Here is a 72,089-nt window from a genome sequence, read left to right as displayed (position 1 = left end):
CTGTAATAAGTAGGGGTAAGGACGTTAACCACCTCGGAACATCCTCCCTTATACGTCACCTGCAGCGCATTCATAATAAGTCAGTGACAAGTTCAAAAACTTTGGGCGACAGCGGAAGCAGTCCACTGACCAGTAAATCCCTTCCTCTTGTAACCAAGCTCACGCAAACCACCCCACCAACTCCCTCAGTGTCAATTTCCTCCTTCCCCAGGAATGCCAATAGTCCTGCAGGCCATGTCACTGGCAATTCTGACGAGTCCTCTCCTGCCTGGGATTCCTCCGATGCATCCTTGCGTGTAACGCCTACTGCTGCTGGCGCTGCTGTTGTTGCTGCTGGGAGTCGATGGTCATCCCAGAGGGGAAGTCGTAAGCCCACTTGTACTACTTCCAGTAAGCAATTGACTGTTCAACAGTCCTTTGCGAGGAAGATGAAATATCACAGCAGTCATCCTACTGCAAAGCGGATAACTGAGGCCTTGGCATCCTGGGTGGTGAGAAACGTGGTTCCGGTATCCATCATTACTGCAGAGCCAACTAGAGACTTGTTGGAGGTACTGTGTCCCCGGTACCAAATACCATCTAGGTTCCATTTCTCTAGGCAGGCGATACCGAAAATGTACACAGACCTCAGAAAAAGAGTCACCAGTGTCCTAAAAAATGCAGCTGTACCCAATGTCCACTTAACCACGGACATGTGGACAAGTGGAGCAGGGCAGGGTCAGGACTATATGACTGTGACAGCCCACTGGGTAGATGTATGGACTCCCGCCGCAAGAACAGCAGCGGCGGCACCAGTAGCAGCATCTCGCAAACGCCAACTCTTTCCTAGGCAGGCTACGCTTTGTATCACCGCTTTCCAGAATACGCACACAGCTAAAAACCTCTTACGGCAACTGAGGAAGATCATCGCGGAATGGCTTACCCCAATTGGACTCTCCTGTGGATTTGTGGCATCGGACAACGCCAGCAATATTGTGTGTGCATTAAATATGGGCAAATTCCAGCACGTCCCATGTTTTGCACATACCTTGAATTTGGTGGTGCAGAATTATTTAAAAAACGAGAGGGGCGTGCAAGAGATGTTGTCGGTGGCCAGAAGAATTGCGGGACACTTTCGGCGTACAGGCACCACGTACAGAAGACTGGAGCACCACCAAAAACTACTGAACCTGCCCTGCCATCATCTGAAGCAAGAAGTGGTAACGAGGTGGAATTCAACCCTCTATATGCTTCAGAGGTTGGAGGAGCAGCAAAAGGCCATTCAAGCCTATACAATTGAGCACGATATAGGAGGTGGAATGCACCTGTCTCAAGCGCAGTGGAGAATGATTTCAACGTTGTGCAAGGTTCTGATGCCCTTTGAACTTGCCACACGTGAAGTCAGTTCAGACACTGCCAGCCTGAGTCAGGTCATTCCCCTCATCAGGCTTTTGCAGAAGAAGCTGGAGACATTGAAGGAGGAGCTAACACGGAGCGAATCCGCTAGGCATGTGGGACTTGTGGATGGAGCCCTTAATTCGCTTAACAAGGATTCACGGGTGGTCAATCTGTTGAAATCAGAGCACTACATTTTGGCCACCGTGCTCGATCCTAGATTTAAAACCTACCTTGGATCTCTCTTTCCGGCAGACACAAGTCTGCTGGGGTTGAAAGACCTGCTGGTGAGAAAATTGTCAAGTCAAGCGGAACGCGACCTGTCAACATCTCCTCCTTCACATTCTCCCGCAATTGGGGGTGCGAGGAAAAGGCTCAGAATTCCGAGCCCACCCGCTGGCGGTGATGCAGGGCAGTCTGGAGCGACTGCTGATGCTGACATCTGGTCCGGACTGAAGGACCTGACAACGATTACGGACATGTCGTCTACTGTCACTGCATATGATTCTCTCAACATTGAAAGAATGGTGGAGGATTATATGAGTGACCGCATCCAAGTAGGCACGTCACACAGTCCGTACTTATACTGGCAGGAAAAAGAGGCAATTTGGAGGCCCTTGCACAAACTGGCTTTATTCTACCTAAGTTGCCCTCCCACAAGTGTGTACTCCGAAAGAGTGTTTAGTGCCGCCGCTCACTTTGTCAGCAATCGGCGTACGAGGTTACATCCAGAAAATGTGGAGAAGATGATGTTCATTAAAATGAATTATAATCAATTCCTCCGCGGAGACATTGACCAGCAGCAATTGCCTCCACAAAGTACACAGGGAGCTGAGATGGTGGATTCCAGTGGGGACGAATTGATAATCTGTGAGGAGCGGGATGTACACGGTGATATATCGGAGGATGATGATGAGGTGGACATCTTGCCTCTGTAGAGCCAGTTTGTGCAAGGAGAGATTAATTGCTTCTTTTTTGGTGGGGGTCCAAACCAACCCGTCATATCAGTCACAGTCGTGTGGCAGACCCTGTCACTGAAATGATGGGTTGGTTAAAGTGTGCATGTCCTGTTTATAAAACATAAGGGTGGGTGGGAGGGCCCAAGGACAATTCCATCTTGCACCTCTTTTTTCTTTAATTTTTCTTTGCGTCATGTGCTGTTTGGGGACTATTTTTTTGAAGGGCCATCCTGCGTGACACTGCAGTGCCACTCCTAGATGGGCCCGGTGTTTGTGTCGGCCACTAGGGTCGCTTATCTTACTCACACAGCTACCTCATTGCGCCTCTTTTTTTCTTTGCGTCATGTGCTGTTTGGGGAGGGTTTTTTGGAAGGGACATCCTGCGTGACACTGCAGTGACACTCCTAGATGGGCCCGGTGTTTGTGTCGGCCACTAGGGTCGCTTATCTTACTCACACAGCTACCTCATTGCGCCTCTTTTTTTCTTTGCGTCATGTGCTGTTTGGGGAGGGTTTTTTGGAAGGGACATCCTGCGTGACACTGCAGTGACACTCCTAGATGGGCCCGGTGTTTGTGTCGGCCACTAGGGTCGCTTATCTTACTCACACAGCTACCTCATTGCGCCTCTTTTTTTCTTTGCGTCATGTGCTGTTTGGGGAGGGTTTTTTGGAAGGGACATCCTGCGTGACACTGCAGTGACACTCCTAGATGGGCCCGGTGTTTGTGTCGGCCACTAGGGTCGCTTATCTTACTCACACAGCTACCTCATTGCGCCTCTTTTTTTCTTTGCGTCATGTGCTGTTTGGGGAGGGTTTTTTGGAAGGGACATCCTGCGTGACACTGCAGTGACACTCCTAGATGGGCCCGGTGTTTGTGTCGGCCACTAGGGTCGCTTATCTTACTCACACAGCTACCTCATTGCGCCTCTTTTTTTCTTTGCGTCATGTGCTGTTTGGGGAGGGTTTTTTGGAAGGGCCATCCTGCGTGACACTGCAGTGACACTCCTAGATGGGCCCGGTGTTTGTGTCGGCCACTAGGGTCGCTTATCTTACTCACACAGCTACCTCATTGCGCCTCTTTTTTTCTTTGCGTCATGTGCTGTTTGGGGAGGGTTTTTTGGAAGGGACATCCTGCGTGACACTGCAGTGCCACTCCTAGATGGGCCCGGTGTTTGTGTCGGCCACTAGGGTCGCTTATCTTACTCACACAGCTACCTCATTGCGCCTCTTTTTTTCTTTGCGTCATGTGCTGTTTGGGGAGGGTTTTTTGGAAGGGACATCCTGCGTGACACTGCAGTGCCACTCCTAGATGGGCCAGGTGTTTGTGTCGGCCACTAGGGTCGCTGAGCTTAGTCATCCAGCGACCTCGGTGCAAATTTTAGGACTAAAAATAATATTGTGAGTGGGAGGTATTCAGAATAGACTGAAAATGAGTGGAAATGATGGTTTTTGAGGTTAATAATACTTTGGGATCAAAATGACCCCCAAATTCTATGATTTAAGCTGTTTTTTAGGTTTTTTGGAAAAAAACACCCGAATCCAAAACACACCCGAATCCGACAAAAAAAATTCGGTTAGGTTTTGCCAAAACGCGGTCGAACCCAAAACACGGCCGCGGAACCGAACCCAAAACCAAAACACAAAACCCGAAAAATTTCCGGCGCTCATCTCTAGAAATATAGTGGTGCTGATGTCTTAATAACATTACACTGGCCCTGTCTGCTATAAAAAAAAATTGGGTACAGTTCTTACAAATTAAAAGCACACTGCTCTTGTATGCTGTGAAATATAGGGGTGCTGCTGATGTCTTAATAACATTACACTGGCCCTGTCTGCTATAAAAGTTTGGGTGCAGTTCAAAATTAAAAGCACACTGTTCCTGTATGCTGTGAAATATAGGGGTGCTGATGTCTTAATAACATTACACTGACCCTGTATGTTGTATACATTCAGGGGTGCTGCTGCTGTTAAAATAACATTACACTGGTCCTGTATGCTGCAAGAATACAGGGGCGCTGTAAAAATAAAGGGGCACTGTACTGTGTGCTGTAATAATAAAGGAGTGCTATCTTGTGAAATGGAGAACAACAATTTGGAGGAAAAAATAGTGGAAGATCAGGAACCACTTCCAGTTCCTACTACTAGTGCTTAAGCTGCTGCTGCTACCAGTTATGATATTGACGATCCAATTCCATCAACGTCATCTGCTAAGGCCAATGCCCAATGTCATAGAGGGCGTGTAAAATCCAAGAAGCAAAAATTAATAATCAGGGGAAAAAATAATAATTATCTGATAAGAAACATAAAATTTGCAATATGCCATTCACTATATGAAGTGGCAGGGAAAGGTTAAGGCCTTGGCCTATGTTCATGACTGGTGGCTCAGCTTCTTATACTTAGCTTAGCTATCCAGCAACCTCGTTGCACCTCTTTTTTTCTTTGCATGATGTGCTGTTTGGAGCCTATTTTTTTTAATCTGCCATCCTGTCTGCCACTGAAGTGCTACTCCTAGATGGGCCAGGTGTTTGTGCCGCACACTTGTGTCGCTTAGCAAAGACTCCAGCTACCTCATTGCACCTCTTTTTCTTCTTTGCATGATGTGCTGTTTGGGGCTTCGTTTTTAAATCTGCCATCCTGTCTGACACTGCATTGCCACTCCAAGATGGGACAGGTGTTTGTGCCGCACACTTGTGTGGCTTAGCAAAGTCATCCAGCAACCTCATTGCACCTCTTTTACTTCTTTGCATGATGTGCTTTTTGGGGCCTAGTTTTTAAAAGTGCCATCCTGTCTGACAATGCAGTGCCACTCCTAGATGGGCCAGGTGTTTGTGCCGCACACTTGTGTCGCTTAGCTTGGCCATCCAGCTAACTCATTGCACCTTTTTTTCTTCTTTGCATGATGAACTGTTTTGGGCCCAGATTTTTTAAGTACCATCCTGTCTGCCACTGCAGTGCCACTCCTAGATGGGCCAGGTGTTTGTGCCGCCCACTTGTGTCGCTTAGCAAAGTCATCCAGCTACCTCTTTGCACCTCTTTTTCTTCTTTGCATGATGTGCTGTTTGGGGCCTATTTTTTAAATCTGCCATCCTTTCTGACACTGCATTGCCCCTCCTAGATGGGCCAGGTGTTTGTGAAGCACACTTGTGTCGCTAAGCTTAGTCATCCAGCTACCTCATTGCACCACTTTTACTTCTTTGCTTGATGTGCTGTTTGGGGCCTAGTTTTTAAAAGTGCCATCCTGTCTGACACTACAATGCCACTCCTAGATTGGCCAGGTGTTTGTGCCGCACTATTGTGTCGCTTAGCTTAGTCATCCAGCTACCTCATTGCACCTCTTTTTCTTCTTTGCATGATGAGCTGTTTGGGGCCTAGTTTTTAAAAGTGCCACCCTGTCTGACACTGCAGTGCCACTCCTAGATGGGCCAGGTGTTTGTGCCGCACACTTGTGTTGCTTAGCAAAGTCATCCAGCTACCTCAGTGCACCTCTTTTTCTTATTTGCATGATGTGCTGTTTGGGGGCCTAGTTTTTAAAAATGCCATCCTGTCTGCCACTGCAGTGCCACTTCTAGATGGGCCAGGTGTTTGTGCCGCACACTTGGGTCGCTTAGCTTAGTCATCCAGCGACCTTGGTGCAACCTTTTGGCCTAAAAACAATACTGTGAGGTATGATGTGTTCAGAATAGACTGGAAATGAGTGGAAATGAATGTTATTGAGGTTAATAATACCGTCGGATTAAAATTACCCCCAAATTCAGTGATTTTAGCTGTTTTTATTTATTTTTTTAAAATCATCCAGATCCAAAACCAAAACCTGAAAGGGTAGTTTTGGCAAAACCATTCCAGATTCAAAACACAAGTGGGGATCCAGATCCTAAACCAAAACACAAATAGTGCCCACCGCACATCTCTATTTTTGTATGGTAAAGCCATGTTCTGATTAAAATTCTATGTTATTCTTGTTGCTTTCTCTGTTTTACTTTAAAGAAGCATTCTACGGCCTCTCCAATGACTGTAACGTTCATGGGTACTGGTTTATTCTCGCTTTCTTACGCAAATTCCCAATTAAAAACACTGGCTGAGTGGCTGGGAGTTTTATTCAGTCTCTTCTACTTCCTTCTAACCACTTGTCACAAAAATCAAAAGCTACTAATGTACAAAGTGAGCTGCTGTGAAAGGTCAGTATTTTACTAAAATCCTTTGCTATTTTTAGACAAATGGAGAAAAACAACATGAGTTATTGAGAATCTGAAAAGTCATCTCTTTTTTTTGCAGTGAGCAATCAGTAAACACAACTTGTGGAAATTGAAATCACCATGGATGCACAATCCAAATCATACTACAATTACACAGAATCTGCTATTATGGTCTGCCCAGTAGTTTGAGATGAAACAATACACGGGATACATTATACAAAAGCTAATGCATCTTCAATTATTTCATATTCTGTGGCAACAATTTGACAAGACACCAATAATATTTTTTTATCACAACTTCTAGTGAGGTTTTAACCGTGAAAAACTGTAACAATGAAAATATCAATAAAAAGAACATATCAGGCCAACTAGATAAGATAAACTTAATTAGATTTACTGTATAGTAAGTAGAGATGAGCGGGTTCGGTTCCTCGGAATCCGAACCCCCCCCCCCGAACTTCACCCATTTTACATGGTTCTGAGGCAGACTCGGATCCTCCCGCCTTGCTCGGTTAACCCGAGCGCGCCCGAACATCGTCATCCCACTGTTGTATTCACGTGAGATTCGTATTCTATATAAGGAGCCGCGCGTCGCCGCCATTTTCACTCGTGCATTGGAGATGATAGCGAGAGGACGTGGCTGCGTTCTCTCAGTTTCTGTGTTTAGTGTGCTGCAAATATCTGTGCTCAGTGTGCTGCAAATATCTGTGCTCAGTGTGCTGCAAGTGCAAATATCTACATTTCTGCCTGAAAAACGCTCCATATCTGTGCTGCATTGTAGTATATAGTAGGAGGACAGTGCAGAATTTTGCTGACCAGTGACCACCAGTATTATATCAGTACGGTACAGTAGTTCACTGCTCTACCTACCTCTGTGTCGTCAAGTATACTATCCATCTATACCTGTGGTGCATTTTAGTTGTGCGCAGTATATATAGTAGGAGGACAGTGCATAATTTTGCTGACCACCAGTATATAATATATAGCAGTACGGTACAGTAGTCCACTGCTTTACCTACCTCTGTGTCGTCAAGTATACTATCCATCCATACCTGTGGTGCATTTAAGTTGTGCGCAGTATATATAGTAGTAGGACAGTGCATAATTGTGCTGACCACCAGTATATAATATATAGCAGTACGGTACAGTAGTCCACTGCTCTACCTACCTCTGTGTCGTCAAGTATACTATCCATCCATACCTGTGGTGCATTTAAGTTGTGCGCAGTAAACATAGTAGGAGGACAGTGCATAATTGTGCTGACCACCAGTATATAATATATAGCAGTACGGTACAGTAGTCCACTGCTCTACCTACCTCTGTGTCGTCAAGTATACTATCCATCCACACCTGTGGGGCATTTAAGTTGTGCGCAGTATATATAGTAGGGGGACAGTGCATAATTGTGCTGACCACCAGTATATAATATATAGCAGTACGGTACAGTAGTCCACTGCTCTACCTACCTCTGTGTCGTAAAGTATACTATCCATCCATACCTGTGGTGCATTTAAGTTGTGCGCAGTATATATAGTAGGAGGACAGTGGATAATTTTGCTGACCACCAGTATATAATATATAGCAGTACGGTACAGTAGGCCATTGCTATTGATATATTACTGGCATTTAATTCCACACATTAAAAAATGGAGAACAAAAATGTGGAGGGTAAAATAGGGAAAGATCAAGATCCACTTCCACCTCGTGCTGAAGCTGCTGCCACTAGTCATGGCCGAGACGATGAAATGCCATCAACGTCGTCTGCCAAGGCCGATGCCCAATGTCATAGTAGAGAGCATGTAAAATCAAAAAAACAAAAGTTCAGTAAAATGACCCAAAAATCAAAATTAAAAGCATCTGATGAGAAGCGTAAACTTGCCAATATGCCATTTACGACACGGAGTGGCAAGGAACGGCTGAGGCCCTGGCCTATGTTCATGGCTAGTGGTTCAGATTCACATGAGGATGGAAGCACTCATCCTCTCGCTAGAAAACTGCAGTGCCACTCCTAGATGGGCTAGGTGTTTGTGTCGGCCACTTGGGTCGCTTAGCTTAGCCATCCAGCGACCTTGGTGCACCTCTTTTTTTCTTTGCATCATGTGCTGTTTTGGGACTATATTTTAAATCTGCCATCCTGTCTGACACTGCAGTGCCACTCCTAGATGGGCCAGGTGTTTGTGTCGGCCACTTGGGTCGCTTAGCTTAGTCACACAGCTACCTCATTGCACCTCTTTTTTTCTTTGCATCATCTGCTGTTTGGGGACTATTTTTTAAATCTGCCATCCTGTCTGACACTGCAGTGCCACTCCTAAATGGGCCAGGTGTTTGTGTCGGCCACTTGGGTCGCTTAGCTTAGTCACACAGTTACCTCATTGCACCTATATTTTTCTTTGCATCATGTGCTGTTTGGGGACTATTTTTTAAATCTGCCATCCTGTCTGACACTGCAGTGACACTCCTAGATGGGCCAGGTGTTTGTGTCGGCCACTTGGGTCGCTTAGCTTAGTCACACAGCTACCTCATTGCACCTCTTTTTTTCTTTGCATCATGTGCTGTTTGGGGACTATTTTTTAAATCTGCCATCCTGTCTGACACTGCAGTGCCACTCCTAGATGGGCCAGGTGTTTGTGTCGCCCACTTGGGTCGCTTAGTCACACAGCTACCTCATTGCACCTATTTTTTTCTTTGCATCATGTGCTGTTTGGGGACTATTTTTTAAATCTGCCATCCTGTCTGACACTGCAGTGCCACTCCTAGATGGGCCAGGTGTTTGTGTCGGCCACTTGGGTCGCTTAGCTTAGTCACACAGCTACCTCATAGCACCTCTTTTTTTCTTTGCATCATGTGCTGTTTGGGGACTATTTTTAAATCTGCCATCCTGTCTGACACTGCAGTGCCACTCCTAGATGGGCCAGGTGTTTGTGTCGGCTACTTGGGTCGCTTATCTTAGTCACACAGCTACCTCATTGCACTTCTTTTTTTCTTTGCATCATGTGCTGTTTGGGGACTGTTTTTTAAATCTGCCATCCTGTCTGACACTGCAGTGCCACTCCTAGATGGGCCAGGTGTTTGTGTCGGCCACTTGGGTCGCTTAGCTTAGTCACACAGCTACCTCATTGCACCTCTTTATTTCTTTGCATCATGTGCTGTTTGGGGACTATTTTTTAAATCTGCCATCCTGCCTGACACTGCAGTGCCACTCCTAGATGGACCAGGTGTTTATGTCGGCCACTCGGGTCGCTTAGCTTAGTCACACAGCTACCTCATTGCACCTCTTTTTTTCTTTGCATCATGTGCTGTTTGGGGACTATTTTTTAAATCTGCCATCCTTTCTGACACTGCAGTGCCACTCCTAGATGGGCCAGGTGTTTGTGCCGGCCACTTGGGTCGCTTATCTTAGTCACACAACTACCTCATTGCACCTATTTTTTTCTTTGCATCATGTGCTGTTTGGGGACTATTTTTTAAATCTGACATCCTGTCTGACACTGCAGTGCCACTCCTAGATGGGCCAGGTGTTTGTGTCGGCCACTTGGGTCGCTTAGCTTAGTCACACAGCTACCTCATTGCACCTATATTTTTCTTTGCATCATGTGCTGTTTGGGGACTATTTTTTAAATCTGCCATCCTGTCTGACACTGCAGTGCCACTCCTAGATGGGCCAGATGTTTGTGTCGGCCACTTGGGTTGCTTAGCTTAGTCACACAGCTACCTCATAGCACCTCTTTCTTTCTTTGCATCATGTGCTGTTTGGGGACTATTTTTTAAATCTGCCATCCTGTCTGACACTGCAGTGCCACTCCTAGATGGGCCAGGTGTTTGTGTCGGCCACTTGGGTCGCTTAGCTTAGTCACACAACTACCTCATTGCACCTATTTTTTCCTTTGCATCATGTGCTGTTTGGGGACTATTTTTTAAATCTGCCATCCTGTCTGACACTGCAGTGCCACTCCTAGATGGGCCAGGTGTTTGTGTCGGCCACTTGGGTCGCTAAGCTTAGTCATCCAGCGACCTCGTTGCAAATTTTAGGACTAAAAATAATATTGTGAGGTGTGAGGTGTTCAGAATAGACTGGAAATGAGTGGAAATTATGATTATTGAGGTTAATGATACTATGGGATCAAAATGACCCCCAAATTCTATGATTTAAGCTGTTTTTGAGGGTGTTTTGTAAAAAAATACCCGAATCCAAAACACACCCGAATCCGACAAAAAAATGTCAGGGAGGTTTTGCCAAAACGCGTTCGAATCCAAAACACGGCCGCGGAACCGAATCCAAAACCAAAACACAAAACCCGAAAAATGTCCAGTGCACATCACTAATAGTAAGACAATCTTTATTAAGCATGATCAATAACGGAAAGGTGAGGGAAATTTGTGGATAACTATACTAACAGTACCCAACCAACGTCCTTGTTGGTTGGGTACTGTTAGTATAGTTATCCACAAATTTCCCTCACCTTTCCGTTATTGATCATGCTTGGGAACTTGAAAAGGCCCTGGAAAACTGTATGAATGTGCTACCTTTAGGTGGAACCAAATCAGTAAAGAGCGCATTCTCGGGGCTACCATTCCATACAGAGAGGTGCCTAGGGACCATCCTTCTTTTGATTGCTATACAATACAGAGCACATTCTTGAAACTGCCATAAAAAGCATCCAAGGGATTGTTATTCCATACAGAGATATTCTTTATGATCACCATACAATACAGAGAGCATCCTTATGCTTGCTATACAATACAGAGAGCATAAAAGTGACCACTATACAATACACAGAGCATCATTGTGGCAACCATACAATAAAGAGAACATATTTGTGACCGCCACACAAAGTCATCCCTTCATCAATAATGACCCTCTCTTCAAAAATCATTAACTCCTTCAGTGTCATTGTAACAAACCTTTCAACATAAGTGAACCCTTTTTAGGGCCTAATTCAAGGTTGATTGCAAAACAACATGTTCCTCTAATTGCAAAACCATGTACACTGCAGGTGTGGCAGATACAACATGTGCAGAGAGAGGTAGATTTGGGTGGGGTGTATTCAAACTGAAATGTAAATTGCAGTGCAAAAATAAAGCTGCCAGTACTTACCCTGCACAGAATCAAAATAACCCACCCAAATCGAACTCTCTCTGCACATGTTACATCTGCCCCACCTGCTGTGCACATGGTTTTGTTTATTAGAGCCGGAAAATGTTGTTTTGCAATCAACCGTGAATTAGGCCCTTAATCATTAACTTGTGCAGTCCCATCACATTCATTCCAATCATATTTACTACCTACTGCCTTAGTTTGATCAAAAGGACCCTTTCATCTTATTAATCACAATAAAAGCATTGGGCCTTTATACTTAATTAACACAGTTAGATTGATGTATTTATACCTCCACCCTTTTACAACTCACTCATAACAAACCCTCTCTTTTATGAACTTCCAACAACTATAATCCTCCCCTCACTCTGTTATTAGGGGGGGCACATGTATCTGGCACTATGAGGGCACGTGTGTCTGGCACTGTGGGGGGCACATGTATCTGGAACTCTGGGGGCACATGTATCTGGCAGTCTGGGGGCATGTGTATCTGGCACTGTGGGGGCACTTGTATCTGGCACTGTGGGGACATGTGTATCTGTCAATGTGGGGGCATATTATGTGTATCTGGCACTCTGGGGACATGTGTATCTGACAATGTTGGTGCATATTATGTGTATCTGGCACTCTGGGGACATGTGTATCTGACAATGTTGGTGCATATTATGTGTATCTGACAATTTGGGGGCATATTATTCATATCTGGCACTGTGGGGGCACATGTGTATCTGACAGTGTGGGGGCATATTACAATATGTGTATCTGGCACTGTGGGAGCATATAATATGTATCTTGCACTGTGGGGGCATATATTGTCTATCTGGCACTATGGGGGCATATAATGTGTATCTGGCACTGTTGAGGCATATACTGTGTATCTGGCACTGCACTGCAGGGGGAATATGTGTATCTGGTACTGTGGGGGCATATAATGTGTATCTGGCACTGCACTACTGGGGGCATATGTGCATTTGGCACTGCTGGGGGCATATTATGTGTATCTGGCACTGTGTGGGCATATTATGTGTATCTGGCACTTTTGGGGCATATAATGTGTATATGGCACTGTGGGGGCATATCATGTGTATTTGGCACTTTGGGGCATAGTATGTGTATCTGGAACTTTTGAGGCATATAATGTGTATCTGGCACTGTGAGGGAATATAATGTGTATCTGGCACTGCACTACTGGAGGCATATGTGTATCTGGCACTGCTGGGGGCATATTATGTGTATCTGGCTCTATGGGGCATATTATGTGTATCTGGAACTGTGGAAGCATATTATGTGTATCTGGCACTGTGGGGGCATATAATGTGTATCTGGCACTGCACTGCTGAGTTCATATGAGTATCTAGCACTGTCGGAGCATATAATGTCTATCTGGCATTACTGGGGGTGTTGTGTATTTGGCACTACTGGAGGCATATGTGTATCTGGCACTGCTGGGGGCATATTATGTGTATCTGGCTCTATGGGGCATATTATGTGTATCTGGAACTGTGGAAGCATATTATGTGTATCTGGCACTGTGGGGGCATATAATGTGTATCTGGCACTGCACTGCTGAGTTCATATGAGTATCTAGCACTGTCGGAGCATATAATGTCTATCTGGCATTACTGGGGGTGTTGTGTATTTGGCACTACTGGGGGCGTATGTGTATCTGGCACTGCATACTATACTGGAGACATTAAAGTACACTACTGTGGGCTTTATGTGTAAGGTTGCTAATTGTGTGTGTGTAGAGGGGTGTGAAAATATATTTATTTATAGTCTGATAATATAAAGTTGCAAGGCCATGCCCAGTTTTCCAGGAGCGCCTACCTTTGGCACGCGCAGGGGGAGCACTTTGAGATTTTCTCACTCAGGGTGCTAGTAGGCCTGGAGCCAGCCCTGAATGTTACAGTTTCCACATCTAATAACAACACAAGTAACATCTTGTCTGTTCACACTACACCGTGCTTCAGCTGCCTGTACAATTACTGTATACTCACACTGACCCACCACAGTCTGAATCTGATCTTGTTGAGATGTTGCAACAGACTATGGGGTCTATATAATAAGCCTTGGATGGAGATAAAGTAGACTGAGATAAAGTACCAACAAACCAGCTCCTAGCTATCATTTTTCAAACCCAGACTGTGAGATGGCAGATAGACGCTTATTGACTGGTACTTTATCTCCATCCACGTTATCTCCTATCAAAGCTTAGTAAATAGACCCCTGCAGATGTACTCAGCAGTGAAAAGAGAGAAGTGAGCCAGTGGAGAAGTTGTCCATGGTAACCAATCAGCTCTGTATCATTTTATAGTATGCAAATTATATATGTTACTTCAATACTGATTGGTTGCCATGGGCTTAGTACATCTCCCCCTTAGGGGTCTATTTTATAAGAATTCGATGGAGCGTCGAAGTAAAAAATATTGCATACACACCACACACAAACTCCAAACAGATGGGTCGCTGTGAGTGCGCATACGCGCAGTGTGCACAGTGATATATGGTAGCCTACGCATTCACACAGACATATTCAACACATATTTCGTACAACACATAAATTAAACATGTCAAGCACCAGACATTATAATGTATTTATATAAGAGAGTTATAACATCATATATATATATATATATATATATATATATGTATTATTGGAATGTAACAAGTTAAACATATCATGCTTAGTGTCAAAATGATCAGGAGAATGTGTGTGTTCATTTGATAGCTATGGTTAGATTGTAGCACATTGCAACGATTAGTTATGATTAAATGTATGAATATGAAGCCACATTCTAAAGTGAACAAAAGGACTTCCTGAAAGACAGCATGGCTAATCCCTATAATGGCTTCTTGAAAACTGGACGTTGCTTGCATATGAACTGACCAATAACACATCATGAATGAGAGATCTCCCTCCCATGGACCAATAACAGAAGACTCAGTCCCAGACATGTACCTCCCCAATACACAGTATATAGGTATTTCCCCTCACCCAGGAAGCTCAGGTTTTTTTTTTTTTGGCTGTTGGTACAGATTCAAAGATGTAGAGGACTGTGCATTGAGCAAATAGGGTGAAGTATGCTGGCTGTAACGGATCCTTATGTAACTATAACTGCTTCTTGTGTAATTGTAACTCTGTAACCATATTTATATCATTTATATCTGAATAATATACTGTACATATGTTATACTGTATGCATACCCTTTTAATATCAAATATATACATCTCTGAGCATTGGACCTCACCCTACAATGTGTGCACTGCTTGCTTTCTCTTAGGGGATATAGTGTTTGCGACGTACAGCGCACTTTTATTGTATATGGTAATAAGATGCGCCATGCGTCCACAGCATATATTAACGCTGGCATTTGAAATGTTAATTTAGAAATAATTAGAAATTTACAGTTGGGTGCTAGTTCGGGATATCAAGTACTTAATGATGCGCAGTATAGACGCTGCTGTGGTCTACCAGCTAAGGATGGATGCATCAAGATGCTGCTGAACCACATGCGCTGTTTTTTTGTGTTATCATTAAGCCGCTGATATGAATCAAGGGACAATATATTTCTTTGTTGCGTGAGTGTAAGAAAAACGCACAATATTAGAAATGCTACAGCGTATTTTTATTGTTGCTAAACGAGGTTCAATAAGTCATATTGTGTTTGATTCAGATTGGATTGTTTATCTGTTAAGTAAATTTAAAGAGTATTTAAAAGTTGGTGCATAGGTATGATATAGCTGTGTTAGCATGCTGAGGCCTATTCGCATACTGCTAATGCAAGCCTGAAGTAACAAACTTCCGGTGCTTGTATAACTTGGGATTTATTTGTGACAAAGGATAGGGGTTTTGTGTATTCTGGTCGCATGGTGTGATCACCATTTTGTCCATGCACATGGCTTGGAAAGGGGGAGGAGCAGTGGCCATTTTATGTACGTAAGGTCACTTTCTATCCACTTAGCTAACAGCTGACTTTCAGTTTGTTTAAACAATCTGTAGCCTTTGTCACAATATAAACAATATATATGTACAAACTCATCACCATTTAAAAGCTATCAACGAATTTAACTAACCCATGCCATAGTCAATTATAAATAGTGTTTCAACTGGGCCTAGAGAGAGAAATAGTGAGATAAATACTTAATGTAAAAATTACACACAGATGATAGAGGTTTTTTTTTCAGGATTTGTTAACCCTCTGCTTGCTACAAGAGATAAACAGTTGAAATGTTAATGAACCTGTTTAATCACCCTGGAACAACAAGCATGTGAACATCTGTTGATATGCAAATTAGAGGCTCTGTAGAAATTACATTCATTCAGTATGTGTGTATGAATACATATGCTCTGTGAGGGGTTTCATAGAAGTGTAATAAATAATGTGTATATATATGTATGTATATTTATATATATATATATATATATATATATATATATATATATATATACAGGTTGAGTATCCCATATATCCATATATTCCGAAATACGGAATATTCCGAAATACGGAATTTTTTGAGTGAGAGTGAGATAATGAAACTTTGTTTTCTGACGGCTCAATATACACAAACTTTGTTTAATACACAAGTTATTAAAAATATTGTATTAAATGACCTTCAGGCTGTGTGTATAAGGTGTATATGAAACATAAATGAATTGTATGAATGTACACACACTTTGTTTATTGCACAAAGTTATTAAAAATAATTGCTAAAATTACCTTCAGGCTGTGTGTATAAGGTGTATATGAAACATAAATGCATCCTGTGCTTAGACTTAGGTCCCATCACCATGATATCTCATTATGGTATGCAATTATTCCAAAATACGGAAAAATCTGATATCCAAAATACTTCTGGTCCCAAGCATTTTGGATAAGGGAGACTCAACCTGTATATATATATATATATATATATATATATATATATATATGTTATAATATTATTATTATTATTATTATTATTATTATTATATGGGTATTTATATCAGTGTATGTTCTGCAAAATAGCTATCCAATCTGAATCATAGCATTTAAATTATAGTCAATAGCCATATTATATTGAAGTGTTTTAAAATTGATTGTTAAAGTGTTATTGTTAACGAAAATTTGCTAAATATTTACGCATAAGTAAAGCTCCATTCCTGCTTAAAAGTTTAGGTAGCATGTAGAGGAAGCTTTCCGGCAGGGGATTTCCGGTGCTCAAAGGGAATGTGGACGCATTTAACTACTACAATACAATACGAATAGTGTTTTTTTTATTGTATTACTAGAGTTGGGTAACAGAGAGTGGCACACGGGTACACACGTGGACGCACAGGCAGAAAACTTGAGTGTATATTTACACAAGCGGAAGTTAGCTGCATAATAGAAATTGATTGTTAATGTGGGATAAAACACATTTTAACAGGTAACTATCCGATTTTAAAGCACATTACTATAGTACTTTGTTTAAAGTGTAATACCTTTAATGGGATGTTATCAATCACTGGTAAATGACTTTTTTTCTGTATAGAAAACCTAAAAGTGTGGGTTGTTGAAAAGTAAGTGTGAATGCATTGAACGCCATGACCAATTCGGGTTCATGTAGAAGACATTGGGGGAGATTCAATTCTTTTCACCCCTTTTCACACCCGTTCTGTTTCTGCCCTCAAGGGCATGGTATCATTATTTCAGCTCGCTACCCACGAAGTAGGGAGGCACCCAACCCTTTACACAGCTAAACCTAATCACTATGGACGCAATATGCACAATAACCGAGATCATTTTAGAAAGGAAATTGGGCGTGATATGTCATTTGAATCTCACCCAATGAGTTAGCAGAGGCTCAGTGGCGTGGAGGCTAGCAACCTCACGTATTTATTGGTATTGAGGCACGTAGTGTGTGTGTGTTTTTAAAGGTAAAACGTGCAGAGGAGCGTGATATATTGACCAAAGGGTTGGTGTTACGCTCCGGCTGTGGAGCGCAGCTTGTGAATTCGACTCCCGTGATCGTAGGGCGTATAGATAACAAGTATCTATAAGCTTTGCGATTGGAACCGCACGTCTGTGTGCGTGATACGCGGCGCAATGTGATACCATTTGCGTAATTCTGTGCAAATTGCGTCATCATACGTGCTGTGTTAGCATACGCAGACGTGATTTGTGTAAAGTAAAGGAATTTTTCGCTGACTCTCTCTCAGCAAATCTTCCTGGTAGACATTCATTGGAAAGGGTGATCGATGAGTTGTTTCTCACCCAAGAAAATTCCAGTGGATAGATACCGAAAAGATCAGGCTTTTAACCTCCACTGAAAAAGGTGGGGTATTGATTTATTGCTGTTAATACTTCATACTTCCAGTGCTGAGGAATCTGGTAGGGATCCTCACTGGGTATGCGGGGCTCACTAATGGAGTGGACCGTGGTACTGGCCAGTGGAGAAGGAGCAGGTGAAAAGCACTCGAAGGAACTTTTCACCGTTGTCTCATGTTGGCCATTTGGTGTGTTGTGAAAAAAGCCCACAAAGGAAGCCAGATGTGCACGCGAGAGGCGTTCGGGAGCCAGGGTTCAGGCTGAGGAGCAGAGGTCAAGAGGGTCCGCTCGGTATATTATGTGTGGTAAATATGGTCCACACACAGAGGCTTTTTGGAGTGACTGAGTACGTATGAATGGTGAAATATTTCCAGTGATTGGTGGTTTTGATCCTGAGGTATTGCAGGTAGTATGTTTAACCAAAGTCATATAAGATAATGTAATATGATTACTATAACCACTATAACCCTTAACGTAAAAAAAAGTAAGTGCCCAATATATACATATATTATATGTGCATGTTTTGGAGTAATATATATATATATATATTAAATGAAGAAATGTGATAGCATTTGGGGTATTCATAAATGTGTATATAAATGGATTTAGAAGTGATAAATATCTGTAATTATTTATTAAACATATATGTATATATATAAGTGATGGGAGTATAGGTATTCAACCTTTAGATTACAGTAGGGTAGCATAGGGAGAACAAAGATGGAGAGGCTTAGTAGTTTCAGAAACAGCTGTCAATGAGCATCCTGTCAGGCACTGACAGCCTTGACAGAAAGCTCTGGAATGTCACGAGCACCCCACGAGCGCTTCAGTGCCGCTGACCAGGGGGGATAGCTCGTGGCTTAGGCGGGAAAAAGGGGCACGAGATGTGGGTCTGGAGCAGTATAAATACCGCTCCTTACCGGCGGTAGTCAGTCTGCAGATCCCTCTGTAAGTGCCCGCACCCTGATGCTCACCGCCGCTAAGAGCCGTCAACCTGCTGTAAACATACAGCGGTGGTGGAGACTAGGGGGAGCGGTGCCAGACAGAGCTTGCTTGACGGAGCGAAGGCGCTAAGAGCGGGCAGCGGAGGCAGAAGTGACCGCTGAGCCGGTGTACCTGCGCTCTGTGCCCGGGTGTAAGTGGAGACGGGAGAAGTGCTGTGTTGCTGAAGCGGCGCCGCTGCCATCAGAGCGGCTGTGACATCCAGGTGGGCGGTCGCAAGTGGAAGGCAACAGCGGAGACCCGCAGCAGTCAAGACGTCAGTAACACGCTCCTTAAGACTTCCCATCAGAGGCAGTGATCTGAGGCAAGTCTCCAATAAGCTGTACGGAGGGGGTGCTTGTCGCTGACAAGAACACTTCACACCAGCGCTGCTGCAGGACAGAAGTAAGCGTATAAACAACCATTTACACTACAATTAGTACCCCAAGCAAGGAGAGACTATTGGACATTTAACCAAGCATAGACTGGGACTAAACAATCCAATGTGGGCAGCAGTTAATGAGGATGTAATAGCATTGGCTATTCAGTATAAAAAGGATATCAGTATACTGTAGCCATAACTATAGTGACACATAATAACGGTGTCACTTAAGACATTACTATCAAATACAGGGTTCCAGAGTTGGTGTTCGCGCAATTAATGTAAAACCAACACCCACGGGAGAAGAGCCGGGGGTAATGCTTACCACAGCACAGTTAACTGGGTAAATTGTCATTTATACAATACCAAGTCCTACAAACTGTGGAGAATAGTTAGCTGTGCTTAAGCAGGAATAATAGACGGAGGACGGTAACAAGCTAACAATACAGGGACTAATAATTCTAACCTGTCTTGTTAATATACAACAGCGGAGGGAGCATAAATATTCAGGATCACTGCTCAACTATATAGAAAGCCGTGTGGATATATTGAACTGTGATAGTATTGCACATTTAAGGTAGCTTGCTTCATATTGCACTTTGCATCGATTCAGCATATGCCGAGAGACAGTGGATTTATACGGCACAGATAGTAAATATTCAACAGCTACATAGGGGAAGCGTGAATTTGTTTGAGAGGTCGAGTGTATTTGAGGTACAGACATTAACGTGCTATTATAACATAGGGGCAATTGATAAGAGGAGAGCCCATTAACAGCATGGAATTAACTCCATTCCTCGTGACACCTATTTAAATAATCTACTGTTAAATAATTTACTGGCTCGGTGGAACAGTTAGAAAGTGTAAGAAGAAAGGAGACTATCTACTAAAGTAAAACACTCTGCAGAGCCAAAGGGCTTAAGTGAATAGAGATTGTGGATACATTCCATTTAATATCCTTCAAACGGAACTTTGCTCAAAGACTGTAATTTTAGTCTAAACAAGTAGATCTAGAGGGGATTTATTCGTTTGTATCATAATAGACTACAGTTTCCTTAGAGAAACATTGTTACACAACTTTGGATACATCACCCTTGAGACATTTGTTACAGAACAGTGCAGCTGCAAGTTACCTTTTATTGAGGAAAAGACTTACAAATTTACCCCAGAGAAAGAGAGATATTTTATTATATCAGAAAAGGGGATATATGCAGTATTATACAAGACAGGAATTGCACAAAGCAACTGCAGGACTATATATATAGTTTATCAAAGGGAGAAGGAAATATGAATGTTAAAACTAAAGTATGATATAAGATGTTATGTATAATTACTGTTGGTTACTAGTTTTTTGGTCTCTAAAGTGCACTTTCACATTAAGAGTACCCGGGTCACTCTAACACCTAAGGGTGTCACTAAAAGGTAATTTTTGTATTGCATGCGGAAAGTTTATGTATAGGTGTTGTAAAGGATAGCATGTAACCCATATTTCTTTAAATTACATGAAAGAATGTTATTATAATAGTAATGCTCTTATAATAAATTAGACTAAATTATACTTACCCCCTGTGTCTGTGAACTGGAGTGGGATCCACGAATCCTGGAAGAGAGAACAGGTAAAATATTTGTGGTGTGTGATTTAATTAAGGGAGGCTTACCCAGGCAAGCCTTTTTTCACATTTAGTCTGGGTGGAGGCACAATCAGTTATTAAGTAATCTATACCATAATAGTTAAGGAGGGTTACAATAAGAACGAAAACATAATAACTGTGTGAACTCGTAGCAACAATAAATAAGAAAAAAAAGAGAAAGCAAGTACACCGCCATATGTGGATATGGAAGCAGTTACAGCCAGCATACAAACTATAGAAAATAATTAAAATATGAAAAATATGAATGTAACCTATATATGTACTAACGGATGTCAAAGTTTTATTTAGGAGGATAAGGTGACCTGACTGGTTTCAGCCATTTCTCATGCACTCAGAGGAGTAGTATCCAACCGGTAAAAGAGGAGCTGTGGCCTGCAGGGGAAGTGGCTGAGACCAGTGGAACTGGTAAGTATGAAGCCATTCTAGTACATATATAGCCAAAAATAAAATAAAAATCAAGAAAGTAATGTCATAAATGGAGAATATCCTGTCCACACATTAGTATTTCCCAGTAGGAAAGCGAACAGAGATAGGGTAACCCCCGGGTATATCTTTTTAATTACCACATAAGAAGTATTAATTTCTAGGAATGCCCTTGTCTAGATAAGCTCGGAAATGTTTGTTGGACCATGTACAGACCCTTAATACGGGATGAGAAGGATTGAATGAATACTTCGCATGACCTAGAAGCTTGTTTTTTTTCAGTACTAGAAAGTTCTCCGTCAGGACAAGTCCACTGGTAAACACTAATATGGCAAATGGGAGGAACAAGAGAAGGGCAACATTACCCTTTAACAAAACCTGCTGAAGTTACGATTGGGCCTCTATGATGCTAAACCCTTTTTCTTTTCTTCTAGCAGCAGTGACCCCTGACTAACTTAATTGACAGAGATTTTGTTATGTAAATTGAAATGTGAAATACATATATTGTACTCCCGCTCAGGAAGTACAAGCTATGTTAGATACTCCTCATAGACTAATGTTGCATTCCACTATTCTAGATTCATGTCCATCACAGGTAGAGGAAATTATCTCACAGATACCGGGTTCCCTATGAACTTAGGATGGACAGGACACTGGATTGATGGCTGAGGTAGTCCCAGTAGTGACACAGCAAGCACAAGCTTTAAGGGGGGTAGACCAAGTAGTTAATCAATTCCCCATAGTGCCCAATCCAGTTGTCATTTTAATAAAATCCTCTCCACCTCTACAAACGTTACTGTCACCAACCTCTATTGTTTTCTTCACAGTTTCCTCTTCATCTTTGCGTTCACAAAGGGGGTACAATCAAGTGACAGCATGAGTATTTTCCCCCAAGCCCTACATGACTGTTTACAGTCCTTTCAGCCTGAGAATGGGTCAGTGCTGATACAATATGTTGATGACTTGTTGTGCGCTGATTCATTTGAGTCGTCCCTGGCAGATACGAACAGTTTCTGTTTCATCTCTTCCAGACAGGACACCAGGTCTCAAGGGATAAACTACAGTTGTGTAGGGCAAGGGTCAAATACCTGGGACATAGTACTGGTACATGATTTGACAGTTCATACACCACATGCCGTATTGGTCCTTCAAAGTTCTGCCTGAACCCGGTATGTCTCAGCTGTCACGATGGCACCAGTATATTACTGCAGTGTGCCTTGTCATGCACAAAGGGTGGAGGATGAGAATACTGGTGAAGGAAAATTTTGTATAGACACTGATATGCATGATGGTATGGAATATCTGAATCAGATCTTTTCTATGAGATCAGACATAAGTGACATGGTGAACGCAGTCCGGATATTTTTTCTTCCTCTTTTTCCCTCTAGAGATGTTTTTTCTTTTTTTTTTGAGTTATGCTCATGGTACTCTACATTTGCAAACACACAATTAAATTAAGATGCAAATTTGTGTTTCCTACAGGAAAAGGAGGTCTGGAAGGCGAAGGGGTATGGTCAGGAGTCCTCAGGACTCTGGAGAGATGGACAAGGTAAGCCAGTGGCCTCCAGGACGTATCTCCCAATCCTAGCTGAGGCGGCACATGGTCTGACTCACCTAGGGTAAGGAAGGTATGTGCAAATTGGTAAGAGCTTACTGGTGTGCCAGGGTTCTCTTCTCAAGCAAGCAGGAAAGCAATGACCTGTCTTACTTGCATGAGGAAGAACATTTGGTAAGGTAGCACCAACAGAGCCATCCCATACTCCTCCTGCAGACTGACCTTTTTCAGGTAATACAAATCGACTTTGTACAGTTAACACCCTGTAGGAATTTGAAATATGTATTGGTGTGCACAGATATTTTCTCAAACTGGGTTGAGATATTTCCTGCCACCACAAAAACTGCTGCGTTTACCGCAAAGGAAATTGTGCAGAAATTTGTGTGTAGATACGGTATCCTTAGGAGTAGGAGCAAAGCTTGAAACTGGACTATTGTGGTCATAGACACTGCCACTAGTGTTATGTAGCATCAGAACCACTCCCAGATCCACACTTAACGAATCACCCTCTTTGAAATTTTTGTTTTGTTTTTTGTTTTTTTTTGGAAGACAACCTCATGTCATAATTGATCCACACCATGATCAGAAATACACCAATGAGGTGACAGTACAGTACCTTATCGAGTTGAGCCAGCATTTGAGAACTTAACAAAAGAACTTGAAACTGTTGATTCCTGATATGCCAACTACTAACTGTCTTGATTGTGAACCAAGAGACTGTGTGATTATTCTTACGCTCAGGTTGCCTAATAGACAGGTGGGAAAGACCGTACCAAGTTTTGTTGACAGCACGATCCCAGTGAAAGTAGCTGAGAGAGAGACTTGGGTCCACGAATTCCCATTGCAGGAAAGTCGGTAGTCTGAAAGGAACTCGTAAAGGGAGTGAGATCACAGAAGTATCACCCAAGAGTCTGTTCTGTGAAAACTGAGAGGTGGCACTGTTGAACACTACCTGAGCGTACTAAAGGATTACAGAAAGACCAGTCGTTGTAATGGATTTGCTATAAGCAAGATTTGTTTTGTTCTATCTTTCTTTTTCCCGTTGACAAACTTTTTTTTCAGGACGTTCTATTTTTGTGAGGTTTTCATGAGGAGTCAAGTGTGGGACTGGAACTGGTTCTGGAGAAAGGAGTGATGTCTTTATAGTATCCCAGGATCAGCCTATCACTTTGTTAAAGCCAGAGAAAATCAAAGGTCTAGTAGTTATGGAGTTCGGAGGTAACGTGATAGGCTATTGTCTGAAGAATACTGTATTTTGTAGTTATTGTGACCCTATAATTGAAGATGAGTGCATCCAGAGATGTCAGTCTAGCAATAAAGCAGAATTTGACAGACATCCCTTGAGTGATTACCACTCACTAGTGGGTTTGGTCTTAAACCAAACGGAATGTTGGATGTGCTCACAGGTTCCTCTAAGTCCAAATAACGCAGGATTAGTGCCATATTCTTTAGAGTTAGCTGAGGTACTTGAATTACACGGAGGGGGGGACTGGTGGACAAGGAATATAATATAACTAGACCCCCTAGTCTTAAGATCCACCAGTGCCATAGATAAATCCCTGGTATGTTTAAATCTCACCAATTTCAGGAAATCAGGAAATTGGGAGGTAATCAGGAACAATCAGACAATGGCTATTCACACATAGCAGATAAAGAGCTCATTAATATATGTGGAAGATAAGTTTATGAGTGGCTCTCCCAAACTCCAAAGGTTTATGTTATCTAGGAAGGACACTACCTGAAATAATAACCCATGTTCAATGATGACACAGACCTAGCATATGATCCAGGAATGGAAACAAATGTTCAGGGAGTGATAGGAATATATATCATGAAAATCTTATATGTCTCTTTCACGAATTGTTTGTGTTTTTTCCATCTACCCAGCAAAACCTCTATCGAATCCGAACATCAGTGTGCAAAGATGTAGGTGCATGTACGTGTGTAATGTTCATTCAAATCAGACATCATAGGCCATAGCACTGTCCCAGCATACTCTATAGGTTGAATGTTGTCCCACACCCAACCAGTAGTCCCGTGACCGCCGAGTGCATATAGAGGATGTCCTGTCCTCCTCCCTGTCTCCCCCAAATATAGTCAATGTCTGATTTGCGAAATGAATACATACGTGTGTCTAGGTCACCGATTATGTGTTTAAAATATTTTTTTGTAATTATGTTTAGTGTGACAGTTATGACAGTTATTGTCTACTGTCAAAGGGTGGACTGTCGAAGTAAAAAATATTACATACACACCACATAGAAACTTCAAACAGATGGGTCACTGTACGTGCGCATACACGCAGTCTGCACAGCAATATATGGTAGCCTACGAATTCACACAGACAAGTCACAAAGATACAGGTTGAGTATCCCATATCCAAATATTCCGAAATACGGAATATTCCGAAATACGGACTTTTTTGAGTGAGAGTGAGATAGTGAAACCTTTGTTTTTTGATGGCTCCATGTACACAAACTTTGTTTAATACACAAAGTTATTAAAAATATTTTATTGAATGACCCTCAGGCTGTGTGTATAAGGTGTATATGAAACATAAATGAATTGTGTGAATGTAGACACACTTTGTTTAACGCACAAAGTTTTAAAAAATATTGGCTAAAATTACCTTCAGGCTGTGTGTATAAGGTGTATATGTACCATAAATGCATTCTGTGCTTAGATTTAGGTCCCATCAACATGATATCTCATTATGTTAGGCAATTATTCCAAAATACGGAAAAATCCCATATCCAAAATACCTCTGGTCCCAAGCATTTTGGATAAGGGAGACTCAACCTGTATATTCAACACATATTTCATACACACATAAATTAAACATGTCAAGCACTAGACATTATAATGTATTTATATAGGAGAGTTATAACATCATATATATATATATATATATGTATTATTGGAACGGAACAAGTTAAACATATCATGCTTAGTGTCAAAATGATCAAGAGAATGTGTGTGTTAATTTGATAGCTATGGTTAGATTGTAGCACATTGCAACGATTAGTTATGATTAAATGTATGAATATGAAGCCACATTCTAAAGTGAACAAAAGGACTTCCTGAAAGACAGCATGGCTAATCCCTATAATGACTTCTTCAAAACTGCACGTTGCTTGCATATGAACTGACCAATAACACATTATGAATGAGAGATCTTCCTCCACCAGACCAATAACAGAAGACTCAGTTCCAGACATGTACCTCCCCAATACACAGTATATAGGTATTTCTCCTCACCCAGGGAGCTATTTTTTTTCTACTGTTGGTGCAGATTCAAAGATGGAGAGGACTGTGCATTGAGCAAACAGGGTGAAGTATGCTGGCTGTAACGGATCCTTATATAACTACAACTGTTTCTTGTGTAATTGTAACTCTGTAACCATATTTATATATATTATAACTGAATAATATACTGTACATATGTTATATTGTATGCATACCCTTTTAATATCAAATATATATCTCTGAGCATTGGACATCAGCCTACAATGTGGGCACTGCTTGCTTTCTCTTAAGGGATAGTGTTTGTGACGTACAGCGCACTTTTATCGTATATGGTAATAAGATGCGCCATGCGTCCGCAGCATATATTAACGCTGGCATTTGAAATGTTAATTTAGAAATAATTAGAAATTTACAGGAGATAAAGTGGATGGAGATAAATGACCAGCCAATCAGCTCCTAGCTGCCATGTCACAGGCTGGGTTTGAAAGAGGACAGTTAGGAGGTGGTTGGTTGTTACTTTAGCTCCATCCACTTAACCTCTATCCAAGGCTTGGTAAACAGACCTCTTTAAACTGTGTTAAAGTAATTACAGGATTCTTCCAATAGAAAATGCAGATGTAGTAATGCTGTTTATGTAAACCTGTTGTGCCTGTATGTTGTGCCTTTTCCATCAGTGTGAGACCCTCCTGGTCGCTCTAGGCCCTGCCCCCTGGCCGCAATAAGCCCCACCCCCTGTCAACACTAACCTCTGCCCCCGGCCATGCGATGCTTTGTCACCAGTGTGGGAGCTTCCTGGCTGCACTAAGCTCCGCTCCTTTGTAGCTGTGTCATTTTAAGCAGTGTCATTTGTGTGGGAGTCCCCTGGTTGCATTTAGCTCCACCCACAGCCATCAGAGTCACCAGTGTGGACCTCCCTGGTTTCAATGAACTCCTTCCCCAGTCATGATAAACCCCACTTCTCCTGATCATCTGAAAATGTGTCACCAGGTGTGGGTGCCCCCTGGTTGCTCTAGGCTCTGCCCCCCAGCCATCCGAAGAACCTATAATTTGGTGTGACTACACCAGGACATCTCAGTACCTGGATACCCTGAAGCCTGGACAACTACAGCATTGGATCTCTGAAACCCAGGATTGGCGAGTGGGACAGCTGATTTTTCCCTACTTGGTTGTTTTCCCTGAAGTTGTCTGTAAAGCAGCATACAAATGTGTCCCTTTTTGTCCTTGCTGTAATTTATATGCATTGCAGTAAGCACAGCATGGCATAGCGGGGCGCTTGCAATCACACCGTAGACATGATTGGGGGCTGGCGTGTGCATGCACCTACCTCCCATTCACTGCATTCGCATTGCGGTCCCACTTCAGCACACTGCTATAAGCAGCAAGGCTGTGGCGGGACAAATCTGTATGGTGATTTAAGAACATCAGGGCCTGATTCAGAGATGTACGTAATACCTGATTATTTGTGTTTGTGGGTCTCCACACATGCTGTGTGTGTTGCCACTGTACAGATTGACTCTGTGTGTGCTGGTGCAGTGCGCTGTAACCCAGTGTGTGCTTCCACTCAATGAATTTGACCTGTGTGTGCTGTCACTGTATGTTGTAACCCTTCTGTGCTGGAGCAGTGTAGTGTAAACCAGTTTGTGCTGGAGCAGTGTGATGTAACCCTTTGTACTGCCAATGTATGGTGTGTGCAATGCAGTGTAACTCTGGGTGTGCTGCCCATATGGTGTAACTCTGTGTGTGCTGGTGCAGTGCGGTGTAAAACTGCGTGTGCTGGAGCAGTACAGTGTAAACCTGTGTGTGCTGGTGCAGTGGTCAAAGGTTACAGTACATTGCACTTGTGTGTATAGACAGGAGGGTATGTGTGTGTGTGTATATATATATATATATATATATATATATACAGTGCTCGAAGTGGGCCGGTGTACACTGCTATGGCGTGCCGACACTTCGAGCCATTGGCGTTTCTATAATGGGTGCAATGTGGGCGCACACATTGCACCCATTTTATTACTTACCTTTCCGGAGTCCAGCGTCGGGTGGAAATTGCTGCCACAATGGTCGCTATACTGCCGGAGTCTACAGCACTGTACAGAGGAGGGGGCCCACCCGGAGGTGCACATGGGCCCTCTCCTCTGTTGAAATGCCTCTGCTTCGAGCGCTGACTGCTGAAGACTCCCGCCACCACCATCATTTCAGATTTGGCGCTATTCAAGCGCCAATTGGAGCTCTCGAACTGGCAGCCGCGTGGCCGCTCCTGATTGGCTGCTGGTCCGTGTCAGATTTGAAATGATAGGCGGACTGGACACGCGGGTGGGGGGCTTCACAACCAGAGCTGTACTGAAGGCCACAGCAGCCGCCGCCACCGCCTCCTCCTCCGCACCGTCGACAATGACCACAGTCTCCTCCTTACCACCACTGCCGCCGACCACAGCCTCCTCCTCCTCCGTACTGCCTCTGACCACAGCCTCCTCCTCTCTGCCACTGACCACAGCCCACAGCCGCCTCCTCCTCACTGCTGCCAATTAGATAATCTTACCCTGCTGCCTTTCTCTTCCTACTGTATGTCCTTGCTATCCCTCTCTGTCACTCTCTCTGTCCCTATTTCCTTGTGTCACTCTCCCTCTCCCTATGTCCCTCTGTCACTCTCCCTGTCCCTCTGTAACTCTCTATGTCCTTGCTATCACTCTTCCTGTCCCTCTGTCACTCTCTCTGTCCATCTGTAACTCTCTATGTCCTTGCTATCACTCTCCCTGTCCCTCTGTCACTCCTCCCTGTCCCTCTGTCACTCCTCCCTGTCCCTCTGTCACTCTCCCAGTTCCTTTGTCACTCTTTCTGTCCCTATGTCCCTGCTGTCACTCTCCCTGTTCCTATGCCCCTGCTGTCACTCTCTCTGTCTCAATGTTCCTGCTGTCACTCTCTCTGTCTCTATGTCACTCTCTCTGTCTCTATGTCCCTGCTGTTACTCTCTCTGTTCCTGCTTTCACTCTCCCTATGCCCTTGTCACTCTTTTTGTCCTTATGTCCCCGCTGTCACTCTCTCTCGCTCCTGCTGTCACTCTCCCTGTCCCTATGTCCCTGCTGTCACTCTATCTGTCTCTGTGTCCCTGCTGCCACTCTCTCTGTTCCTGCTTTCACTCTCTCTATCCCCTTGTCACTCTCTCTGTCCTTATGTTCCCGCTGTCTCTCTCTCTCTCTCTCTCTCTCTCTCTCTCTCTCTCTCTCCTGCTGTTACTCTCCCTGTCCCTATGTCCCTGCTATCACTCTCTCTGTCTCTATGTCTCTGCTGCAGAGGCGTATCTAGGGTAGGGCGAGCGGGGCACGTGCCCTGGGCGCCTTGGCAGGCCCAGGAGAGGGGGGCGCCGCCGGCGTCCAGGGCATCATGCCCCACTCGCCCCCCTCAACCCTAAATGTGAGGGGAGGAGAGCGCAGCGTCTCTCCCTCCCCTCACCGCCGCTGCCAGCACTAGCAGCGCTGCCAGCAGCGCTGCTGTGTCCGGTCTCCGGCGTTAGCCAATCAGAGCTTGCAGACCGGTTCCTGATTGGCTGCCGGTCCGCGAGCTCTGATTGGCTAGCGAACCAGCGCCAGACAGCCGCCGGAGACCTGGAGCGGTGAGGGGAAGGAGAGGCGCTGCGCTGCGCTCTCCTCCCCTCACATAGCAACAAGCGCCCAGTAAGTGTCAAGGGGGTCCGGCGGCACGGGGGGGTCCGGCGGTACGGGGGGGGGGGGTCCGGCGGCACAGTGGGGCATGTATCTGGCACCAAGTGGTGCCTGGCACTGTGGGGCATGTATCTGGCACTGTGGGGCATGTAACTGGCACTGTGGGGCAATGTAACTGGCACTGTGGGGCAATGTATCTGGCACTGTGGGGCAATGTAACTGGCACTGTGGGGCAATGTATCTGGCACTGTGGGGCAATGTAACTGGCACTGTGGGGTAATGTATCTGGCACTGTGGGGCATGTAACTGGCACCAAATGGGGCATGTAACTGGCACTGTGGGGCATGTAACTGGCACTGTGGGGCAATGTATCTGGCACTGTGGGGCAATGTAACTGGCACTGTGGGGCATGTATCTGGCACTGTGGGGCATGTAACTGGCACTGTGGGGCAATGTATCTGGCACTGTGGGGCAAAGTAACTGGCACTGTGGGGCAATGTATCTGGCACTGTGGGGCATGTAACTGGCACTGTGGGGCATGTATCTGGCACTGTGGGGCATGTAACTGGCACTGTGGGGCAATGTATCTGGCACTGTAGGGCATGTAACTGGCACGGTGGGGCATGTATCTGGCACTGTGGGCATGTATCTGGCACTGTGGGGCAATGTATCTGGCACTGTGGGGCAATGTAACTGGCATTGTGGGGCAATGTATCCGGCACTGTGGGGCATGTATCCGGCACTGTGGGGCATTGTATCAGGGACTGTGGGGCAATGTAACTGGCACTGAGTGGGGCATGTATCTGGCACTGAGTGGGGCATGTATCTGGCACTGAGTGGGGCATGTATCTGGCACTGTGGGGCATGTATCCGGCACTGTGAGGCATTGTATCCGGCACTGTGGGGCAATGTAACTGGCACTGTGGGGCATGTATCTGGCACTGAGTGGGGCATGTACCTGGCACTGTCGGGCAATGTATCTGGCACTGTGGGGCATGTATCCGGCACTGTGGGGCAATGTAACTGGCACTGTGGGGAAATGTAACTGGCACTGTGGGGCAATGTAACTGGCACTGAGTGGGGCATGTATCTGGCACTGTGGGGCAATGTATCCGGCACTGTGGGGCAATGTATCCGGCACTGTGGGGCATGTATCCGGCACTGGGGGGCAATGTAACTGGCACTGTGGGCCATTTTCAGTGGCCACACCCCTCCTGGTGTGTGACCACGCCCATTATTTTGCCGCGCGCGCACATGCTTCTTTTTGTGTGTGTTTTTTTTGGGGGGGGCGCCATTTTCCATCTTGCCCAGGGCTCCGATAACCCTAGTTACGCCTCTGCCGTGCTGTCACTCTCTCTGTTCCTGCTTTCACTCTCTCTGTCCCTAAGTAACTGCTGTAACTCTCCTTGTCCTTATGTCCTTGCTGTCACTCTCTCTGTCCCTGCTGTCACTCTCCCTATCCCTATGTCTCTACTGTCACTCTCTCTGTCCCTGCTTTCACTCACCCTGTCCCTATGTCCCTGTTGTCACTCTCTCTGTCCTGCTGTCACTCTCCCTGTCCCTATGTCTTTGCTGTCACTCTCTCTGTCCCTTTGTCCCTACTGTCACTCTCTCTGTCCCTGCTGTCATTCTCACTGTCCCTATGTCACTGCTGTCACTCTCCCTGTCCCTATGTCCCTGTTGTCACTCTCCCTGAATTTTGGCTCATTCCATGAGGCATAATGTTATTTTTGGCTCATACTGTGTGGCATAATATGTAAGGGGCACCAGTATCAGATAGTATAGCTCCAGGCACTTAAAGTGGGAGCTACATGCATGTAAAGCTAATTGAATTCCCTCCAATGTGTATCCAATTGCTGGGCAGTGACTGGGAGGTGATTATTAATGCGCAAAAAAATGGTCCGTATCATGGGCGTGTTGGGTACATGATGCTAAACTGTTTGCGTACACAGACGCTTTATCGTTAACATTGGAGGCCACACTCAAATTGGAAAATCTGCTATTACCCAAGGGCTGGTGCAAGTTTTGACGGTGCGACCGATAATAGTGTCTCAAGAAGAACCAAGCGGTGTTACAGCATCTAGAGACACTGACAGTGGGCGTCTTAGTCCTTGCACATTCAGATGCATACTAGTACACAAGGGAAGGGTTTTGTTTTGGCATTTGCATAAAGTGCAGGTCATACTGTATATTAGTTTTATTTAATATTTGTTTAATATTATTTCTTATGTTTTCATGTTGTGTACGTTGTTTATTGGGAAATTTGAGGTATATGTCTCTGCCAATGCACTCTAGATAAAAATATTATTAATAAACCAGTGTGTGTGTGTGTGTGTGTGTGTGTGTGTGTGTGTGTGTGTGTGTGTGTGTGTGTGTGTGTGTGTGTGTGTGGTTGGGTGGTATGCATTGATCAATATAACAGGATGCAATGATCAATAATATAACAGGAGGATGTATGCTTCATATAAGCTAGAGGGGAGGGAGTTTGAGATAGTTGAAGGCAGGGCCGGTGCTAGGGTGTTCAGCGCCCCCCGGCAAACTATAAATTTGCGCCCTCCCATATTCCTTTGGCGCACGCGGGGAAAAGGGGTGTGGTCTCACAAGTAAGGGGCATGGCCACACAATAGTACCCCCATTTGAAATTACGCCACAATGTAGCACAATCTTATTAATCTTATACGTAATGCCCCACCCGTAGTAGTAGCGTCCTTATATGTAATGCACCCCAGTAATAGTAGCATCCTTATACATAATGCCCCAGTAGTAGTAGTGTCCTTATACATAATGCCCCCCCAGTAGTAGTAGCGTTCTTATACATAATGCCCCCCAGTAGTAGTAGTGTCCTTATACATAATGCCCCCCCCCGTAGTAGTAGTGTCCTTATACATAATGCCCCCCAGTAGTAGTAGCATCCTTATACATAATGCCCCCCAGTAGTAGTAGCGATCTTATACATAGTGCACCCCAAGTAGTAGACGCGTCCTTATACGTAATACCCCCCAGTAGTAGTAGCGTCCTTATACGTAGTGCACCCCCAGTAGTAGAAGCGTCCTTATACGTAATTCCCCCCTAGAAGTAGTAGCGTCCTTATTAGTGATGAGCGGATTCGGTTTCTCGGAAACCGAACCCCCCCGAACTTCACCCTTTTTACACGGGTCCGAGCCATACTCAGATTCTCCCGTATGGCTCGGTTAACCCGAGCGCGCCAGAACGTCATCATCCCGCTGTCGGATTCTCGCGAGATTCGGATTCTATATAAGCAGCCGCGCGTCGCCGCCATTTTCACTCGTGCATTGGAAATGTTAGGGAGAGGACGTGGCTGGCGTCCTCTCCGTTATTGTTGAACTTGATTGTGCACTATTGCTTAATTGTGGGGAGGGCTGGGGAGCAGCTGTATACTATAGGAGGAGTACAGTGCAGAGTTTTGCTGATCAGTGACCACCAGTTATCCGTTCTCTGCCTAAAAAAATGCTCCATATCTGTGCTCAGTGTGCTGCATATATCTGTGCTCACACTGCTTAATTGTGGGGACTGGGGAGCAGCTGTATTATATAGCAGGAGTACAGTGCAGAGTTTTGCTGACAGTTACCACCAGTATACGTTGTCTGCCTGAAAAACACTCCATATCTGTGCTCAGTGTGCTGCTTTATTGTGGGGACTGGGGACCACCAGTATAATATTATATAGGAGGAGTACAGTGCAGAGTTTTGCTGACCAGTGACCACCAGTATATAATATATAGCATTACGGTACAGTAGGCCACTGCTGTACCTACCTCTGTGTCGTCATTAAGTATACTATCCATCTAGATTCTATACCTGTGGTGCATTTCAGTTGTACAGTTTGCTGACACAGTGACCACCAGTATATATAGCAGTACGGTACGGAAGGCCACTGCTGTACCTACCTCTGTGTCGTCATTAAGTATACTATCCATCTACATTCTATACCTGTGCTGCATTTTAGTTTGGCAGTTTGCTGACACAGTGACCACCAGTATACTATATATAGCAGTACGGTACGGAAGGTCACTTCTGTACCTACCTCTGTGTCGTCATTAAGTATACTATCCTTCTACATTCTATACCTGTGGTGCATTTTAGTTTTGCAGTTTTCTGACACAGAGCCGTCTTAACAGCAGTGTAGGCCCCTGGACACAGCAATGCACTGGGGCCCCTACCCACCCATCAGCGGTAGGGGTGGGGGGTGCTATCAGCGGCAGCTTTGATGTTCCGCGGTGGATAGGGGGGTTCTATCTTTCGCTCAGCATGAAGGACCTGGAGAAATAATTTCTGCTAATTACTCCTTTACTGCACAAATGGGGCAGGAACGAGAACACTAAACTGTAGAAGGGGACATTGTGCTGAATGAAGGGGTCCTGGTACATGACTTCTAGGGTGATAGGGGATGTTTAATACACAGGGGAGGGGTGGATAGCGGAGTGGGCTTAATATTCATCATTTTCTGGGGGTCAGGGCAGCTTGCTTTACTGCAGATATCTCCAGTTCTTGGAAATAGATTTCTTAGCTTTAATGGGATAAAAAAAAAAAACTAGAGAGTCCCACCTTTCAGGAGGTTCTGGGAACTTGGGGAGCCAGAGCAATCCGCCGACAAAAATATAAAACTACATATTAGGCGTGTGGAGCTGGAGCAGAGACCAGCTGCTTGAAGGCTGATATCTCTGGTTCTGAGCATAGTAGAGACAAGCTGCCAGTGTCCACTGAAAGGGGAGAGTCTCAGCTTTTGGAGTATACACACACTCAGAAAAACTCTTAGTCAGACAGAAACCGAGATATCTGGCTGGGAAGAACAATTAACAGGCTTGGATGGGGACCACTGCTTTGAAGTCTGATATCTCTGGTTCCCCAGGGCAGATTTTCAAAAATCTGGTACCCCTGGAAAGAGGGGACCCTCAGCTATCAGCCTAGGGCCCTTTTACTCCTGGGGCCCTTGGGCAAGAGCCCATTGAGACCATACAAAAAGACGGCCCTGTTCTGACACAGTGACCACCAGTATACTATATATAGCAGTACGGTACGGAAGGCCACTGCTGTACCTACCTCTGTGTCGTCATTAAGTATACTATCCATCTACATCCTATACCTGTGGTGCATTTTAGTTTTGCAGTTTGCTGACACAGTGACCACCAGTATACTATATATAGCAGTACGGTACGGAAGGCCACTGCTGTACCTACCTCTGTGTCGTCATTAAGTATACTATCCATCTACATTCTATACCTGTGGTGCATTTTAGTTTTGCAGTTTGCTGACACAGTGACCACCAATATACTATATATAGCAGTACGGTACGGAAGGCCACTGCTGTACCTACCTCTGTGTCGTCATTAAGTACTGTATACTATCCATCTACATTCTATACCTGTGGTGCATTTTAGTTTTGCAGTTTGCTGACACAGTGACCACCAGTATACTATATATAGCAGTACGGTACGGAAGGCCACTCCTGTACCTACCTCTGTGTCGTCATTAAGTATACTATCCATCTACATTCTATACCTGTGGTGCATTTTAGTTTTGCAGTTTGCTGACACAGTGACCACCAGTATACTATATATAGCAGTACGGTACGGAAGGCCACTGCTGTACCTACCTCTGTGTCGTCATTAAGTATACTATCCATCTACATTCTATACCTGTGGTGCATTTTAGTTTTGCAGTTTGCTGACACAGTGACCACCAGTATACTATATATAGCAGTACGGTACGGAAGTCCACTGCTGTACCTACCTCTGTGTCGTCATTAAGTATACTATCCATCTACATTCTATACCTGTGGTGCATTTTAGTTTTGCAGTTTGCTGACACAGTGACCACCAGTATACTATATATAGCAGTACGGTGCGGAAGGCAACTGCTGTACCTACCTCTGTGTCGTCATTAAGTCTACTATCCATCTACATTCTATACCTGTGGTGCATTTTAGTTTTGCAGTTTGCTGACACAGTGACCACCAGTATACTATATATAGCAGTACGGTACGGAAGGCCACTGCTGTACCTACCTCTGTGTCGTCATTAAGTATACTATCCATCTACATTCTATAACTGTTGTGCATTTTAGTTTTGCAGTTTGCTGACACAGTGACCACCAGTATACTATATATAGTAGTACGGTACGGAAGGCCACTGCTGTACCTACCTCTGTGTTGTCATTAAGTATACTATTCATCTACATTCTATACCTGTGGTGCATTTTAGTTTTGCAGTGTGCTGACACAGTGATCACCAGTATACTGTATATAGCAGTACGGTACGGAAGGCCACTGCTGTACCTACCTCTGTGTCGTCATTAAGTATACTATCCATCTACATTCTATACATGTGGTGCATTTTAGTTTTGCAGTTTTCTGACACAGTGACCACCAGTATACTATATATAGCAGTACGGTACGGAAGGCCACTGCTGTACCTACCTCTGTGTCGTCATTAAGTATACTATCCATCTACATTCTATACCTGTGGTGCATTTTAGTTTTGCAGTTTGCTGACACAGTGACCACCAGTATACTATATATAGCAGTACGGTACGGAAGGCCACTGCTGTACCTACCTCTGTGTCGTCATTAAGTATACTATCCATCTACATTCTATACCTGTGGTGCATTTTAGTTTTGCAGTTTGCTGACACAGTGACCACCAGTATATATAGCAGTACGGTACGGAAGGCCACTGCTCTACCTACCTCTGTGTCGTCAAGTTTACTATCCATCCATACCTGTTTTGCATTTCAGTTGTGCGCAGTATATATAGTAGTAGGCCATTGCTATTGATAGTTACTGGCATATAATTCCACACATTAAAAAATTGAGAACAAAAATGTGGAGGTTAAAATAGGGAAAGATCAAGATCCACTTCCACCTCGTGCTGAAGCTGCTGCCACTAGTCACGGCCGAGACGATGAAATGCCATCAACGTCGTCTGCCAAGGCCGATGCCCAATGTCATAGTAGAGAGCATGTAAAATCCAAAAAACAAAAGTTCAGTAAAATGACCCAAAAATCTAAATTAAAAGCGTCTGAGGAGAAGCGTAAACTTGCCAATATGCCATTTACGACACGGAGTGGCAAGGAACGGCTGAGGCCCTGGCCTATGTTCATGGCTAGTGGTTCAGCTTCACATGAGGATGGAAGCACTCATCCTCTCGCTAGAAAAATGAAAAGACTTAAGCTGGCAAAAGCACAGCAAAGAACTGTGCGTTCTTCTAAATCACAAATACCCAAGGAGAGTCCAATTGTGTCGGTTGCGATGCCTGACCTTCCCAACACTGGACGGGAAGAGCTTGCGCCTTCCACCATTTGCACGCCCCCTGCAAGTGCTGGAAGGAGCACCCGCAGTCCAGTTCCTGATAGTCAAATTGAAGATGTCACTGTTGAAGTACACCAGGATGAGGATATGGGTGTTGCTGGCGCTGGGGAGGAAAGGAGGATTCTGATGGTGAGGTGGTTTGTTTAAGTCAGGCACCCGGGGAGACACCTGTTGTCCGTGGGACGAATATGGCCATTGACATGCCTGGTCAAAATACAAAAAAAATCAGCTCTTCGTGTGGAATTATTTCAACACAAATGCGGACAACAGGTGTCAAGCCGTGTGTTGCCTTTGTCAAGCTGTAATAAGTAGGGGTAAGGACGTTAACCTACTCGGAACATCCTCCCTTATACGTCACCTGCAGCGCATTCATCATGTCAGTGACAAGTTCAAAAACATTGAGTGACAGCGGAAGCAGTCCACTGACCACTAAATCCCTTCCTCTTGTAACCAAGCTCCTGCAAACCACACCACCAACTCCCTCAGTGTCAATTTCCTCTTTACCCAGGAAAGCCAATAGTCCTGCAGGCCATGTCACTGGCAAGTCTGACGAGTCCTCTCCTGCCTGGGATTCCTCCGATGCATCCTTGAGTGTAACGCCTACTGCTGCTGGCGCTGCTGTTGTAGCTGCTGGGAGTCGATCGTCATCCCAGAGGGGAAGTCGGAAGACCACTTGTACTACTTCCAGTAAGCAATTGACTGTCCAACAGTCCTTTGCGAGGAAGATGAAATATCACAGCAGTCATCCTGCTGCAATGCAGATAACTCAGGCCTTGGCAGCCTGGGCGGTGAGAAATGTGGTTCCGGTATCCACCGTTAATTCAGAGACAACTAGAGACTTGATTGAGGTACTGTGTCCCCGGTACCAAATACCATCTAGGTTCCATTTCTCTAGGCAGGCGATACCGAAAATGTACACAGACCTCAGAAAAAGAGTCACCAGTGTCCTAAAAAATGCAGTTGTACCCAATGTTCACTTAACCACGGACATGTGGACAAGTGGAGCAGGGCAGACTCAGGACTATATGACTGTGACAGCCCACTGGGTAGATGTATTGCCTCCCGCAGCAAGAACAGCAGCGGCGGCACCAGTAGCAGCATCTCGCAAACGCCAACTCGTTCCTAGGCAGGCTACGCTTTGTATCACCGCTTTCCAGAAGAGGCACACAGCTGACAACCTCTTACGGAAACTGAGGAAGATCATCGCAGAATGGCTTACCCCAGTTGGACTCTCCTGGGGATTTGTGACATCGGACAACGCCAGCAATATTGTGCGTGCATTACATGTGGGCAAATTCCAGCACGTTCCATGTTTTGCACATACATTGAATTTGGTGGTGCAGAATTATTTAAAAAACGACAGGGGCATGCAAGAGATGCTGTCATTGGCCCGAAGAATTGCGGGCCACTTTCGGCATTCAGCCACCACGTACAGAAGACTGGAGCACCACCAAACATTCCAGAACCTGCCCTGCCATCATCTGAAGCAAGAGGTGGTAACGAGGTGGAATTCAACCCTCTATATGCTTCAGAGGTTGGAGGAGCAGCAAAAGGCCATTCAAGCCTATACATCTGCCCACGATATAGGCAAAGGAGGGGGAATGCACCTGACTCAAGCGCAGTGGAGAATGATTTCAACGTTGTGCAAGGTTCTGCAACCCTTTGAACTTGCCACACGTGAAGTCCGTTCAGACACTGCCAGCCTGAGTCAGGTCATTCCCCTCATCAGGCTTTTGCAGAAGAAGCTGGAGACATTGAAGGAGGAGCTAAAACAGAGCGATTCCGCTAGGCATGTGGGACTTGTGGATGGAGCCCTTAATTCGCTTAACCAGGATTCACGGGTGGTCAATCTGTTGAAATCAGAGCACTACATTTTGGCCACCATGCTCGATCCTAGATTTAAAACCTACGTTGTATCTCTCTTTCTGGCAGACACAAGTCTGCAGAGGTTCAAAGACCTGCTGGTGAGAAAATTGTCAATCAAGCGGAACGTGACCCGTCAACATCTCCTCCTTCACATTCTCCCGCAACTGGGGGTGCGAGGAAAAGGCTAAGAATTCCGAGCCCACCCGCTGGCGGTGATGCAGGGCAGTCTGGAGCAAGTGCTGACATCTGGTCCGGACTGAAGGACCTGCCAACGATTACTGACATGTCGTCTACCGTCACTTCATATGATTCTCTCACCATTGAAAGAATGGTGGAGGATTATATGAGTGACCGCATCCAAGTAGGCACGTCAGACAGTCCGTACGTATACTGGCAGGAAAAAGAGGCAATTTGGAGGCCCTTGCACAAACTGGCTTTATTCTACCTAAGTTGCCCTCCCTCCAGTGTGTACTCCGAAAGAGTGTTTAGTGCAGCCGCTCACCTTGTCAGCAATCGGCGTACGAGGTTACTTCCAGAAAATGTGGAGAAGATGATGTTCATCAAAATGAATTATAAACAATTCCTCCATGGAGACATTCACCAGCAGCAATTGCCTCCACAAAGTACACAGGGACCTGAGATGGTGGATTCCAGTGGGGATGAATTAATAATCTGTGAGGAGGGGGATGTACACAGTGAAAGGGGTGAGGAATCGGAGGATGATGATGAGGTGGACATCTTGCCTCTGTAGAGCCAGTTTGTGCAAGGAGAGATTGATTGCTTCTTTTTTTGGTGGGGGCCCAAACCAACCAGTCATTTCAGTCACAGTCGTGTGGCAGACCCTGTCGCTGAAATGATGGGTTCGTTAAAGTGTGCATGTCCTGTTTATACAACATAAGGGTGGGTGGGAGGGCCCAAGGACAATTCCATCTTGCACCTCTTTTTTCTTTAATTTTTCTTTGCATCATGTGCTGTTTGGGGACAATTTTTTTCAAGTGCCATCCTGCCTGACACTGCAGTGCCACTCCTAGATGGGCCAGGTGTTTGTGTCGGCCACTTGTGTCGCTTAGCTTAGTCACACAGCGACCTTGGTGCGCCTCTTTTTTTCTTTGTATGATGTGCTGTTTGGGGACAATTTTTTTGAAGTGCCATCCTGCCTGACACTGCAGTGCCACTCCTAGATGGGCCAGGTGTTTGTGTCGGCCACTTGTGTCGCTTAGCTTAGCCATCCAGCGACCTCGGTGCAAATTTTAGGACTAAAAATAATATTGTGAGGTGTGAGGTGTTCAGAATAGACTGGAAATGAGTGGAAATTATGGTTATTGAGGTTAATAATACTATGGGATCAAAATGACCCCCAAATTCTATGATTTAAGCTGTTTTTTAGGGTTTTTTGTAAAAAAAAACACCCGAATCCAAAACACACCCGAATCCGACAAAAAAATTTCGGTGAGGTTTTGCCAAAACGCGTCCGAATCCAAAATAGAGATGAGCGGGTTCGGTTTCTTTGAATCCGAACCCGCACGAACTTCACTTTTTTTTTCACGGGTCCGAGCGACTCGGATCTTCCCGCCTTGCTCGGTTAACCCGAGCGCGCCCGAACGTCATCATGATGCTGTCGGATTCTCGCGAGGCTCGGATTCTATCGCGAGACTCGGATTCTATATAAGGAGCCGCGCGTCGCCGCCATTTTCACACGTGCATTGAGATTGATAGGGAGAGGACGTGGCTGGCGTCCTCTCCATTTAGATTAGATTTAGAAGAGAGAGAGAGAGAGAGATTGCTGTGATACTGTAGATTAGAAGAGAGTGCAGAGTGCAGACAGAGTTTAGTGACTGACGACCACAGTGACCAGTGACCACCAGAGACAGTGCAGTTGTTTGTTTTATTTAATATATCCGTTCTCTGCCTGAAAAAAACGATACACAGTCACACAGTGACTCAGTCTGTGTGCACTGCTCAGCCCAGTGTGCTGCACATCAATGTATTGTATATAAAGCTTATAATTGTGGGGGAGACTGGGGAGCACTGCAGGTTGTTATAGCAGGAGCCAGGAGTACATGATAAATAATATTATATTAAAATTAAACAGTGCACACTTTTGCTGCAGGAGTGCCACTGCCAGTGTGACTAGTGGTGACCAGTGCCTGACCACCAGTATATTAGTAGTATTGTATACTATCTCTTTATCAACCAGTCTATATTAGCAGCAGACACAGTACAGTGCGGTAGTTCACGGCTGTGGCTACCTCTGTGTCGGCACTCGGCAGGCAGTCCGTCCATCCATAATTGTATTATAATATATACCACCTAACCGTGGTTTTTTTTTCGTTCTTTATACCGTCGTCATACTAGTTGTTACGAGTATACTACTATCTCTTTATCAACCAGTGTACAGTGCGGTAGTTCACGGCTGTGGCTACCTCTGTGTCGGAACTCGGCAGGCAGTCCGTCCATCCATAATTGTATTATAATATATACCACCTAACCGTGGGTTTTTTTTCGTTCTTTATACCGTCGTCATACTAGTTGTTACGAGTATACTACTATCTCTTTATCAACCAGTGTACAGTGCGGTAGTTCACGGCTGTGGCTACCTCTGTGTCGGCACTCGGCAGGCAGTCCGTCCAACCATAATTGTATTATATACCACCTAACCGTGGTTTTTTTTTCATTCTTTATACCGTCGTCATACTAGTTGTTACGAGTATACTACTATCTCTTTATCAACCAGTGTACAGTGCGGTAGTTCACGGCTGTGGCTACCTCTGTGTCGGCACTCGGCAGGCAGTCCGTCCAACCATAATTGTATTATATACCACCTAACCGTGGTTTTTTTTTCATTCTTTATACCGTCGTCATACTAGTTGTTACGAGTATACTACTATCTCTTTATCAACCAGTGTACAGTGCGGTAGTTCACGGCTGTGGCTACCTCTGTGTCGGCACTCGGCAGCCCGTCCATAATTGTATATACCAGTGACCTAACCGTGGTTTTTTTTTCTTTCTTTATACATACATACTAGTTACGAGTATACTATCTCTTTATCAACCAGTCTATATATTAGCAGCAGACACAGTACAGTGCGGTAGTTCACGGCTGTGGCTACCTCTGTGTCGGCACTCGGCAGCCCGTCCATAATTGTATATACCACCTAACCGTGGTTTTTTTTTCTTTCTTTATACATACATACTAGTTACGAGTATACTATCTCTTTATCAACCAGTCTATATATTAGCAGCAGACACAGTACAGTGCGGTAGTTCACGGCTGTGGCTACCTCTGTGTCGGCACTCGGCAGCCCGTCCATAATTGTATATACCACCTAACCGTGGTTTTTTTTTCTTTCTTTATACATACATACTAGTTACGAGTATACTATCTCTTTATCAACCAGTCTATATATTAGCAGCAGACACAGTACAGTGCGGTAGTTCACGGCTGTGGCTACCTCTGTGTCGGCACTCGGCAGCCCGTCCATAATTGTATATACCACCTAACCGTGGTTTTTTTTTCTTTCTTTATACATACATACTAGTTACGAGTATACTATCTCTTTATCAACCAGTCTATATATTAGCAGCAGACACAGTACAGTGCGGTAGTTCACGGCTGTGGCTACCTCTGTGTCGGCACTCGGCAGCCCGTCCATAATTGTATATACCAGTGACCTAACCGTGGTTTTTTTTTTCTTTCTTTATACATACATACTAGTTACGAGTATACTATCTCTTTATCAACCAGTCTATATATTAGCAGCAGACACAGTACAGTGCGGTAGTTCACGGCTGTGGCTACCTCTGTGTCGGCACTCGGCAGCCCGTCCATAATTGTATATACCACCTAACCGTGTTTTTTTTTTCTTTCTTTATACATACATACTAGTTACGAGTATACTATCTCTTTATCAACCAGTCTATATATTAGCAGCAGACACAGTACAGTGCGGTAGTTCACGGCTGTGGCTACCTCTGTGTCGGCACTCGACAGCCCGTCCATAATTGTATACTAGTATCCAATCCATCCATCTCCATTGTTTACCTGAGGTGCCTTTTAGTTGTGCCTATTAAAATATGGAGAACAAAAATGCCACTCCTAGATGGGCCCGGTGTTTGTGTCGGCCACTAGGGTCGCTAATCTTACTCACACAGCTACCTCATTGCGCCTCTTTTTTTCTTTGCGTCATGTGCTGTTTGGGGAGGGTTTTTTGGAAGGGACATCCTGCGTGACACTGCAGTGCCACTCCTAGATGGGCCCGGTGTTTGTGTCGGCCACTAGGGTCGCTTATCTTACTCACACAGCGACCTCGGTGCAAATTTTAGGACTAAAAATAATATTGTGAGGTGTGAGGTATTCAGAATAGACTGAAAATGAGTGTAAATTATGGTTTTTGAGGTTAATAATACTTTGGGATCAAAATGACCCCCAAATTCTATGATTTAAGCTGTTTTTTAGTGTTTTTGGAAAAAAAACACCCGAATCCAAAACACACCCGAATCCGACAAAAATAATTCGGTGAGGTTTTGCCAAAACGCGTTCGAACCCAAAACACGGCCGCGGAACCGAACCCAAAACCAAAACACAAAACCCGAAAAATTTCAGGCGCTCATCTCTAATCCAAAACACGGCCGCGGAACCGAATCCAAAACCAAAACACAAAACCCGAAAAATGTCCGGTGCACATCACTAGTCCTTATACGTAATGACCCCCCAGTAGTAGTAGCGTCCTTATACGTAATGCCCCCCCAATAGTAGTAACGTCCTTATACGTAATGTCCCCCCAGTAGTGGTAGCGTCCTTATATGTAATGCCCTCCCAGTAGTAGTAGCGTTCTTATACGTAATGCGCCCCCGTAGTAGTACCGTCTTTATACATAATGCTCCGCACAGTAGTAGCATCCTTATACGTAATGCCCTCCCCCCAGTAGTAGCATTGTTATACGTAATGCCCTCCCAGTAATAGTAGCGTCCTTATACATAATGCCCCCAAGTAGTAGTATCGTCCTTATACGTAATGCCCCCCCAGTAGTAGTAGCGTCCTTATACGTAGTGCACCCCAGTAGTAGTATCGTCCTTATACGTAATGCCCCCCCCCCCCAGTAGTAGTAGCGTCCTTATACGTAGTGCACCCCAGTAGTAGTATCGTCCTTATATGTAATGCCCCCAGCCCCAGTAGTAGTAGCGTCCTTACACGCACTGGCGTAACTACTGCCCCTGCAGACCCCGCCATGGTGTGGGGGCGACGCCACTTTCAGTGACTAGCTTTGGCTGTCAGCTAGGCTGACAGACAGAGTGTCCAGCCAATTACACAGAGGTGAGGGAGGAGCGGTTTATAGGGTGGGCGGTTTTATTTATATATCTGTGACTGAGGAGGGAGGGTCAGGTCAGCTGTGTACACCCCCTGGCCCCTGCACGTGGGAAGATCGAGTGAGGAGAGGCTGGCGAGTCGCGACGCTGAGTGTTTGTGCAGGGTCCTCCGAGTCCTACTGCTGCCGGAGGGTCTGGAAGCAGTGGAGGCCTGGCTAGCCAGGAGTTCATTGCCGCCCGCGGCTGCTGCCATCCATTGCCGCCCGCCAGCTCGAGACAATTGGTAAGTGCGCGGCTGCGTGCGGCTGTCACTGCGGCCTGTCTGGGCCGCCGCGCCGCCTGGGAAGACATCGCCGTCACTACCGGCTGCCTGCCCTTTATTGTTGCCCGCCCACTGTCCTAGTAAGTGATAGTCGATCCGTCCCGCTGCCCCGCGCCGCTTGGGAAGCCTCCCGTCCGCCTGCCCAGTGTGGTACTGTTCTGTGCATTATAGAAATAGTTATTAATTATTGTACATATTTTGCATTTCCATCAATGGTGCAGTGAATGTTGTAATTCTGGTGCTTATGGTTTTTCTATGACACTTGGAAAGGTCCATAAGCAAAAAAAAAAATGTGAAATACTGTACTATATCCATCAAGTTTGGCATTGCATTAAATCAGTAGGTACAAGACACTGTCCTGTGCAGACTAGTGCAATGTGTATAATAACGTGCTCTACCAGGCGCATTGTGTATAATAACGTGTTCTACCTAGTGCAATGTGTATTATAACGTGCTCTACCTGGCGCATTGTGTATAATAACGTGTTCTACTTGGCGCAATGTGTATGAAAATGTGCTCTACCAGGCGCATTGTGTATAATAACGTGTTCTACCTGGCGCAATGTGGCTGATAACGTGCTCTACCTGGCGCAATGTGTATGATAACGTGTTCTACCTGGCGCAGTGTGTATGATAACGTGCTCTACCTAGTGCAATGTGTATAATAACGTGCTCTACCAGGCGCATTGTGTATAATAACGTGCTCTACCAGGTGCATTGTGTATAATAACGTGCTCTACCAGGCGCATTGTGTATAATAACGTGTTCTACCTGGCGCAATGTGTATAATAACGTGCTCTACCAGGCGCATTGTGTATAATAACGTGTTCTACCTGGCGCATTGTGTATAATAACGTGTTCTACTTGGCGCAATGTGTATGAAAATGTGCTCTACCAGGCGCATTGTGTATAATAACGTGTTCTACCTGGCGCAATGTGGCTGATAACGTGCTCTACCAGGCGCATTGTGTATAATAACGTGTTCTACCTGGCGCAATGTGTATGATAACGTGCTCTACCTGGCGCAGTGTGTATAACGTGTTCTACCTGGCGCACTGTGTATGATAACGTGCTCTACCTAGCGGCAATGTGTATGATAACGTGCTGTACCTGGTGCAAAGTCTATGACGTGCTGTACCTGGTGCAAAGTGCATGACGTGCTGTACCTGGTGCAAAGTGTATGACGTGCTGTACCTGGAGCAAAGTGTATGACGTGATCTACCTGGATCAGTGTGCATAGGAGGTTCTACCTGGTGCAATGTGTATAAGCGCCACTACTGTGTGGTGTAATGTGAATTGACACTATTATGTGGTCACGCCCCTTCCCTATGAAGCCACGCCCCTAAAATTTTGCGGCGCGCCCTACCTGTTCTTTGAGGTCTCAGTGGTCTAACACCAATTCACTTTCTGCCTAAGGGCACCAAAATGTCTAGTTACAGCTCTGGTGCAGGGTGTCCTGCATGCTACACAGCCCAGCAGCATTGTCACCCCATCCCACCCATATTGCAACACTTTTGTAGTGTCCAAACAAGATTAAAATTAATAAGAACCTTCATTCCGATGGGACCCAGAAAAAGACCGGTAGGACCCCAATTTTTAAAAGTGAAGGGTCCCTGGGACCCACTTATTTTTGGGCTCAGCGCGATCACTGATTGTGTGTGGAATAATGTCTAAGGGCCATTGCAGCATGTGGAATAATGTATACTGGGCATTACTATAAGGAGGAAAAATGACAAATAATGTAAGGGGCATGAATCAGGATTATTTTTCTTTCCTGTGGTGGCTAACGCCTGGGCGTGCAGGTTGCAAAACTGGGGTATAAGGTAGTCTTTTCCTGCAATGCCACGCCCTCCACGCAAAGCCACGCCCTCCACGCAAAGCCACACCCCCTTTTTGCCAGCACGCGCCTGCGGCGCACGCATTTTTCTACCTTTGCTAGTGCCAATTACGGGGTGTATGGGGGGGGGGGGGGGGCGCCGAAGGATTTTTTGGCTTGGGGGAGAAAAATTTCTAGTTACGCCACTGCTTACACGTAATGGCCCACTAAGTAGTAGCGTTGCTACACGTAATGCCCCCCCTGTAGCAATAGCGTCCTTATACGTAATGCCCCCCCAGTAGTAGTAGCGTCCTTATACGTAGTGCACCCCAGTAGTAGTGTCGTCCTTATACGTAATGCCCCCCCCACCAGTAGTAGTAGTAGCGTCCTTATACGTAGTGCACCCCTGTAGTAATAGCGTCCTTATACGTAATGCCCCCCCCCAGTAGTAGTAGCGTCCTTATACGTAATGCCCCCCACAGTAGTAGTAGCGTCCTTATACGTAATGCCCCCCCCAGTAGTAGTAGCGTCCTTATACGTAATGCCCCCCCCCCCCAGTAGTAGTAGCGTTCTTACATGTAATGCCCCCCACCCAGTAGTAGCACCGTTATACGTAATTCCCCCCCAGTAGTAGCGTCCATAAAGCGTGCACACAGACATACCTCACACACACACACACACATATATACACACACATACACACCCACCATATACCCACACACACACACACTTCTCTCTCACCCTCCACTTACCTAAGCCAGTCTCCCTCTGTACAGCAGCCTGGTCCGTGTAGCTCCGCCCCTTCCGGCCCGTTTAGCCACGCCCCCTTCCGTCCCGTGTAGCTCCGCCCCCTTATGTCCCGTACTCGGCGCTGTCACACAGCACAGGTGAGGGGAGGGGAGGGAGGAGGCTTTTCATGCTGCAGGTGCCCGCTGCCAGTGCCTGTCATACAGTGACAGACACAGCACTGGCAGCAGCAGCAGCAGGAGGGGGGACAGGACGGCGCAGCAGGGAAGGGATGCAGAGCAGGGGAAGCGCCTATCCGTCTCAGCGCCTCCCTGCACTGCATCCCTTCGCTGAGCGGGTAGCGCCTGGCCTGGTTGAAGGCAGATGGTAGACCACACCTCCTGTTAAGATCACTCCCCCACACCGCTGGTCATACCGCCCCATCAGTGCTCACACCCCCACCATGCTGATCACACCTCTTGCGGCACAAACAATAGGTCCTTCATAGAGCTCAGCTCCAGGCCCACGTGGACCTTAATCTGGCACTGCACACAATAGCATCTAAAAAGTAGAGATGTAAGGCGGGAACTTTTTGTGTTTTGGTTTTGGATCTGTATCCTCGCTCGCGTTTTGGATCTGGATTGGTTTTGGCAAAACTACCCTTTCAGGTTTTTGTTTTTGTTTTGGATGCGGATGATTTTTGGGGGAAAAAACCCATAAAAACAGCTAAAATCACAGAATTTGGGGGTAATTTTGATCCTACGGTATTATTAACCTCAATAACATTCATTTCCAGTCATTTCCAAGGTATTCTTCACACCTCATAGTAGTGTTTTTAGGCCAAAAGGTTGCACCAAGGGTGCTGGATGACTAAGCTAAGCGACCCAAGTGGGCGGCACAAACACCTGACCCATCTAGCAGTGGCACTGCAGTGGCAGCCAGGATGGTGCTTTTAAAAACTAGGCCCCAAAGAGCACATAGTGCAAAGAAGAAAAAGAGGTGCAATGAGGGAGCTGGATGACTTTGCTAAGTGACACAAGTGTGCGGCACAAACACCTGGCCCATCTAGAAATGGCACGCAGTGGCTGATTGTCGTGAGTGGCACGCAATTTTTTGGTTCACCGACAGCACGTAGGATGTGCTGGAATTTGCCCAGATGTAATGCATGCACAATATTGGTGGCGTTGTCCAATATCACAAATCCCCAGGAGAGTCTAAGTGGGGTAAGCCATTGTGCGATGATGTGCCTCTTATGGAAATTGGTAATACACAGCGCTGTCTGCCTAGGAACAACTTGCGTTTGCGAGATGCTGCTACTGGTGCCACTGCTGTTGTTGCTGCGGGAGGCAATACATCTACCCAGTGGGATGTCACAGTCATGTAGTCCTTAGTTTGCCCTGCACCACAACACTTTTCTTAATGTCCCTGTACAGTACGGGAATTGCTTTCCTTGTGAAGTGAAATCTAGATGGGATTTGGTATCAGGGACACACTACCTGCATCAATTGTCTAAATCCCACTTCACTAATGGCAGATACCGGCCGCACGTCTAACGCCAACATAGCTGTCAAGGCCTCAGTTATCCGCATTGCAACAGGATGACTGCTGTCATATTTCATCTTCCTCGCAAAGGACTGTTGGGCAGTCAATTGCTTAGTTGACGTAGTACAAATGGTCTTCCGACTTCCCCTCTGGGATGACGATCGACTCCCAGCAGCAACAACAGCAGCAGCGGCAGCAGCAGCAGTAGGAGGAAGTGGTTCTTGATCTTTCCCTATTTTATCCTCCAAATTTTGTTCTCCATTATTATTCTGGAGTTATATAACACTATGCGGCATAGGAGAGCATACCCCTACACCACACAGGGCAAACCCTGTTAAAATTATTTGGATTAAATATTAATAACCCCTTTATTTGGAGTAAATAATATACAGCACAGGACAGCACCACTGGACTTATATGGCAGCACCACTGGACTGGACTTATACGGCAGTACCCCATGAATTATATGGCAGTACCCCTAGACTTATACGGCAGTACCCCTGGACTTATATGGCAGCACCCCTGGACTTATACGGCAGCACCCCTGGACTTATATGGCAGCACCACTGGACTGGACTTATACAGCAGTACCACTGGACTTACACGTCAGTACAATTGGACTGGACTTATACAACAGTACCACTAGACTTATACGCCAGTATCACTGGACTTATATGGCAGTACCCCGGACTTATATGGCAGTACCCCTGGACTTATATGGCAGTACCACTGGACTTATATGGCAGTACCACTGGACTGGACTTATACGGCAGTACCCCTGGACTAATACGGCAATAACCCTGGACATATACGGCAGTACTTAGGGACTTATATGGCAGTACCCATGGACTGGACGTATACGGCAGTACCACTGGACTTATAGACAGTATCACTAGGCTTATACAGCAGTACCACTGGATTTATATGACAGTACCAGTGGACTGGAGTTATATGGCAGTACCACTGGATTGGACTTATACGGCAGTACCCCTGGACTTATACGGCAGTACCCCTGGACTGGACTGATATGGCAGTACCCCTGGACTGATATGGAAGTACCCCTGGACCTATACGGCAGTACCCCTGGACCTATATGGCAGTACCCCTGGACCGGACTTATACGGCAGTACCCCTGTACCAATATGGCAGTACTCCTGGACCGATACGGCCGTACCCCTGGACCAATACAGCAGTACCCCTGGACCGATACGGCAGTACCACTGCACTGGACTTATATGGCAGCAGCACTGGACTTATGGTAGCACAGGACACCACCACTGGACTGTTGCAGCACAACACAGTACCACTGCACTGGACTTATACAGCAGCAGCACTGGACTTATGGCAGCAGAGGACACCACCACTGGACTGATGCAGCACAACACAGAACCACTGCACTGGACTTATACAGCAGCACTGGACTTATGGCAGCACAGGACACACCACTGTGACTAGACTGATGCAGCACAAGATACCACCACTGGACTGATGCAGCACAAGACAGCACTGGAATGACACATAAGAACAGGTCGCCACACCACTTTCCAGCACAGACAGACATGGAGGAGACAGACACATTCTCTCGCTACACTCTCCAGGACTGGAGTGAAAATGGCGGCGATGCGCGACTCCTTTTATGGAATCCAAAACCTGCGAGACTCCGACAGCGGGGTGATGATTGTTTTGCCTTGTTCTAGTTTCTGAGTCTGGCGGGAAGTCCTGAGCCGGACTCGGATCTGGGCTCGCGATGTGAAGTTCAGGGGGGGTTCGGTTCTCAGAGAACCAAACCTGCTCATCTCTACTAAAAAGCTGGATGTGCAAAGGGCACATTTAAGCTGAGTTGCTGAGGCATGAATCCATCTCTGCATTAGTAGCATATGTGCCAGATATATGCACACATTACCAGGTCATAAGCACAAGAAAAACATTTTTCAATTAATTTTGATAGCAAAATTATGCATGGTTGCTATTTATGGCTAATTTTAGCAGATATTAGTATGCATGCACATGCAGTCTGTTAATTAAAATTAAGCCACATTCAGTGGTAAGAGCACTTGATAGTTAAGATACGTCACCCTTCAGTTGTGTTGTGGTGATCTAGGAGCACTCCTAGGGCCTAATTCAGACCTGATCACTGTTTAATGCGCACGCAAGCAGCGTTCGCAGTCGTGCAAACGCAACGCAAGAGTGCAAATTCACACCCACCATGCACGAGTGCACACATATGTGTAGCAGTGTACAAAAGAGGTGTATACTATTCTGCTTCACACGGGAGCGATGTGTGTTGCATTCGCTACCTTGCAAATAATCGCACAATGGGGTTTTTTTTTTTTTTAAACACATTTGTAAAATCAGTTACCCTAAGGAATTGTAATTTGATTGAACAATTAAGTGATCAAATACGGCAAAATGAAGAGTTTGTCAACCTAATTGTCCAATAACAGTCAGCAATTAAGTCAACAAACATATCTGTTTAATATGTTTGTTGTCCTTTGGCCCTCATTCCGAGTTGATCACTCGCTAGCTGCTTTTAGCAGCAGTGCAAACGCTAGGCCGCCGCCCTCTGGGAGTGTATCTTAGCTTAGCAGAAGTGCGAACGAAAGGTTAGCAGAACTGCTCGTAAAATTTTTCATGCAGTTTCTGTGCAGCTCCAAACCTACTCCTACCTTGCGATCACTGCAGACTGTTTAGTTCCTGGTTTGACGTCACAAACACGCCCTGCGTTCGGCCAGCCAATCCCCCGTTTCTTCAGCCACTCCTGCGTTTTTATCAGGCACGCCTGCGTTTTTCAGCACACTCCCTGAAAACGTTCAGTTTCTGCCCAGAAACACCCACTTCCTGTCAATCACACAACGATCAGCAGTGCGACTCAAAAGGGTCACTCGACCGTATGTAAAACTGCATAGTTTTGTGTGAAAGTACTTCGCGCATGCGTACTGTGGCCCGTACGCATGCGCAGAAGTGCCACTTTTCAACTTATCGCCGCGCTGTGAACGAAAGCAGTTAGCGATCAACTCGGAATGAGGGCCTATGTGCATAATACCCGAAAAATTTTAACCTGTAATTTTGTGTTTATTAAAAAAAGAAAGGTTGAATATGTTATTTGTTATGATGTTAAATAAGCAGTGAATGTATGACATACATTATGTACACATCAATTACTTTTGCGTATATGCTTTACCTTTTTCTAAGTGTTTAAAAGGGGAGTGATAAAGTAGCAAACAATCTGTTCTAACTGCCATGTCACAGGCTGTGTTTTTAAAATGACAGTTATGTTTTTTTTTGTTGGTACTTTAAACTCTCTCCATTTTAACACTTGCAAAGTGATGCTACATCTCTACATATATGATATTGCCCTTTTAAAAAACACAACACACAACTTTTTTTAATAAATGTTTACTCATAATGTAACTTACAAATATAAGGTATGTTTTAGTAAAAACAAAATCAGCCAAAAATATTTCTCAAAACATTAATTTCTGCAAGGAGGCTGAATACATGTTGCTCCATCCAGTGCAGGGCCAAACGGATTGGCGCATTCAGATCTCCAACCTTAGCATCTGTAAAGACTGAACAATTATTGTAATTCACTTCAGACATTATGCAATATAGAAGCAATGTACCAAACACACTTCAACAGCTCACTGTCTAGGTCAGGGATGGTGAATGTTTGGCCATTCAGCTGTTGTTCAACAACAGATACCAGCATGCCTTGCAACAATTTTAGTATGGACAAATTGAAAAACTGTTGTAGGACATGCTCGGATGTATAGTTCCACAGCAGCTGGTGGTCCGCAGGTTGTATACATACAGTATGTTGTACTATATATTTACTTTTTCATATAAAAATAAATAAAAAATACTTACTCCTCCATAGGACCATACTCATCCTCCTCATCACCGGTGGATGGTGGCGGGATGTCCGCAGTGCGAACTCCAAACTCAGAATCTGAAATACATGATGCAAAATACTTCACTCATTATGCAATATAGAAATAAATAACAAAGCATTACCCCACTCTCTAGGTCAGGCATGGTGAACCTTTGGCTATCCAGCTGATCTGGAACTACACAGCCCAGCACTCCCTTCAAGAGTTGAGCAATGTGGCCATGCAAAAACTGCAGCAGGGCATGCTGGGATGTGTAGTTCTACAACAGCTGGATTGGCAAAGGTTGAAGACTTATGTTGAAGTATCTGTTTAAAGGCAAATCCAAAGAAAAAAAACTTATATGCCTCCATTGGCCCATACTCCTCCTCTTCTTCCACCACACTGGCTGGTGGTTGAGGGGGAGAGGGTGGTTGAATGGGGGTGGGTGTTTGAGGGGGAGAGGGTGGTTGAATGGGGGCAGGTGGTTGAGGGGGAGTGGGTGGTTGAATGGGAATGGGTGGTTGAGGGGGAGAGGGTGGTTGAATGGGGGTGGGTGTTTGAGGGGGAGAGGGTGGTTGAATGGGGGCAGGTGGTTGAGGGGGAGAGGGTGGTTGAATGGGAATGGGTGGTTGAGGGGGAGAGGGTGGTTGAATGGGGGTGGGTGGTTGAGGGGGAGATTGTGGTTGAATGGGGGTGGGTGGTTGAGGGAGGGATTGTGGTTGAATGGGGGCGGGTGTTTGAGGGGGAGATGGTGGTTGAATGGGGGAGGGTGGTTGAGGGGGAGAGGGTGGTTGAATGGGGGTGGGTGGTTGAGGAGGAGAGGGAGGTTGAGAGGGTGAAGGAGGTTGCTGTCTGGTTTGTCTTCTTTCGGCTCTTCGTAAGGAGAGAGGAACACAGTTTATGTGATTGAAAACACTTTTTTTTTTAAACCCTGTTCAATATTTAACATGAAGCCTTTTTTACTTTTTCATCAAAAATAACATAAACAAACTTTATTATACTACAAATGAGCACAACATTATTACTGGTATGTTAATGTTTATACTTTACTCAACATACAACCCACACACATACTTTATAAGTCCAGACAAACATCTATGCATAACAACATACATTTCGCAGATCTTCAGGCTAAACAACATACACTTATGGATGCAAATATTACAAAACTTTAAGAATAAAACACACTGATGCGAACACAAATGCTACAGTATGCATTACTTACGTTCACGAATTTCCTGGCGTAACTCCGCCAGCAAACGGGGCTGTCTAGTTGGACCTCTGCTGCTCTAGCTGAACTATGCTCCGCCTGCTGCGGATCTTCGCCCACAGCTTTTGGCGGACCTCCGCGTAGGCTGCACACTTATGAGCGTTGGGCACAGATGGGCCCTTGCGGCCTACACGGCGATCCATCACGGATGTGAGGATCCGCAGCTCACATCTGCTAAATGCGGTAGCTCGCATGGTGCCAATGGCGTATTAATCATAAGTGCGAATATTTATACTGTGTGCCTGCTGTTGATTGGTCGACAGCTGTGATGCTCATAAATACAAATAAGCTTTATTGCTATTAATACACATTAACAGTATGGTCCGTGCTCTCGGTTGCGGACACTATTGCGAGTGTATGCTACTGTAACTAGAAAATTTGCAACAAACGTACCTTTCATTTATGATCCTCACTCAACTAAACATTGCAGGATTGTTGTGTTACAGTAGTTTGTTTTTAAGATATAAAAAAAAATCACTAAATACACATAAAGACATCACAATCAAACACATATGCACCAGCATTTTTGTAAACCTTAAAAAATAACATTGTGATGTGTCAATACATACATAACATCATTGTTGTTATAAACAATATAACTCAACTCATGACATGCTTATTTTGGATTAGAAAAACATTACAATATGTTTTATGTTCAACCACTAACATTGCTCTAATTGTTTTATCCAACAACAAAAAAATCTGCTAACAATTTATTATGGCATTTTTATTTATTTTGGAAAATAAATATGTTATACATTTCCTAAATATGCATTTCGAACACCAATAAACACTTGTCTGACATGCTCATAACTCAAACATACCTGAAATATTGTTGCACTGTTCTTGACCTAAGGGCATGTCCCCGCCTCTATGCCCAGCCAACCCCTGGCTCCTCATCCTCTGGGGCCAATAGCTAATTTTGAGGCAGCTCCACACGTCTCCTTACAGTAATATTGTGGAGGATTGCACACAGGACCACGATTTTACTTACGATTTCTGGCGAATAGATGAGGTTGCCACCAGTGCGGTGGAGCACACGGAAGCACTCTTTTAGGGCCCCAATCGTGCATTCCACCAGCTGCCTAGTGACTATAAGGGTGGAATTAAATGCCGATTGTGGTCCAAGCCATTGAGAAGATTCATTTTGGAAATATAAACATGGGCACTGGGAACAAGGACCATATCTGGAGTAAGGAGGGACACTCCCTGAGATTTTTGAGTTTACGGACTTGGAGGAGCAAGCAATGGTCTGTGTGTTGTATGAGGAGGTGTCAGGTGTGTCTGAAATGGACCCCAACACACCTGCCCTTGAATGTCCACATGCCTTGGAAGGTAATTTTTTTTTTTTTTTTATATTTTTAGACTATACAAACTTAAAAAATGTGGCTTCCTAATGTTTTGTTTTTTTACTTTTGTCTCTTTTTCCAAACACAGCACAGGAGGTGCAGCTCACTGAGGCTGAGGAGGGGGGAAGCAATGACAGCTCCAGTGTGGGGCCAGCAAGCCCACCATCCCGGCACCACACTGGCACACTCCCCCAACCCTGTCTCCCGGAGCTTCTTGGTGAAATGGTCAGCCATGGAAGAAGTAACACGGACTTCCATGACGAGATGCTCCAGGAGGTCCGTGAGCTGACCTCCACAGTCCGTGACCTGTCCTCCACTGTGCAACAAGGCATGTGTGACATCTCCTCCTCTGTGGCACAAGAAATGCTGGACATATCCACCACTTGGCCAAGGCATGCAGACCATCGCAGCCCTCCTTGGCCAGAGTCTCAGGGAGGCTTCAACACCTGCCCCATTACTTGGCCCTGCCCAGAAAGAAGATCCCACTGGGCAGGGCCCTCGAAGATCCACGCACAGACCCAACACAGAACATTAACCCCTTTAGCTGGGCAAAAAAAGGGGAAAAGTTGGTTTCTCTCCAGATGCGGTCCTTGTTTCCAGTGCCCATGTTGTGTTTCCAAAAATGTATTTTTTCAATGGTTAGTGGTACAAGAATGTCCAACTTTCTCATGCCGAATGGGGTTTTGCGCCTTCTCTTTTCTTTCCCGGCCTGTGATGCATTGGCCTGTGAACTTGTTCCACCTTCCTCTTCAGTTTTTGGTTCTGATTGTTGCGTTTGGGTATTGGGCCCAGAAACTTCCTCAATTTGCCCCACATCTTCCTCAGCCAGGGTACTGAGACCAGCCTCTTATGTTTGTTGCAGAGATTGGGGTAACTGACTACTAGGTACTGTAATCCTCTTTACTGCACACCCAGGTGCCTTTTTTTTTTTTTTTTTACTTTATCTTTGTGTACACTTTGGCTGAAAATTGTGTTTGTATTATTGTGATGCATAGTAATGATTTTTATTTTTATTTTTATTTTCAAAATAATGCTATGATTTTTTTTTAGGATTTTAATTAAAAAAAATACTAGGGAATACATTTACAAAGATGGGACTTCTATTTAAGATGGGATGTCGGCCATAGCAACCAAACACATTCCAGGTTTTGGTATTATGTTATAGAAGGTGCTAGATCAGGCATTTTCAACCGGTGTGCCGCGGCACACTAGTGTGCCGTGACTGGTTGTAAGGTGTGCCGCGGAGCTAGAACCGCTGCCGCACCTTTAAAACAAACTGTGAGCCCAGGCAGCAGCAGCGCTGGGATCTTCTGGGAGGCACAGACTCAAGCGCGCATGGGCCGTGACCTATGCCATGGAGATGCAGCAGTGACATCATAGGTCACGCCCGCCGCATCATAGGTCATTCCACATCATAGGTCATTCTACAAGCCAGGCAGCCCGCCCGCCCGCATCCACACCTACCCTCCCTCCTGCCTGCCACGCTCCCGCATCCACACCTGCCCTGCCTCCTGCCCGCCACCCTCCCGCATCCGCACCTGCCGCCCGCATGCAGGCACCCACAGCTGTCCGCCTGCTGCTCAGTGCTCACAGCACTGTATGCAACCCCCGTCATTGAGGGACAGAAAAGGAGGAGGACAGATGACGGTAGGGGCTAATATTTGTGGGGAATAAAGTATGGGGGACCAATGTAACTTATGTGGGGGGGCACTGTAACTTATTTGGGGAGGAATATATTGTATGTAGGGAGCAATGTAATTTATGTGGGGAGCAAAATGGTTTATGTAGGGTGCAATGTGATTGTTTTTTCTATGGGGAATAATGTAATCGTTTTTTTCTGTGGAGGCCAGTGTGTGTGTGTGTGGGGGGGGCTTTTTGTTTTACTGTGGGGGGCCAACATCTTTGTTTTTTCCCCCGTGGGGGACTGATGGTGTGCCTTGGCAATTTAAAAATATTGTTCGGTGTGCCACGAGTTAAAAAAGGTTGAAAATCACTGTGCTAGATAAATGAGATTTTGAATGTGATTGGTTGCTACTGTATTTGCAACATCCCATGCTAAATAGAACTCCCATCTTAGAAAATGGACCCCTAGGAATGTAGTACCTGAAGCATTATTATGAACATTAAAGGTAAACTTGCATTATGGAGTGAATGTTGTCATATTAACCACACAACAAATGTATTCCTCAAGAAAACATGGCATGTATGTGGGAGAGATGAATACACAGTTACAGTATGTGTATTTAAAATGCACAATGCAGCCATATTGTTACCACAAAGCAATGTGTCAGCTCAAAGCACTGTGAACACAGAAAGTGGGCCTTTAAAAATTAATAATGTGTTGTATGTAATGTAAACAATTGATTGACAAACAACACATGTAGTACAAGTGCAGTACACATGTAATAATTGTTAAAAAAAACGTGTGTAGATTGTGTTTTGCACATATGTAGGGAGTGAAAAACTGCAAACCATTTCAGAGTGAGCTAGAGATGCAATGAGCTGTTGTGGCATTTGCATTGCAAACAGGTGTGTTTGATTTGCAATTATTTGCTGAGAAAGCCCTAACAGACACCTGTGCTGAGCATTCGCTAGCTGTGCGCAGCCTTGGACTTACTTGCCAGCTACGAATGCTTAGAGATTTGCGGTGCTAAAACCACGCCTGCAGCCCTTAACACACTCCCCCGCAAGACACCCACCTTCACGCCCCATTTCGCTAGCCTGCGAAGCCATGCCCCCGCACTGCCTCTCTGTCGTTGTCTGTCAGTGTTCTCAAGTTTCATGTGTATGCCTGCACATTCGTCGCACGGTGAGCCCGGCACATGCACACTCATGAGTTTGCGCATGCGCATTTGGAAAAAACATGCAACTTGCGATGTGAATAATAGCAGCGATTAGGTCTGAATTACCCCCCTAGTTTGTTTGCACAGTCCTGTATATCCTCATTATTATCACTGCAGGATCCAGTCTGAGGGCTACAGTATATAATTATGTGCAGGGCCGTAACTAGGGGGGGGGCTAAGGGGTCACGTGCCCCGGGCGCCGGAAGGAGGGGGGCGCCGAGAACTCTGCCCGGCTCCTTGGCCATCTGCTCCTCCGCCCGCCGATACATCCTAATAATCCAGCATTGTCACGGAGGGGAGGTGGTAGCTATTGCATCCAGCAGGGCATATGTTATCATCAGCTGCCTACTCTGGACTATACCAGGTTACCTGCAATCATTCACATACTGACACGCTGACCGCGGCCCACTCACACAACAGTGCTTCGCTGCACTCACGATCGGCAGCACCAACACTTTACACTATCCGGCTACCTGCAATTTCATATTGTCACACTGACAACGGTCAGCACATTTAACAGTGCTCCACTGAACTTACAATCGGCGGCACTAACATCCACACAGGACCCTGTTATGTAAGTCGTATGTATGTAGATAGATAGATAGATAGATAGATAGATAGATAGATAGATAGATAGATAGATAGATAGATAGATAGATACTACAGACAAGACAGCACTCCTTGATATAATAAATGTACTGTAGGTGCGATGCCAGGTTCATATGAAAAAATAAATACACTCAGTTTCATGAAAAAAGCTAAGACCCAGAACTCACGTCATTTATGCAGCTTTTATTTTGAAAAGTCCAGGGATCAGCAGCAACAGCTCTCCTGACAATCATTTCTACCAAATATCTGTTGGTTTTCCTTAAGGGATAGTAGAAGAAATTATATATGGGTACTTTCGTGTTTTGTAGAGATGAGCGGATTCGGTTTTACTCGGTTTTACTCGGTTCTCAAAACCTAATCTTATTGGCTATCCAAAACACGTGACATCCGTGAGCCAATAAGATTCGGTTTTGAGAACCGAGTAAAACCGAGTAAAACCGAATCCGCTCATCTCTAGTTTTGTGTTTTGGTTTTGGATCTGGATCCCCGCTTGTGTTTTGGATCTGGATTGGTTTTGTCAAAACCACCCTTTTAGATTTTGGTTTTAGATCTGGATGATTTTAGAAAAAAGCACAAAAACAGCTAAAAACAGAGACTTTGGGGGTAATTTTGATCCCATAGTATTATTAACCTCAATAACATTAATTTCCACTCATTTCCCACTCTATTCTGAACACCTCATACCTCACAATATTGTTTTTAGGGGGTCATTCCGAGTTGATGGATCGCTAGCAGTTTTTAGCAGCCGTGCAAACGCTATGCCGCCGCCCACTGGGAGTGTATTTTAGCTTAGCAGAAGTGCGAACGAAAGGATCGTTGTGCGGCTACAAAATTATTTTATGCAGTTTCAGAGTAGCTTCAGACCTACTCAGCGCTTGCGATCACTTCAGCCCATTCAGTTCCGGATTTGACGTCACAAACACACCCTGCGTTCGCCCAGCCATGTCTGCGTTTATCCTGGCACGCCTGCGTTTTTTCAAACACTCCCTGAAAACGGTGAGTTGTCACCCAGAAACGCCCACTTCATGTCAGATACTCTGCGGCAGCCAGTGCAACTGAAAAGCATCGCTAGACCCTGTGTGAAACTACATCGTTCGTTGTAATAGTACATCGCGCGTGCGCATTGCACCGTGTATGCATGCGCATAAGTGCAGATTTTTAGCCTCATCGCTGCACAGCGACCGAATGCAGCTAGCGTACAACTTGGAATGACCATCTGAGGCCAAAAGGTTACACCGAAGTCGCTGGATGACTAAGCTAAGCGACACAAGTGTGCGGCACAAACACATGGCCCAGCTAGGAGTGGCACTGCAGTGTCAGACAGGATGGCACTTTTAAAAACTAGGCCCCAAAGAGCACATAATGCAAAGAAGAAAAAGAGGTGCAACGAGGTTGCTGGATGACTAAGCTAAGCGACACAAGTGTGTGGCACAAACACCTGGCCCATCTAGGAGTGGCACTGTAGTGTCAGACAGGATTGCACTTTTAAAAACTAGGCCCCAAAGAGCACATAATGCAAAGAAGAAAAAGAGGTGCAACGAGGTCGCTGGATGACTAAGCTAAGCGACACAAGTGTGCGGCACAAACACCTGGCCCATCTAGGAGTGGCACTGTAGTGTCAGACAGGGGGGGGGGGGGCAACTTACAAGCCAGTTTGTGCAAGGGCCTCCAAATTGCCTCTTTATCTGCTAGTAAAACTGTCTAATGGTGCCCATACACTTGTGCGATTGCTTTCGACGTGATATCGGCCCCGATTTCCCTTGAAGCTCACCTTGAGGCAAATCACATCGAAAGTGCATTTTTAGTGCATTCAATGTGCATACAATCCTGAGATTTATCTCATGCCCTTTACGACCGGAAATCGGGTGGTATCGGATGATTGAATTCAAGCGCATCTCATGCTGCCCAAAAGCACACTAGATTTATCTGCCAGATTAAGAAAAATTTAAATAGAGGGCTGGCCTATATGGGGGATATATAAACAAGCAGCCATTTTAACTCTGTGCACTTCTGTTTGCTCTGTGACTAGAGAACTTTGGTTTATACCTGATACTCATTCCACATTGCTAGCTACCATGCACCGCTTTGTTCTGCCTGGCATTACAGAGCCGTAACTAGGTGTGTGCCGATGGTGCATTGCCCACAGCGCAAATGTACTGAGGCGCACCATCGGGCAACATACCCGCAGGGCCGCAATCTCCAGCCTGCCACACAGTCACTGCCGCTGGCGCGCCGCCTGTAACCAGCGTGCGGCGCCGCCTGTATCCCGACTCTCGCTGATGGTGCCCCCCTGTGTGCTGCTGGCGGCGCTGCCTGTGTTCAGCATGCAGTGCCGCCTGTGTCCCGTCCCCCACCGCCGGCGCTGCTTTTACAGTTAAGGGTCTGGCTGCCACTGCACTCACCCGGCTGTGATGCTGCTGCCCCGGAGAGATGGTAAGTATCAACTATTCTATCTATCTATCTCTCTATCTATCCTGCCGTAATGAGTAAAAAGGGGGACACTGGCTGTCGTAATGAGTAAAAAGGGGGACGCTGCCTGCCGTAATGTGTAAAAAGGGGGATGCTGGCTGCCGTAATGTGTAATAAGGGGGACGCAGTCTGCCGTAATGTGTAAAAAAAGGAACGCTGTCTGCCGTAATGTGTAAAAAAGGGGACGCTGTCTGTCGTAATGTGTAAAAAGGGACGCTGTCTGCCGTAATGCATACAAAAGGGGACGCTGTCTGCCGTAATGTGTAAAAAGGGGACTCTGTCTGCCGTAATGTGTAAAAAAGGGGACGCTGTCCTCCGTAATGTGTAAAAAAGGGGACGCTGTCCTCCGTAATGTGTAAAAAAGGGGACACTGTCTGCCGTAATGTGTAAAAAGGGGACTCTGTCGTAATGTGTAAAAAGGGGACTCTGTCTGTCGTAATGTGTAAAAAAGGGGATGCTGTCTGCCGTAATGTGTAATAAGGGGGACGTAGTCTGCCGTAATGTGTAAAAAGGGGACTCTGTCTGCCATAATGTGTAAAAAAGGAATGCTGTCTGCCGTAATGTGTAAAAAGGGGATGCTGTCTGTCGTAATGTGTAAAAAGGGGACGGTGTCTGCCGTAATGCGTACAAAAGAGGACACTGTCTGCCGTAATGTGTAAAAAGGGGACTCTGTCTGTGGTAATGTGTAAAAAAGGGACGCTGTCCTCCGTAATGTGTAAAAAAGGGGACACTGTCGTAATGTGTAAAAAAGGGGACGCTGTCTGCTGTAATGTGTAAAAAAGGGGACGCTCTCTGCCGTAATGTGTAAAAAGGGGACTCTGTCTGCTGTAATGTGTAAAAAGGGGACTCTGTCCGCTGTAATGTGTAAAAAGGGGGATGCTGTCTGCCGTAATGTGTAAAAAGGGGCTCTACCTGATGTAGTGGTGCTACTGTGTGGCGTAATTTGAATAATGGTGACTACTGTGCACCATTATATGAATTGGTATTATTTTGTGGCCACACCCCTTTCCCGTGAAGTTAAACCCCTAAATTTTTTAAATGCGCCTGCGGCGCACACTGCCACCGATTTACGTTAAGGGGGGAGGGCGCCGATGCCGTTTCTTGCACACAGCGCTAAAATGTCTAGTTACGGCACTGTGGCATTATAAAGTGTTTCTATACTGCTGTGTGTGTGTAGAGATGGATTCTACTCACTATCTGGCTCTCATGTGCTACTCTGTGCTGAAGGTGAGGGGAGACAGGGAGAGGGCCCAGCAAAGGTGGAGGGAGAGATCTTGCTGGACCAAGGAGTGGCTGCTTATGCGGCCTACTCGCTCCTACATGCCCCTCCTGGATGAGATCAGGGAGAACAACCCGGATGACTACCGCAACTTCCTGCGCATGAATGATGACACCTTCCAGGAGTTGCTGCATCTGGTGACCCCCGTCTTACAGAAGCGGGATACTAAATGGCGGGTTCCTATCCCTGCTGAGGAGAGGCTTGTGGCTACCCTGCGGTTCCTTGCTACTGGACAGTTGTTTGAAGACCTGAAGTATGGGACCCGTATCTCTGTGCAGGCTTTGGGACACATCATACCTGAAACCTACAAGGCTATTATCAAAGTGCTTCAGTACAAGTACTGCAAGGTAAGAAAATTATACCACACATTGCTTGTCGTGTAACAAAAAGTTTTATTTTGCTAACTTAAATTGCGTAGAAAAAATATATGCTTTTTATTTCAAGACATAATTGTATATGCAGCCAACATGGCTGAACCTTTTCAAACAGTATAAAGTTTTCATTATACATCATTACATTTAGGACATGATAACACAATGCTATATATAACAACAAATGTGGTGCATTTTGATACTACGGCGTTGAGTGGCACCGCAGCCAGCGGCACAATGCACACATACAACTTGGGGTAGGAAGATGGCTCCCCGGTTCCATCAACCTGCACCAAGTTGCATGTGTGCATTGTGCCCCTGGTTGTGGTGCCACTCAATGCTGTAGTATCAAAATGCACCATATCTGTTGCTATATATAGTACAAGGTTATCCACCTAGTGGAACAGATAGCACTCTCTAGACTTTATCTCAATTTAATCAGCAAAAAGTATTTAATAAAGGTAATCTCACAGTTCCAATGTAAAGTCCAATTCCGACGTTTCGGTCCACACCAGGACCTTTGTCAAGGAGTTACAGCATGGTCACAGCAGACATCAGCACAGCATGGTCAGCATAAATGGGAACTGTTGTTACAGGGAAATTGCCTCACCGGCCCCCATTATATACCCCTCCTATTGGCGCCAGTCCCACCTCTCCACTTCCTGGGAGTGAGGTGGAACGCAGTGCAGGACCATAGGCATTACTTCCTGATACACAGGAAGTGTGGTGTGTCCGTGCGAGCTGGCCCGAGCAGCGGGCGCGCCGTGGAACGCAAACCGGAAGTCCGTGCTGGAACGCACGCGTCACTTCCGGTCTTTGCGCAAGTGTAGTTTCCATGGTAGCGGTAAACCGCTACTGGTCTCAATAATGTTTATTATTATTATTATTCAGAGGTGCATGGCCATTATCTACTGGAGGGCACTTATAGAATAACAGGGTAAAGGGGGATAATTATCCACCGCTGTTCCAGAGACATCGGGGGCTAAATAAACAGCACCTCTTTTAAAGATTACATGGCTGTGGGTAGCTATATTAACCTACCTCAGCCAAGATAAGGTTTTGATCATTGCTGGGTATATTGGAGGCCGGTGAAGTCACTACATTAGTAATGCACTGTAAATGGTAGTAACATAATGCTTAGTTGAATGAATATAAGACAATACAAAATTATGGTACATGCAGATACATAAAGGTACATAATACATCTAATGTCAGAATGGTGTTTTCTTCACACCTATATGACCCGAGATCTTACACTTAAAGCATTAAAGGTACGACCAAGCAGGGGCGGATCCAGAAGAAAATGATAGGGGGGGCACCATGGGAGGGGAAGTACATTTGCGTGCGGCTTCGGTGCATGTGAGGTGGCGCTTCTTATACAATGCCCACAGTTGTAGCGCTCATTATGCAATGTCCACTGTACTGGTAGTGCCCCTTATATAGATCCCATAGTAGTGGTGCCCCTTATGCAATGCCCGTATTGCCCCCAGTAGTAATGTTGCCTGTAGTAATGCCCGCAGTCATTTAGTTAGTGTGGCCAATTAAAATGAGACGTGATACACAGACATATGCCCCCAATAGTGCAGTGCCAAATCCACAATTGCCCCCACAGTGCCAGATCCACAATTGCCCCCACAGTGCCAGATCCACAAATGCCCCCACAGTGCCAGATCCAAAAATGCCCCCACAGTATCAGATCCAAAAATGCCCCCACAGTGCCAGATCCAAATATGCCCCTACAGTGCCAGATCCAAAAATGCCCCCACAGTGTCAGGTATACAAATGACCCCACAGTGCCAGGTAAACAATTGCCCTCACAGTGCCAGGTAAACAATTGCCCCCACAGTGCCAGGTATACAATTGCCCTCACAGTGCTAGGTATACAAATGCCCCCACAGCAGGTATACTATACAAATGCCCCCACAGCAGTTCTGCAGCTGCTTACCGCTGCTGCTGCTGCTTCTCTGCCGGCTCTGAGGGTGTCAGGAGGAGAGCGCGGCTATGTCTGGCAGCGTGTAGGACTTCAAACTAGCCGCCAGTTCGTGAGCCAATCAGAGCTCGCGGACCGGCGGCTCCTGATTGGCTGCCGGTCCGCGAGCTCTGATTGGCTCACGAACCGGCGGCTGGTTTAAAGTCCGCAACACGCCGCCAGATAGCCGCGCTCTCCTCCTGACAGCTGAGACACGCTGCCGCTGGACTGAGCGGCAGCGTGTCTCAGTGACACAAGCGGGGGAAGGGACGGATGGGGCCACAAATGACAGGCCCGAGTGCCCCCCCCCTGGATCCGCCACTGCGACCAAGGATGTAATCATAACTGCAAATAAAGTCACATAAATATTATCCCCAAGGGGACCATAAGTCTATTTTAGGAAATTAGACAAAGGATTGTTCTCATTCATTCCTTTCGGAGCAATCGTGTCCAGTGTGTGTATCCATAAGCTTTCACGTTTTCTGAGCAAGAGAGCACGGTCACCGCCTCTTTGTAACGGAGGTATCCAGTCTATCAGTTTTGACCTGAGATCAGATACTTGATGTCTTAAAGTCAGAAAATGTCTGGCTACTGGTAAGGTCGCTGTCCCCGTGTTGATCGCCTGGTGTATTGACGTTCTATGATTCGCCATCCGATCACGGAACCTTCTAGTCATTATTCCCACATAATATAATCCACACGGACACGTGAGGATGTAGATCAAATGGTCCATATTACAATGCAGTCTGTATTTAATGGGTATTGCTTTCCCCGAATGGGGATGTGGAAATGTCGGACCTGTTAACATACCCCTACATGTAGTGCACCCGGTGCATTTAAAGCAACCGGGTCTTTTTTCATGTAGCCATGTAGTGGTTGTGGGTAGTTCTTGTCCAGCCATAGGCCTTAACAATAGTTGTTTTAGGTTGGCCGCCCTACGATAGGCCATGATGGGGGGTGGTGTCCTTTTCAGTTTGAGATGGTCATCAGAGGTTAGGATAGGCCAATTCTTGCGGACGGCTCCTCGAATCCTGTTTGATAGATGATCATACGTAGTCGTGAAGACCATACGTTCTGGTGCTGATATGGCTTCAGTCGGGGATGTAGATTAGTCAAATTTCTTCCTGGCCTTCTTCAGGCAATGCGTCACCGTTTTCTTATCGTATCCTCGCTCTAGGAAGCGCGATGTCATCTCAGATATTTGTGTTTCCATGGTATCCCGTTTGGTATTATTGCGCATCACTCTCAAGAATTGAGAGATTGGGAGATTGTCCTTGAGAGCTGGTGGGTGTTGACTGGTTGCAAGTAGCAGAGTATTGTGGTCCGTGGGTTTTCTGTAAAGGCTTGTGTTAATGCGACCCTCCTCCAGTGTGATGGTTATGTCCAGAAAATTTATACTGACGGGATCTACCTAATGGGTAAATCTTACCGGGTTATCTAGTACGTTCAGCCAACTGACCATGTAGTTGAATGAGTCTAATGACCCCTTCCACAGCAGGAAGATGTCATCTATAAATCTTCTGTAAAACAGGATCTGTGATCAAATCTCGGGAAAATCTGTCGTTGTTCATATTCAGCCATGTAGATATTGGCGTATGCCGGCGCCAAATTAGGACCCATCGCGGTCCCTTCCCGTTGTAAATAATATTTTCCTTGGTAGAGAAAGTGGTTGTGTTTAAGAACTGCGGTGGCCAATTCCAAGAGAAATTCAATTGCCGGCCCAGCTGGTGGGTATTGTTGCCAGGCGTTTGATAGTGCTTGTAGACCTTGATCATGTGGTATGATAGTGTACAGGGAACAAACATCCATGGTGGCCAACAGTGTGTCCTCAAGTTCGTATGGAAAAGTCTTCAGCTTCTGCAAAAAGTCGGATGTGTCTCACACATAGCTATCTCCCTGTTGTACTATGGGTTGCAGGTACGTGTCGACATAGATGGCAAGTGGTTGTAGCAGAGATTTCCTAGCAGAGATGATGGGCCTACCCGGTGGATGTGACAGAGTTTTAGGGATTTTGGGAAGGGTATAGATTATGGGGCAATCGGGATGCTCAACAGTAAGAAATTCCAGTGTGTTCTTGTCAATCTGTTGTGTTTTGTACCCCTTCTCTAATAAGCGATCAATTTCCAATTTGATCTCAGGTATAGGATTGTGTTGCAGGCTAGTGTAGGTGGCCTCATCATCCAACTGCCTCATTTTTTCGCTGTTGTAGTCGGCCCAATCCTGTACTACCACTGCGCCCTCTTTATCTGCAGGCCTAACCACCAGGCTAGTGTCCCGCTTAAGTGATGACAGGGCTTTGCGTTCTGCATTGGGCAGATTATCAAAGCGCTTAGTGGGAGACTGTGCATGGACATCATGCTCCAGAAGACGGGTAAATGTTTTAATGCTAGGGTTGGAGGAGGCTGGGTCAAATGTGGAGGGTTTCCGAAATTTTGTGCTTTCTTTGTTAATTTCTGTTGTAAAGTGCTCACGTAACCTGAGCTTCCTACCGAACTTATATATGTCAACTACGGTATCAAACCGTCGGTGGGGGGCTGTTGGTACAAAGGAGAGGCCTCTCGAGAGAAGACGTACAGTTGCCTCATCGAGTGTCTTACTTGATAAGTTAAAAACTAGGTCCTGGGTTTGTCTCTGCACCTGCGCCATGTGTCAGCCCTTCCTTGGGTGCGGTCTCCTTGGTTTGCCACTGGAGGGAGGTTGGGGGTTGGTGTATGATCTAAAAAAGACCTTGGAGTTGGTCGACTATCAGACAAATCAGTGTCAGAGGCGGAAGATCCCGTTTCGTTAGTGTAGAATTGTCTCCGTCCTTGGCGGCGGGCTCTGTAGGGCCGTTGGGATCTATTTGGTCTAGAATCACCGATCAGCCACCGATAGACAGTGTGATTTTGGTAATCTGTTGTGACCGTTGTGAGTTTACTGCGTTTAAATGCAGTGATCTCCTTCTTATAGGAATCTATTTGTGTTTGCAATTTTTCGAATAGATTGGTGGTTTTATCCTTCTATACCCCTCCTATTGGCGCCAGTCCCACCTCTCCACTTCCTAGGAGTGAGGTGGAACGCAGTGCAGGACCATAGGCATTACTTCCTGATATACAGGAAGTGTGGTGTGTCCGTGCGAGCTGGCCCGAGCAGCGGGCACGCCGTGGAACGCAAACCGGAAGTCCGTGCTGGAACGCACGCGTCACTTCCGGTCTTTGCGCAAGTGTAGTTTCCATGGTAGCGGTAAACCGCTACTGGTCTCAATAGTGTTTATTATTATTATTCAGAGGTGCATGGCCATTATCTACTGGAGGGCACTTATAAAATAACAGGGTTGCTATATATATATATATATATATATATATCAAGGTCAGCATTTCCATTTAAGAAACGTATAAAAATGCCTATAACTTTTTTTAAATATGCAGCCAACATGGCTGAACTTTTTCAAACTGGTCGTTGGTGGTATAGCGGTGTTTCCGCGATCAACGCGTTTCACCTTGGTCACAGGCTTCGTCAGGATTGCAGAATTCTGCAATCCTGCCGAAGCCTGTGACCAAGGTGAAATGCGTAGATCGCGGAAACATCGATCCCCACCCAAAGTTCAGGAGATGAAGGACAACGGAGTGGAGGGTGTCTGCCAGCAGACCACAGCAAGTACCGCTATACCACCAATGACCAGTAGGAAGGAGAATACCACAGTAAATGTGCAAAACTACCGCCCAGACTGGCTACAAGCTAGAGGGTTAAACCAGGTACCTCCTTCACGTTATTGGGTCAGTACTAATGACTTTCTCATGTGACTGTGACCGCACTTAGAACTGATCACATTCAATACGTTAAGTGGGTTGCTTTATTTTGCCCTGACAGTGACTCAGGCTGACACACCAACTTGGAATGACTATTCGCTTACTAACAGGAATACAGTCCTATATATAAAAAACGGGACCAATTATTCTCACTACCCAGTGGGGTAAATCGCACCAGCGTACCCACGGGATTTTGTGTATGTCATTTGTGTTTTATGTTTGTTTGTGTATACCGGTATTAGGAACCTGATTATAGAGCTATATATTGTATACAAGCTAATACAACATTATTATTTTTATACTTTCATTTTATTAAAATACTTGAAGTTTTAAGATACTCCTTTTTGTGATTTAATTTGTTATTATGGTAATTTATTGTAATCTGCACCAGATATACAATTATGGGAGTTTAAGTTCAGCGATTACCAAGCCTATAGAATTGATATGTGGCCAACATGGCTAAACATCAGCAAATAGTATACATTTTTTAGTATACATACCACATGTGCATCATTACATGTATTAAATTATAAAACAAATTCTATATATAACAACTAATGTGGTGCATTTTGATACTATGGCGTTGAGTGGCACTGCAGGCAGGGGCACAATGCACACATGCAACTTGGGGTAGGAAGATGGCTCCCCGGTTCCATAAACCTGCACCAAGTTGCATGTGCACATTGTGCCCCTGGCTGTGGTGCCACTCAACGCCGTAGTATCAAAATGCACCACATCTGTTGCTATATATATCAAGGTCAGCATTTCCATTTGAGAAACGTATAAAAATGCCTATAACTTTTTTTAAATATGCAGCCAACATGGCTGAACTTTTTCAAACAGTCTAAAGTTTTCATGATGAAGCACATGAAATTGCTTTGAATAAATATGTGCTTTTTATTTCAAGACATGTGGCCAACATGGCTAAATGTCGGCAAATAGTATAAACTTTTCATGATGCACCACATGTGCATCATTACATTTGTTAAATTATAAAAACATTCTATATATAACAACTAATGTGGTGCATTTTGATACTACGGAGTTGAGTGGCACCGCAGCCAGGGGCACAATGCACACATGCTACTTGGGGTAGGAAGATGGCTCCCCGGTTCCATCAACCTGCACCAAGTTGCATGTGTGCATTGTGTCCCTGGCTGCGGTGCCACTCAACGTCGTAATATCAAAATGCACTACATCTGTTGCAATATATAAGTGCAGTATGATATAGGATGCAGTATGATATACAGTGTTTTTTAAGTGTCAGCGCTTTCAGGGGCACAATGCACACATGCAGGTAGGACTGGCTTCAGGCTCCCCGGCACCATCAACCGGACCCAAGCTGCATGTGTGCATTGTCCACCTGAAAGCGGCGCCACTAAAACGCAGTATATCATACTGCACCAGATCTATCATAGTATATACCAGGACAGCAGGAATGTTATATACCAACAGATGTGGTGCATTCTGATACTACAACGTTGAGTGGCACTGCAGCCAGGGGCTCAATGCACACATGCAGCTAGGGACAGGAAGATGGGTCCCCGGTACCATCAACCTGTCCCTAGCAACATGTGTGCATTGTCCGCCTGAAAGCGTTGACACTCACCATAGTATCAGACTGCACCACATCTGTTGCTATGTAACAAGGGCACCAGTAATTGAGAATCACCCTACATTTGAAAGAGAATTGTCTCCCCTGTGACATCAAGGAGGTCATAATTGTGGAGGAGACGGTGGATGTGTGGCTGGCTTGGGAAGGGAAGCTGGTTTGAGGAGTAGATTGGAAAGTGGGGGAAGGGTGGATGGATGGGGTTAGGGGGTTGACGAAAACGGGGAGGGTGGATGGTTTGATGCGAAGGGGTTTTCGGGGTATGGAAAGTGGAGGAAGGGTAGTTGGATTGGGCCTGCGGTTGCGGATAACCGGAATGATAGCTGGTATGTGAAGTAATATATGTAGGGTAGGTGGGTGGTGGTGAACAGAAGGTCAATGGGAGATGAGGAGCAGGTGCTTGAGGTTCTGGACCATGAATGCTCCACTCTGGTGTCAGATGCCCTGAGAGTGTTTGGTACAAAACCTGCGACACCAGGAGCTGGCACTCTACTTGCTGCTGCGCAGAAAGACTGCGTAGGGAACATAATGTGACCGAGCAGCGTAAACGCACCGTCTGGGCTTGCGGAGCTCCTCTCAATGCATCACTTTGGCTTGGAAGGGGTTAACATTTTGTGGTGGGAGGAACGTAGAGAGAGGGTCCAGGAGGCTGATTGGCTGGATTGTGGATAGGGGCTGGCATATTGGCTGCTGAGATGATACTTCAGGGCCTCTTTTCAGCTCTTCACGTGAAACTGCTAAGTAACCCCTTTTGTTATATTACTAAACCTCTTTCCTTTTTCCCATCACTTTATTCCTTTTTTCGCCCCATAGTATCCTTCCATCCTCTCTCTGCTTTCCCCTTCTCCTACCTTCTACTACCCTATTCCTATCTTTCATTTTTCAGCCTCCCCTCCTCCCCCTCCTTTGCACCTCATGTCCCGACCAAGGCGCAGGGCAGGGCTCCCCGCACGGCTTATGGACTCTGCTGGTGTCCGGCCGTCATGGGGTAGACCCGTTGCGCTCGCTGTGCTGGAGACTCCGGCCGCGCCCGGCCGCGCTCCCCTGCGGCATCAGTCCCTGTCTCCGTCACCGCTGCTGGCTGCGGCGCTAGACGGAGTGACGGGGGTCCGCGGCCGTCTGAGGCGGCCTGCCAGGGACGGTGTCCTGCTGTCCCTGGATCCGCCGCTCGGGACTGCTGCCGGGCAGCCTGGCCGCGTGGGGCCGGGAACGGTCTCCCGCCCTGCGCTTCGGCCCGCCCGGGGGGGGGACAGCCCACATTCTCTCTGTGTATCAGGTGGGAGGGAGAATCGCGCGGCTGCCAGATGTCACTTCTGTCACGGGGACTAGGGGGGCCCATATGAGGCCTGTTACTGCTCTCCAGGGACACGCTCGCCTGTGGCAGAGCGGGGCGACACACACGCTCTGCGGCTGCGGATGGGATGCTGCCGGCAGTGGCCATTGCAGGGACTGTTGGCCTGGGGCGTGCCGCATCCGCCCGCGGTGGGACGGGCCACCTGTCCTCTCCTGCCGTGGCCAGACCCGTGGTGCCAGCCCCTTCCGGGTCTGCTCGTGGGCCGCTTCGTACTGGCGCCAGCCGTGACCGTGCGGCCCCTACCGGTCTCATACGGGGCCGGGGAATGACGGCGGGAGGCGAGCGTTCTGTCCCTCCCCACGTCCGGATGTCGGCTTCCGTCGCAGCGTGGAGCTGCCTCTTTCTAGTTCTGGCGACTCTCCGGTTTCTCCTCCTGGGGCTCCTGCTCGGGATGGGAGGAGGTCGCGGCGCAGGCGTTTCGGCCGGGGGGTATCACAGCAGAGCGGATGTGCCATTGTACCTGAGAGTGTGGGATCATCTGAGTCCTTGCTCCCGACGGGAGGCTTGCGAACCTCTGATCTTAGAGCGCCTGCAACGGCGGCTGCACCCTTGGTGGACACCACCATATTGTCCGCCATTTGTGCCGCTGTCGTGTCG

This window comes from Pseudophryne corroboree, chromosome 3, assembly GCF_028390025.1.
Source record: "Pseudophryne corroboree isolate aPseCor3 chromosome 3, aPseCor3.hap2, whole genome shotgun sequence".
NCBI lineage: Eukaryota > Metazoa > Chordata > Amphibia > Anura > Myobatrachidae > Pseudophryne > Pseudophryne corroboree.
The sequence above is the reverse complement of the archived record's forward strand: the minus strand, read 5'-3'. Positions refer to the sequence as shown.